We start from the raw sequence: 72,089 nt of genomic DNA, 5'->3' as shown, positions 1-72,089 counted from the left end.
CACTCAAGTTTCAGCAATTATTATGAACTAACCATACTCACAATAACATGTAGGTCTCACAATTAGTCATATCAATAACATAATCAGCTAGCGAGCCATAATAATAAAACTCGGATGACAACACTTTCTCAAAATAATCATAACATGATATAACAAAATGGTATCTCGCTAGCCCTTTCTGAGACCGCAAAACATAAATGTAGGGCACCTTTAAAGATCAAGGACTGACTAAACATTGTAATTCATGGTAAAAGAGATCTAGACAAGTCATACCCAATATAAACCAATTATAATGAATGCAAACGATAGTGTGCTCTCCAGCGGGTGCTTTTTAATAAGAAGGGTGATGACTCAACATAAAAGTAAATAGATAGGCCCTTCCCAGAGGGAAGCAGGGATTTGTAGAGGTGCCAGATCTCGATTTTGAAATAGAGATAAATTATATTTTGAGCGGCATACTTTCACTGTCAATGCAACAACTATGAGATGGCTGTATCTTCCATACTACATGCATTATAGGCAGTTCCCAAATAGAATGGTAAAGGTTTATACTCCCCCTCCTCCACAAGCATCAATCCATGGCTTGCTCGAAACAACAAGTGCCTCCAACATTCAACGGGTCCCAGGGGGAGTTTTTTTTAATTATTTTGATTTGCTTTGATCTTTTTGGATCATGGGACTGGGCATCCCGGTTACCGGCCCTTTCTCGTGAATGAGGAGCGGAGTCCACTCCTCTTGAGAATAACCCACCTAGCATGGAAGATATAGGCAGCCCTAGTTGCACATGAGCTGCTCGAGCATGCAAAACAGAATGTTTATTTGAAGGTTTAGAGTTTCGCACATACAAATTTACTTGGAACGGCAGGTAGCTACTGCATATAGGAAGGTATAGTGGACTCATATGGAACAACTTTGGGGTTTAAGGAGTTTGGATGCACAAGCAGTATTCCCGCTTAGTAAGGTGAAGGCTAGGAAAAGACTGGGAAGCGACCAACTCAAAGAGCGACAACAGTCGTAAACATGCATTAAAATTAATTTACACCAAATATACGCATGAGTAGGATATAATCCATCATGACCATAAATATCATTCAAGGCTATGTTGATTTGATTCAACTACATGCGTGAACATGTGCCAAGTCGAGTCACTCAATTCATTCAAAGGAGGATACCATCCCATCATACCATATCATAATCATTCTAATAGCATGTTGGCACGCAAGGTAAACCATTATAACTCATAGCTAATCAAGCATGGCACAAGCAACTATAATCTCTAAATGTCATTGCAAATATGTTTACTTCATAATAGCTAAATCAGGAACGATGAATCATCATATTTACAAAAACAAGAGAGGTCGAGTTCATACTAGCTTTTCTCATCCCAATAAGTCCATCATATGTCATCATTATGGCCTTTCACTTGCACGACCGAACGGTGTGTAAAATAATGAGAGTGCACGTGCATTGGACTAAGCTAGAATCTGCGAGCATTCAACTCAAGAGATAAGACAAGTAATATGGGCTCTAAGTTAGATAAACAATAATGCATATGAGAGCCACTAAGCATTTTCAATATAGTCTTCTCGACCCCCAAAGAAAGGAAAAGAAATAAAAACTATTTACACGGGAAAGCTCCCAACAAGCAAAAGAAGAACGGGAAATATATTTGGGTTTTTATTTTTAATTATTACTACAGCAGGAAGAATAAACTACTACTATTTTTTTTTGTTTTTCTAAGGTTTATTAAACAGACAAGAAGAAAGTAGGAAAAAAGGAAAATAAACTAGCATGGATATTACAGTGAAAGAGTATGAGCACCGTCATCTAGTAATGAGTGTGTGTGAGCATGAATCTAATGTCGGTGGGAAATACGTACTCCCCCAAGCTTAGGCTTTTGGCCTAAGTTGGTCTATTGCCAGGAATAGCCTGGCGGATACCCGTAGGTGTAGCTGGGGTCGTACTGCGATGCAGCGGCTACCGCCTCCTGAGCAGCATCGTGGCATCGAGCTGCCTCCGCTCTCCTCTCGTACTCATCTGCCTCCTCTCTGGTAATAATATATCTTCCTCTCGCCTGAAAATCAAAGAAGGTAGGAGCAGGAAGAGCAACACGGACCACATGCCGTTTGTTAAAGATTAGTCGATACTGGTAAGGTGGTCCAGTCCTCTCAATGAACTGGTGGGAAAACATAGAATCAAGATCTAAATAAGAAGAGGGTAACTCCATATCACCCTCACGAATGTCTACATCAAGAAAATTAGCTAAGCGGGTTGCATAAATTCCTCCAAAGAAATCTCTGTTATGCCTATTCTGATGCAACCTATGAGCTACAATGGCTCCCAAATGATAAGATTGGTCCCCTAACACAACACTTCTGAGAATGCTGAGATCAGGGGCACACATGTGACATGCTTCATCCTTAGCAGTTATGCATCTACCAATGAAGAGAGCAAAAGAATGTATAGCAGGAAAGTGAATGCTCCCTATAGTGGCCTGCGCTATATCCCTAGATTCCCCGACAGTTATTCTAGCCAGAAAGTCTCTATATTCAGATTTAGGGGGATCCCTGATACTACCCCAAGATGGAAGTTTGCATGCAAGAGTGAAATCCTCTAAGTCCATGGTATAAGATTTGTCATAAAGGTCAAACATGACTAAAGGAGAATTACGCGAAGATGAAGAATCAAACCTCCCCACAAATGAACTTGTGAGGTCACGATACTGTGGGCATTTATCAGCTTCAAAGTCCTCAAGACCGGCATTATGCAAATATGCGTAGAATTCTTCTTTAATTCCCACTTGATTCATAAAATTTTCCAAAGCCTCTTCCACGAGCAAAACATGATCAGCACCAAAGCTCCATGGGTGTTAGATTCATTACAGTGTAATCTAGATTATTGACTCTAGTGCAAGTGGGAGACTGAAGGAAATATGCCCTAGAGGCAATAATAAAGTTATTATTTATTTCCTTATAATCATGATAAATGTTTATTATTCATGCTAGAATTGTATTTTCCGGAAACATAATACATGTGTGAATACATAGACAAACAGAGAGTCACTAGTATGCCTCTACTTGACTAGCTCGTTAATCAAAGATGGTTATGTTTCCTAACCATGAACAATAAGTTGTTATTTGATTAACAAGGTCACATCATTAGTAGAATGATCTGATTGACATGACCCATTCCATTAGCTTAGCACCTGATCGTTTAGTATGTTGCTATTGCTTTCTTCATGACTTATACATGTTCCTACGACTATGAGATTATGTAACTCCCGTTTACCGGAGGAACACTTTGGGTACTACCAAACGTCACAACGTAAATGGGTGATTATAAAGGAGTACTACAGGTGTCTCCAATGGTCGATGTTGGGTTGGCGTATTTCGAGATTAGGATTTGTCACTCCGATTGTCGGAGAGGTATCTCTGGGCCCTCTCGGTAATACACATCACATAAGCCTTGCAAGCATTACAACTAATATGTTAGTTGTGAGATGATGTATTACGGAACGAGTAAAGAGACTTGCCGGTAACGAGATTGAACTAGGTATTGGATACCGACGATCGAATCTCGGGCAAGTAACATACCGATGACAAAGGGAACAACGTATGTTGTTATGCGGTTTGACCGATAAAGATCTTCGTAGAATATGTAGGAGCCAATATGGGCATCCAGGTCCCGCTATTGGTTATTGACCAGAGACATGTCTCGGTCATGTCTACATTGTTCTCGAACCCGTAGGGTCCGCACGCTTAAGGTTACGATGACAGTTATATTATGAGTTTATGCATTTTGATGTACCGAAGGTTGTTCGGAGTCCCGGATGTGATCACGGACATGACGAGGAGTCTCGAAATGGTCGAGACGTAAAGATTGATATATTGGAAGCCTATGTTTGGACATCGGAAGTGTTCCGGGTGAAATCGGGATTTTACCGGGTTACCGGGAGGTTACCGGAACCCCCCGGGATCCATATGGGCCTTCATGGGCCTTAGTGGAAAGGAGAAAGGGGCAGCCCAAGGTGGCTGCGCCTCTTCCCCCTCCCCTAGTCCTATTAGGACTAGGAGAAGGTGGCCGGCCCCCCTCTCTCCCTTCCCCTCCGAGGAATCCTAGTTGGACTAGGATTGGGGGGAGGAATCCTACTCCCAGAGGGAGTAGGACTCTCCTGCGCCTCCCTCTATGGCCGGCCAGCCTCCCCCTCTCTACTCCTTTATATACGGAGGCAGGGGCACCTCTAAACACACAAGTTGACACAAGTTGATCCACGTGATCGATTCCTTAGCCGTGTGCGGCGCCCCTTGCCACCATATTCCTCGATAATATTGTAGCGGAGTTTAGGTGAAGCCCTGCTGCTGTAGTTCATCAAGATCGTCACCACGCCGTCGTGCTGACGAAACTCTTCCCCGACACTTTGCTGGATCGGAGTCCGGGGATCGTCATCGAGCTGAACGTGTGCTCGAACTCGGAGGTGCCGTAGTTTCGGTGCTTGATCGGTTGGATCGTGAAGACGTACGACTACTTCCTCTACGTTGTGTCATTGCTTCCGCAGTCGGTCTGCGTTGGGTACGTAGACAACACTCTCCTCTCGTTGCTATGCATCACATGATCCTGTGTGCGCGTAGGAAATTTTTTGAAATTACTACGAAACCCAACAGTGGTATCAGAGCCTAGGTTAATGATGTTGATGTTATATGCACGAGTAGAACACAAGTGAGTTGTGGACGATACAAGTCATACTGCCTACCAGCATGTCAAATTTTGGTTCAGCGGTATTGTTGGACGAGACGACCCGGACCAACCTTACGCGTACGCTTACGCGAGACCGGTTCCCTCGACGTGCTTTGCACAGAGATGGCTTGCGGGCGACTGCCTCTCCAACTTTAGTTGAACCAAGTATGGCTACGCCCGGTCCTTGCGAAGGTTAAAACGGAGTCTATTTGACAAACTATCGTTGTGGTTTTGATGCGTAGGTGAGATTGGTTCTTACTTAAGCCCGTAGCAGCCACGTAAAACATGCAACAACAAAGTAGAGGACGTCTAACTTGTTTTTGCAGGGCATGTTGTGATGTGATATGGTCAAGGCATGATGCTGAATTTTATTGTATGAGATGATCATGTTTTGTAACCAAGTTATCCGCAACTGGCAGGAGCCATATGGTTGTCGCTTTATTGTATGCAATGCAATCGCGATGTAATGCTTTACTTTATTACTAAACGGTAGTGATAGTCGTGGAAGCATAAGATTGGCGAGACGACAACGATGCTACGATGGAGATCAAGGTGTCGCGCCGGTAACGATGGTGACCATGACGGTGCTTCGGAGATGGAGATCACAAGCACAAGATGATGATGGCCATATCATATCACTTATATTGATTGCATGTGATGTTTATCTTTTTATGCATCTTATCTTGCTTTGATTGACGGTAGCATTATAAGATGATCTCTCACTAAATTATCAAGAAGTGTTCTCCCTGAGTATGCACCGTTGCAAAAGTTCTTCGTGCTGAGACACCACGTGATGATCGGGTGTGATAGGCTCTACGTTCAAATACAACGGGTGCAAAACAGTTGCACACGCAGAATACTCAGGTTAAACTTGACGAGCCTAGCATATGCAGATATGGCCTCGGAACACGGAGACCGAAAGGTCGAGCGTGAATCATATAGTAGATATGATCAACATAATGATGTTCACCGATGAAACTACTCCATCTCACGTGATGATCGGACATGGTTTAGTTGATTTGGATCACGTGATCACTTAGAGGATTAGAGGGATGTCTATCTAAGTGGGAGTTCTTTAGTAATATGATTAATTGAACTTAAAATTTATCATGAACTTAGTCCCTGATAGTATCTTGCTTGTTTATGTTGATTGTAGATAGATGGCTCGTGCTGTTGTTCCGTTAAATTTTAATGCGTTCCTTGAGAAAGCAAAGTTGAAAGATGATGGTAGCAATTACACGGACTGGGTCCGTAACTTGAGGATTATCCTCATTGTTGCATAGAAGAATTACGTCCTGGAAGCACCGCTGGGTGCCAGGCCTGCTGCTGGAGCAACGCCAGATGTTATGAACGTCTGGCAGAGCAAAGCTGATGACTACTCGATAGTTCAGTGTGCCATGCTTTACGGCTTAGAATCGGGACTTCAACGACGTTTTGAACGTCATGGAGCATATGAGATGTTCCAGGAGTTGAAGTTAATATTTCAAGCAAATGCCCGGATTGAGAGATATGAAGTCTCCAATAAGTTCTATAGCTGCAAGATGGAAGAGAACAGTTCTGTCAGTGAGCATATACTCAAAATGTCTGGGTATAATAATCACTTGATTCAATTGGGAGTTAATCTTCCGGATGATTGCGTCATTGACAGAATTCTCCAATCACTGCCACCAAGCTACAAGAGCTTCGTAATGAACTATATTATGCAAGGGATGAACAAGACTATTCCCGAGCTCTTCGCAATGCTAAAAGCTGCGGAGGTAGAAATCAAGAAGGAGCATCAAGTGTTGATGGTTAACAAGACCACTAGTTTCAAGAAAAAGGGCAAAGGGAAGAAAAAGGGGAACTTCAAAAAGAACGGCAAGCAAGTTGCTGCTCAAGAGAAGAAACCCAAGTCTAGACCTAAGCCTGAAACTGAGTGCTTCTACTGCAAGCAGACTGGTCACTGGAAGCGGAACTGCCCCAAGTATTTGGCGGATAAGAAGGATGGCAAGGTGAACAAAGGTATATGTGATATACATGTTATTGATGTGTACCTTACCAATGCTCGCAGTAGCACCTGGGTATTTGATACTGGTTCTGTTGCTAATATTTGCAACTCGAAACAGGGACTACAGAATAAGCGGGCACTGGCAAAGGACGAGGTGACGATGCGCGTGGGAAACGGTTCCAAAGTCGATGTGATCGCGGTCGGCACGCTACCTCTACATCTACCTTCGGGATAATATTAGACCTAAATAATTGTTATTTGGTGCCAGCGTTGAGCATGAACATTATATCTGGATCTTGTTTAATGCGAGACGGTTATTCATTTAAATCAGAGAATAATGGTTGTTCTATTTATATGAGTAATATCTTTTATGGTCATGCACCCTTGAAGAGTGGTCTATTCTTACTAAATCTCGATAGTAGTAATACACATATTCATAATGTTGAAACCAAAAGATACATAGTTGATAATGAAAGTGCAACTTATTTGTGGCACTGTCGTTTAGGTCATATCGGTGTAAAACGCATGAAGAAACTCCATACTAATGGACTTTTGGAACCACTTGATTATGAATCACTTGGTACTTGCGAACCGTGCCTCATGGGCAAGATGACTAAAACACCGTTCTCCGGTACTATGGAGAGAGCAACAGATTTGTTGGAAATCATACATACCGATGTATGTGGCCCGATGAATATTGAGGCTCGTGGCGGATATCGTTATTTTCTCACCTTCACAGATGATTTGAGCAGATATGGATATATCTACTTAATGAAGCATAAGTCTGAAACATTTGAAAAGTTCAAAGAATTTCAGAGTGAAGTTGAAAATCATCGTAACAAGAAAATAAAGTTTCTATGATCTGATCGTGGAGGAGAATATTTGAGTTACGAGTTTGGTGTACATTTGAAAAATTGTGGAATAGTTTCGCAACTCACGCCACCCGGAACACCACAGCGTAATGGTGTGTCCGAACGTCGTAATCGTACTTTACTAGATATGGTGCGATCTATGATGTCTCTTACTGATTTACCGCTATCATTTTGGGGATATGCTTTAGAGACGGCCGCATTCACGTTAAATAGGGCACCATCAAAATCCGCAGAGACGACGCCTTATGAACTGTGGTTTGGCAAGAAACCAAAGTTGTCGTTTCTTAAAGTTTGGGGCTGCGATGCTTATGTGAAAAAGCTTCAACCTGATAAACTCGAACCCAAATCGGAGAAATGTGTATTCATAGGATACCCAAAGGAAACTGTTGGAACATTCGTTGCTAAGAATGGATCATTTCTAGAGAAGGAGTTTCTCTCGAAAGAAGTGAGTGGGAGGAAAGTAGAACTTGACGAGGTAACTGTACCTGCTCCCTTACTGGAAAGTAGTTCATCACAGAAAACTGTTTCAGTGACACCTACACCAGTTAGTGAGGAAGCCAATGATAATGATCATGAAACTTCAGATCAAGATACTACTGAACTTCGTAGATCAACCAGAGTAAGATCCGCACCAGAGTGGTACGGTAATCCTGTTCTGGAGGTCATGCTACTAGATCATGATGAACCTACGAACTATGAAGAAGCGATGGTGAGCCCAGATTCCGCAAAGTGGCTAGAAGCCATGAAATCTGAGATGGGATCCATGTATGAGAACAAAGTATGGACTTTGGTTGACTTGCCCGATGATCGGCAAGCAATTGAGAATAAATGGATTTTTAAGAAGAAGACTGACGCTGATGGTAATGTTACTGTTTACAAAGCTCGACTTGTCGCAAAAGGTTTTCGGCAAGTTCAAGGAATTGACTACGATGAGACCTTCTCACCCGTAGCGATGCTTAAGTCCGTCCGAATCATGTTAGCAATTGCCGCATTTTATGATTATGAAATTTGGCAAATGGATGTCAAAACTGCATTCCTGAATGGATTTCTGGAAGAAGAGTTGTATATGATGCAACCAGAAGGTTTTGTCGATCCAAAGGGAGCTAACAAAGTGTGCAAGCTCCAGCGATCCATTTATGGACTGGTGCAAGCCTCTCGGAGTTGGAATAAACGTTTTGATGGTGTGATCAAAGCATTTGGTTTTATACAGACTTTCGGAGAAGCCTGTATTTACAAGAAAGTGAGTGGGAGCTCTGTAGCATTTCTGATATTATATGTGGATGACATATTACTGATTGGAAATGATATAGAATTTCTGGATAGCATAAAGGGATACTTGAATAAAAGTTTTTCAATGAAAGACCTCGGTGAAGCTGCTTACATATTAGGCATTAAGATCTATAGAGATAGATCAAGACGCTTAATTGGACTTTCACAAAGCACATACCTTGACAAAATTTTGAAGTAGTTCAAAATGGATCAAGCGAAGAAAGGGTTCTTGCCTGTGTTACAAGGTGTGAAATTGAGTAAGACTCAATACCCGACCACTGCAGAAGATAGAGAGAATATGAAAGATGTTCCCTATGCATCAGCCATAGGCTCTATCATGTATGCAATGCTGTGTACCAGACCTGATGTGTGCCTTGCTATAAGTTTAGCAGGGAGGTACCAAAGTAATCCAGGAATGGATCACTGGACAGCGGTCAAGAACATCCTGAAATACCTGAAAAGGACTAAGGATATGTTTCTCGTATATGGAAGTGACAAAGAGCTCATCGTAAAAGGTTACGTTGATGCAAGCTTTGACACTGATCCGGACGATTCTAAATCGCAAACCGGATACGTGTTTACATTAAACGGTGGAGCTGTCAGTTGGTGCAGTTCTAAACAAAGCGTCGTAGCGGGATCTGCATGTGAAGCGGAATACATAGCTGCTTCGGAAGCAGCAAATGAAGGAGTCTGGATGAAGGAGTTCATATCCGATCTAGGTGTCATACCTAGTGCATCGGGTCCAATGAAAATCTTTTGTGACAATACTGGTGCAATTGCCTTGGCAAAGGAATCCAGATTTCACAAAAGGACCAAACACATCAAGAGACGCTTCAACTCCATCCGGGATCTAGTCCAGGTGGGAGACATAGAGATTTGTAAGATACATACGGATCTGAATATTGCAGACCCGTTGACTAAGCCTCTTCCACGAGCAAAACATGATCAGCACCAAAGCTCCATGGGTGTTAGATTCATTACAGTGTAATCTAGATTATTGACTCTAGTGCAAGTGGGAGACTGAAGGAAATATGCCCTAGAGGCAATAATAAAGTTATTATTTATTTCCTTATAATCATGATAAATGTTTATTATTCATGCTAGAATTGTATTTTCCGGAAACATAATACATGTGTGAATACATAGACAAACAGAGTGTCACTAGTATGCCTCTACTTGACTAGCTCGTTAATCAAAGATGGTTATGTTTCCTAACCATGAACAATGAGTTGTTATTTGATTAACGAGGTCACATAATTAGTAGAATGATCTGATTGACATGACCCATTCCATTAGCTTAGCACCTGATCGTTTAGTATGTTGCTATTGCTTTCTTCATGACTTATACATGTTCCTACGACTATGAGATTATGCAACTCCCGTTTACCGGAGGAACACTTTGGGTACTACCAAACGTCACAACGTAAATGGGTGATTATAAAGGAGTACTACAGGTGTCTCCAATGGTCGATGTTGGGTTGGCGTATTTCGAGATTAGGATTTGTCACTCCGATTGTCGGAGAGGTATCTCTGGGCCCTCTCGGTAATACACATCACATAAGCCTTGCAAGCATTACAACTAATATGTTAGTTGTGAGATGATGTATTACGGAACGAGTAAAGAGACTTGCCGTTAACGAGATTGAACTAGGTATTGGATACCGACGATCGAATCTCGGGCAAGTAACATACCGATGACAAAGGGAACAACCTATGTTGTTATGCGGTCTGACCGATAAAGATCTTCGTAGAATATGTAGGAGCCAATATGGGCATCCAGGTCCCGCTATTGGTTATTGACCAGAGACATGTCTCGGTCATGTCTACATTGTTCTCGAACCCGTAGGGTCCGCACGCTTAAGGTTACGATGACAGTTATATTATGAGTTTATGCATTTTGATGTACCGAAGGTTGTTCGGAGTCCCGGATGTGATCACGGACATGACGAGGAGTCTCGAAATGGTCGAGACGTAAAGATTGATATATTGGAAGCCTATGTTTGGACATCGGAAGTGTTCCGGGTGAAATCGGGATTTTACCGGGTTACCGGGAGGTTACCGGAACCCCCCGGGATCCATATGGGCCTTCATGGGCCTTAGTGGAAAGGAGAAAGGGGCAGCCCAAGGTGGCTGCGCCTCTTCCCCCTCCCCTAGTCCTATTAGGACTAGGAGAAGGTGGCCGGCCCCCCTCTCTCCCTTCCCCTCCGAGGAATCCTAGTTGGACTAGGATTGGGGGGAGGAATCCTACTCCCAGAGGGAGTAGGACTCTCCTGCGCCTCCCTCTATGGCCGGCCAGCCTCCCCCTCTCTACTCCTTTATATACGGAGGCAGGGGCACCTCTAAACACACAAGTTGACACAAGTTGATCCACGTGATCGATTCCTTAGCCGTGTGCGGCGCCCCCTGCCACCATATTCCTCGATAATATTGTAGCGGAGTTTAGGTGAAGCCCTGCTGCTGTAGTTCATCAAGATCGTCACCACGCCGTCGTGCTGACGAAACTCTTCCCCGACACTTTGCTGGATCGGAGTCCGGGGATCGTCATCGAGCTGAACGTGTGCTCGAACTCGGAGGTGCCGTAGTTTCGGTGCTTGATCGGTTGGATCGTGAAGACGTACGACTACTTCCTCTACGTCGTGTCATTGCTTCCGCAGTCGGTCTGCGTTGGGTACGTAGACAACACTCTCCTCTCGTTGCTATGCATCACATGATCCTGTGTGCGCGTAGGAAATTTTTTTAAATTACTACGAAACCCAACAGGAACATCTTCCTAAGCATATTGTTTTCTCTGAAAAATAATTCTGAAATTTTTAGTAACTTCAAACAAAAGTGAACCAACTTCAATAAAACTGATAGCAACTACTCATACAAGTGCCTAGAGCATATATCAAGCATTAGAACTACTTGGAACCATATAAATTTGACATGCAAGCTCAAGAACATTGTCACCTATGCAGCATAAATTTGCAATGAATAAAGCACTAGAACAAAAACTAATTGGACCAATGGAGGAGTCACATACAAAGGAACAATCTCCCCAAGCAATTTTGCGAGAGATGCTTTGAGCAAGGAGATCAAAAATCACAGCAAAAGTTGCTGGAACACGAGCTTGAGTTGGTTTTTCGGGTTTGTGCGAGGCAGAGAAAGAAGATGGGTGCAGGGATAAGTGGAGGAGGGCCACCGTGGGCCTACGAGGCAGGGGGGCGCGCCCAGGGGGGTAGGGCGCGCCCTCCACCCTCATGGCCAGGTGGCAGCTCCCCCCGCGGTAATTTTTGCACTAAAAATCCTTAAATATTCCCGAAAAATCATATTAAATTGGCATGGCATTCTGAGGACTTTTATTTTTGGGATATTTTTATATTGCACGGATAAGTCAGGAAACAGACAAAAAAATACTATTTTTACTTTATTTCTACTAAAGAACAGAAAATATAATGAGGGTACAGAAGGTTGTGCTTCTAGTTTCATCCATCTCATGCTCATCAAAAAGAATCCACTAACAAGGTCGATCAAGTCTTGTTAACAAACTCATTCCGATTAACATGAAACCAGAGAAATTTCGAATAACACTATGTTACCTCAACGGGATATGGACATCCCCAATAATAAGTATATTGTATTTCTTCTTGACAGTAGGGAGAGGGAATTCAAAACCTCCAAATATAATCAATGGAATTTTTCCAATAGAGTTGATACTATGAACTTGAGGTTGTTTCCTCGGAAAGTGTACCGTATGCTCATTACCATTAACACGAGAAGTGACATTGCCTTTGTTGCAATCAATAACAGCCCCTGCAGTATTAAGGAAAGGTCTTCCAAGAATAATAGACATACTATCATCTTCGGGAATATCAGGAATAACAAAGTCCATTAAAATAGTAACGTTTGCAACTACAACAGGCACATCCTCACAAATACCGACAGGTATAGCAGTTGATTTATCAGCCATTTGCAAAGATATTTCAGTAGGTGTCAACTTATTCAAGTCAAGTCTACGATTTAAAGAGAGAGGCATAACACTAACACCGGCTCCAAGATCACATAAAGCAGTTTTAACATAATTTCTTTTAATGGAGCATGGTATAGTAGGTACTCCTGGATCTCCAAGTTTCTTTGGTATTCCACCCTTAAAAGTATAATTAGCAAGCATGGTATCTTTCTTTTATTTGTTATGAAATCCTTCATATACTTAGCATAAGGAGTTGTTTTGAGCACATCAGTTAATCCCATACGCAAAAAGATAGGTCTAATCATTTCAGCAAAGCGCTCAAAATCCTCTTCATCCTTTTTCTTGGATGGTTTGGGAGGAAAAGGCATGGGTTTCTGAACCCATGGTTCCCTTTCTTTACCATGTTTCCTAGCAACGAAGTCTCTCTTATCATAACGTTGATTCTTTGATTGTGGGTTATCAAGATCAACAACAGGTTCAACTTCTACTTCATTATCATTACTAGGTTGAGCATCAACATGAACATTATCATTAACATTTTCACTAGGTTCATGTTCATTACCAGATTGTGTTTCAGCATCAGACATAGAGATATCATTTGTATTATCAGGTGGTTCAGCAATAGGTTCACTAGAAGTTTGCACAGTCCTATCATTTTTATTTTTCTTCCTTTTAGAAGAACTAGGTACATCAATATTATTTCTCTGAGAATCTTGCTCGATTCTCTTAGGGTGTCCTTCAGGATACAAAGGTTCCTGAGTCATTTTACCAGTTCTAGTAGCCACTCTAACAGCATAATCATTTTTCTTACTATTCATTTCATCAAGCACTTCTTTCTGAGCTTTAAGTACTTGTTCTACTTGAGTGGTAACCATAGAAGCATGTTCGCTAGCAAGTTTAAGTTCACCTCTAATATTAGCCATTTAATCACTCAAGCGTTTAACCATAAAGGTATTCTATTTTAATTGTCTACCAAAATAAGCATTAAAGTCATCTTGCTTAAACATAAAGTCATCAAACTCATCCAAGCACTGACTAGCAATTTTAGTAGGAGGGACTTCAGCTTTATCATATCTATAGAGAGAATTTACCTTTACTACCTGTGTCAGGATATCGGGAGGTTCTTCAGTAAATAAGTAATTGAGATCATACACTTCTTCAACAGGCGGTAAATTAAGACCATGTATTTCTTCAATAGGAGGTAAATTCTTAACATCTTCAGCTTTAATACCTTTTTCTTTCATGGATTTCTTTGCCTCTTGCATATCTTCGGGACTGAGAAATAGAACACCTCTCTTCTTCGAAGTTGGTTTAGGGATAGGCTTAGTAATTGGCTCTGGGGCTGGCTCAGGAATTGGCTCAGGAGGTGCCCAATTATTTTCATTTGTCAACATATTATTCAATAGAATTTTAGCTTCATTCGGTGTTCTTTCCCTGAAAAGAGAACCAGCACAACTATCCAGGTAATCTCTGGAAGCATCGGTTAGTCCATTATAAAAGATATCGAGTATTTCAGGTTTCTTAAGAGGATGATCAGGCAAGGCACTAAGTAACTTGAGAAGCCTCCCCCAAGCTTGTGGGAGGCTCTCTTCTTCAATTTGCACAAAGTTGTATATTTCCCTCAAAGCAGCTTGTTTCTTATGAGCAGGGAAATATTTAACAGAGAAGTAATAAATCATATCGTGGGGACTTTGCACACAACTAGGATCAAGAGAATTAAACCATTTCTTAGCATCACCCTTTAATGAGAATGGAAATATTTTGAGTAAATAAAGGTAGCACGATCTCTCATTATTAGTAAACAGGGCAGCTATACCATCTAACTTACGAAGATGTGCCACAACAGTTTTAGATTCATAGCCATAAAAAGGATCAGATTCAACCAAAGTAATTATATCTGGATCAACAGAAAAATCATAATAATCCTGATCGGGAACACAGATAGGTGAGGTAGCAAAAGCAGGGTCGGGTCTCATCCTATCTCTATAATATTTTTTACTCCACTTAACTAGCAACCTCTTACGTTCAAGACTATCCTGGCAAGCAAGGATAGCTTCAATAGATTCAGCATTAAAAAGATAACCCTCAGGAATAGCAGGCATAATTTCATCATCACTAACATCATCGTGTTCAGTTTCAATAATTTCTCTTTCTCTAGACCTAGAAATTTGTTCATCTAGAAATTCACCAAGGGGGACAGTAGTATAAGCATAGAAGTAGTTTCATCATAAGTATCATGCATAGCAGAAGTGGCATCATCAATAACATGCGACAAATCAGAATTCATAGCAGTAGTAGGTTTAGGTGTCGCTAGCTTACTCATAACAGAAGGTGAATCAAGTGCAGAGCTAGATGGTAGTTCCTTACCTCCCCTCGTAGTTGAGGGATACATTTTTCTCTAAGCGTCTTTCAAGTTCTTCATAGTGTCCAGCAGATATAAATCCCAAGTGACTCAAAGAATAGAGCTATGCTCGCTGGCAACGGTGCCAGAAAAAGGTCTTGATAACCCACAAGTATAGGGGATCGCAACAGTTTTCGAGGGTAGAGTATTCAACCCAAATTTGTTGATTCGACACAAGGGGAGCCAAAGAATATTCTCAAGTATTAGCAGCTGAGTTGTCAATTCAACCACACCTGGAAACTTAATATCTACAACAAAGTGTTTAGTAGCAAAGTAATATGATAGTGGTGGAAACGGTAACAAAAGTAAAGACAGCAAAAGTAATGTTTTTGGTATTTGTAGTGATTGTAGCAGTAGCAACGGAAAAGTAAATAAGCGAGAACCAGTATATGGAAAACTCATAGGCACCGGATCAGTGATAGATAATTATGCCGGATGTGGTTCGTCATGTAACAGTTACAACATAGGGTGACACAGAACTAGCTCCAGTTCATCAATGTAATATAGGCATGTATTCCGTAAATAGTCATACGTGCTTATGGAAAAGAACTTGCATGACATCTTGTGTAATACCCTCCCGTGGCAGCGGGGTCCTATTGGAAACTAAGGGATATTAAGGCCTCCTTTTAATAGAGAACCGGAACAAAGCATTAGCACATAGTGAATACATGAACTCCTCAAACTATGGTCATCACCGGGAGTGGTCCCGATTATTGTCACTTCAGGGTTGCCGGATCATAACACATAGTAGGTGACTATAGACTTGCAAGATAGGATCAAGAACACACATATATTCATGAAAACATAATAGGTTCAGATCTGAAATCGTGGCACTCGGGCCCTAGTGACAAGCATTAGGCATAGCAAAGTCATAGCAACATCCATCTCAGAACATAGTGGATACTAGGGATCAAACCCTAACACAACTAACTCGATTACATGATAAATCTCATCCAACCCATCACCGTCCAGCAAGCCTACAATGCAATTACTCATGCACGGCGGTGAGCATCATGAAATTGGTGATGGAGGATGGTTGATGATGATGATGGCGATGAATCCCCCTCTCCGGAGCCTCGAACGGACTCCAGATCAGCCCTCCCGAGAGAGATTAGGGCTTGGCGGCGGCTCCGTATCGTAAAACTCGATGAAACTTTCTCTCTGATTTTTTTCTCCCCGAAAGCAAATATATGGAGTTGGAGTTGGCGTCAGAGGGCCACCAGGGGGCCCACGAGGTAGGGCGGTGCGCCCAGGGGGGAGGGGCGCGCCCCCCCACCCTCGTGGACAGGGTGTGGGCCCCCTGGTCTTCATCTTTGGCAAGGATTTTTTATTATTTATTCTAAGATATTATGTGGAGTTTCAGGTCATTCCGAGAGCTTTTGTTTTCTGCACATAAAACAACACCATGTCAATTCTGCTGAAAACAGCGTTAGTCCGGGTTACTTCCATTCAAATCATACAAGTTAGAGTTCAAAACAAGGGCAAAAGTGTTTGGAAAAGTAGATACGACGGAGACGTATCAGACCTCGAGGTGGACATTCTCCGGTGCGACGGCGAACAGTCACATGGCAACTAGGGCATTGAAGAGGTTGTCACCATAGATTCCGTTGAGGGTGGAGGACATCATAGAGCCTCGGCGCGTGGGCTGGAGGCGTATTTCAAGGTCGTCCTTGAGCTTCTTGACAATGGTTAACTTGTCGAGGAAGCTGGCGAGGACCTCATCGAACAAGGAGACGAAGTTGTCATCGAAGAGGCCTCTCATCCTGGCAGCCTCAAGCCTGACCTGGAGACGTTCCTCGGTGTCGCGCCGCAGGCTGCCGTCGTGGACCATCTGGCATAGCCGGCTCATGCTCGCTCTCATCGCCTCCGTGGATATAGCTTCTAGCCAACTGGTCTTGTGATTGGGGCGATCACTCTTTCCCTTGGTTAGGGTCCTTAGGTGCGTAGGATTTCATAGATTGGACTGGCGAGGAGCTTTTATATGAGAAGAGCATACTGCGTTGCATTCACGTGTGTGTTGGCCATCTACTCCTCGGCCCTTCCTCCATACTGGTGAAGTATAGTCATCTCACCAAGACCAAGTTGGGGCAAAATGAGAGAAATTTGATGTTTATTTTGTAATTAATGTCATTGCATGCACAGAATTGAGCACTTCCTGTTGTGCTAAGTAGTCGCAAGTCATTGAATGCATACGCACCCCACGTCTCCTATTGGCTGATTTCTTTTTTCGTGGCAAAAACAGGGTACGAGGTGGGTAGTTAATGCACCGCGCCTAAAAGTATTGAGATTATTAGGTTTTCGTAACATGACTAATGCACCAGTACAGAGGGAGTACAATAGTAGTCCGATTGATGAGATTTCAGATTTGAGCCATCTACTCGAAGGGAGAGTGTATAATACCTCGTGTATAATATCATCACAAACTACATACAAAACTGAATAAAACAATACTCCATTTATTTATTTCCAGAGGGAATAGTATATTTTTTGCGACATGCATTACTAGATATTGCTAGCCAGATACTCCTACTAAATCCGGACGGAGGTGGTAGTACTACTAAATCCAGACGGTGGTAGTACTAGTAGTACTGCCAATGTAAGTAATACTATACGACCCGTTGGTCAAATTATTACATGATGCTCCTCACAGTCAAGTGACAAGACCCTGCGCTGGAGATGACACCTGAGTGTAGGCAATGTGTTCGGCATGCCAAAGTCGGCCTCACCATGCACAGTCACTATCATCATTGATGTAGAGCTAGCCTGCTTACAACTAGCCGTGTTCGACATAATTTCCCGTGCGTTGCCACGAGTAATAGTAAATATTGTACTTGAGTAATAGGTACTCCCTCCTTTCCAATTTATAAGGATCGATTTCAAAATCTCTCCATCCAAGGTAGACAATGAGTGGTGGAATAAATTTGGTGGTTTGCATAAGTGCTTAATTAGTACACTCATTTTTCTCAAAAAGTTATGTTTACCAATGCATTAATTACAACGAATGCATGCATGACCACTAAATTTCCATGAACTTCTACATGCATTGGTGAGTTTTCTCTTGATACTACTTGCATGGGGTGATTTAATGCACCTTGAAATCCAAACATGTGATGATAAGTAGTAGAACTAAGACTTATAAAACGGAAAAACAAACTTTTTTAGATGAGCCCTATAAATCGAAAAGGAGGGAGTATATCGTTGTCGCACCTATGCATGTGAACATTTATCATAGCATAGTACCTCATGCTGGATAGTCGTAATATGACAAGTTTCAAGCTGATATTACAAATGCTAGGAGTAATGCTGCACCTACGAAGAGGTAATTATTAGGAAGTTTACGTAAGAACTTTTGTTAGTTTAGGTGGATGCAGCATTATCGTACACACTTAAATGGATCACCCTAATAAGTCACTAATGGAAAAATAAATTTTTGAGTCTCTTGCGACTTGATGTTTCAAAGACAAATTCAGCTTCTGTGGAGCCTTGGTCATTTAGGCTTAGACGCTTGCGGTGATCAACATGCCATTCATTCTTGCGCCAGAGAACGCCAAACCTCATTACCTTGAGCGCACTTGCCTCCATTACAAAGAACCTGGCCAATTTAATCTCAGATGTGCTGCCGATGGTCAATCAAATCAATTTCTGTAAGATGGAGATCAAGGCATTCTATGAGATTGTTATAGTGCAGCACATTTTTCACTTTTGGGTTTTTTTATCTGCAAAAGAAGAGAACATATTAGAGAACTAGTTGTATAAGATTGCTGTGTCATCAAGAGGTACCAATATCATTCGCTCATACGATAGGGTTGGCTATAGGGTTGTCTCTAAGGCTAGTGTTATTTTTTCACTTTCTCTCTCTTTCTCTTTCCTTTCATTTACCTAGGAGCACATGAAGAGCTTGGGCCTTTGTTGGCTTCCACTATGTGGCTGATGCCATATTTCTCAAACGTATGCCACATAATACGCATCGATGTCAAATCAAAAGATTTTGGCACCGTTGTAGTAATGTGAGAGAGTTGGCACCGCTGTGCACACAGACCCACATGTATAAACAAATCAATCAAACCAACCAACTACACTGGCCTCTCCCTCTTCCAACTAAGTGTTTTTTATTGCCTCAGTCCTCTCCCTCTCCCACGCAAGTGTTTTTTCATTGCGTGAGTTAATTTGGCACCGGAGCAAAGTAGGTGATCCAGATTGGGGCACCAGGTGAGCAATGGAGGGCATCGATGCCAAATGTATCAGAAGTGAATTTGGCATGTGTTTTGGCCTACATAGTGGACGGTTGTTATAGCCCACATTTTGTACTACCTATTTAGTGTGAAATTTTGACCCTAGATTTACCAAAGAAAATGCCAATGCATGTTACCAAAAATTATACCATTTGAAATTATGTTCAAATAGGAATCCAATGATACAATTTTTAGTGACATGCATTAACATTTTGTCAGTTAAATCTATGGTCAAATTTTGATACTACAAAATACGAAGAGTAAACCAGCACGGAGGTAGTACCTGCTCTTAGACTAAAACCATAGAGTTACTAGTCTAAGTTACTTGCCCCTATGACTAGCCTAGGCTACTAGTACAACAACAAAATGATGCAGGTGATCACATGCGAAAAGATACTAAAAACATTTCTTTAAGTGTAGTGTGTATATGCAGCTTTGAACACTACACTTGTCATCATAATTTGGGAAAATTACGAAAAAATTGAGCTACATTGTGATTACCGTTTACTAACAAGAAAGAAGTTTCACCTTGATGAGTAGTTTCTCCATGCATGGAAAGCATGTAAGGAATCCAACAACTTGATCCATATTGGGGTCGGTAGATTTTATTCCCAAGATCTTCACTGTGCGCATACACTGGTTCAAGCTTGTGGGAATCATTTTCTGGATGACAGTCATAAATACGTCAAGAAGAAATTTAAAAATGTGAATTTCATGTAGATGGAGAAGAATATGAGTGTTGTACCTAACGATTATAGATCCAATAAAGAGTTTAGAGAATTTGGCAGATGAATACACCACCGCTGTCAATTTCGGCGCGCCAATGACCCTGATTTTTGTTGGGCCTTCTAGATCAAATACTAGCAATCTCTCAAGGAAAGGAGCATTTCAATGACCATAACGTGGAACGGCTCGAGTGATCTATTCCCAATTGATGTATTATTGCAGGGCCAGCAAGACACACAAATCCATCGGAGATTCATCGAGGCGATGTGGAGGCTAATGAACCCGTGGATCTGCCGAAGACGAAGGTACTCGAGCGCAGTATAGCCGTGGAGCAGGTGCTCCATAGCCTTCTTCGACATGCCAACGTCGAAGAGGTTGAGCTGCTTGAGTTGAGGGAGAAGAAGGTGTTGGGGAACATTGTAGAAAATAAAAAAATTCTACGCATCACCAAGATCAATCTATGGAGTCATCTAGCAACGAGAAAGAGGAGTGCATCTACATAACCTTGTAGATCGCGAGTGGAAGCGTTCAAGAGAACGGGGTTGATGGAGTCGTACTCGTCGTGATCCAAATCACCGATGATCCTAGCGCCGAATGGACGGCACCTCCGCGTTCAACATACGTATGGTTGGGAAGACGTCTCATCCTTCTTGATCCAGCAAGGGGGAAGGAGAGGTTGATGGAGATCCAGCAGCACGACAGCGTGGTGGTGGAAGCAGCGGGGATCTCGACAGGGCTTTGCCAAGCTCAGCGAAAGGGAGAGGTGTTACGGAGGGAGAGGGAGGCGCCAGGGGCTTGGGTGCGCAGCCCTCCCTCCCCCCTTCTTTATATAGGGGCCCTGGGGGGGCGCCGGCCCCTAGATATCCAATCTCAACGGGGGCGGTGGCCAAGGGGGCGACTTGCCCCCCAAGTCAGGTGGGGCGCCACCCACCCCAGGGTTTCCAACCCTAGGCGCAGGGGGAGGCCCAAGGGGGGCGCACCAGCTCACCAGGGGCTGGTTCCCTTCCCACTTCAGCCCATGGGGCCCTCCAGGATAGGTGGCCCCACCCGGTGGACCCCCAGGACCCTTCCGGTGGTCCCGGTACAATACTGGTGACCCCCGAAACTTTCCCGGTGGCTGAAACTAGACTTCCTATATACAAATCTTCACATCCAGACCATTCCGGAACTCATCGTGATGTCCGGGATCTTATCCGTGACTCTGAACAACTTTCAGGTTACCGCATACTAATATCTCTACAACCCTAGCGTCACTGAACCTTAAGTGTGTAGACCCTACAGGTTCGGGAGACACGCAGACATGACCGAGATGACTCTCCGGTCAATAACCAACAGCGGGATCTGGATACCCATGTTGGCTCCCACATGCTCCTTGATGATCTCATTGGATGAACCACAATGTCGAGGATTCAAGTAATCCCGTATACAATTCCCTTTGTCAATCGATACATTACTTGCCCGAGATTCGATCGTTGGTATCCCAATATCTCGTTCAATCTTGTTACCAGCAAGTCACTTTACTCGTACCATAATGCATGATCCCGTAACCAACAACTTGGTCACATTAAGCTCATTATGATGATGCATTACCGAGTGGGCCTAGAGATACCTCTCCGTCATACGGAGTGACAAATCCCAGTCTCGATGCGTGTCAACCCAACAGACACTTTCGGAGATACCTATAGTATACCTTTATAGCCACCCAGTTACGTTGTGACGTTGGGTACACCCAAAGGACTCTTACGGTATCCGGGAGTTACACGATCTCATGGTCTAAGGAAATGATACTTGACATTAGAAAAGCTCTAGCAAACGAACTACACAATCTTGTGCTATGCTTAGGATTGGGTCTTGTCCATCACATCATTCTCCCAATGATGTGATCCCGTTATCAATGACATCCAGTGTCCATGGTCAGGAAACCGTAACCATCCATTGATAAATGAGCTAGTCAACTAGAGGCTCACTAGGGACATGTTGTGGTCTATGTATTCACACATGTTTTAGGATTTCCGGATAACACAATTATAGCATGAGCAATAGACAATTATCATGAACAAGGAAATATAATAATAACCATTTTATTATTGCCTCTAGGGCATATTTCCAACAGTCTCCCACTTGCACTAGACTCAATAATCTAGTAACATGGTGATGAATCGAACACCCATAGAGTTCTGTTGTTGATCATGTTTTACTCGCGGAAGAGGTTTAGTCAACAGACCTGCGACATTCAGATCTGTGTGCACTTTACAAATATCTATGTCTCCATCTTGACCATTTTCACGAATGGAGTTGAAGCGACGCTTGATGTGCCTGGTCTTCTGTGAAACCTGGGTTCCTTGGCAAGGGCAATGGCTCCACTGTTGTCACAGAAGAGAGTCATTGGCCCCGACGCATTGGGAGTAATTCCTAGGTCGGTAATGAACTCCTTCATCCAGATTGCTTCATGTGCTGCCTCCGAGGCTGCCATGTACTCCGCTTCACATGTAGATCCCGCCACGACGCTTTGCTTGCAATTGCACCAGCTTACTGCCCCACCATTTAAAATATACACGTATCCGGTTTGTGACTTAGAGTCATCCAGATCTGTGTAGAAGCTAGCGTGGACGTAACCTTTTACGACGAGCTCTTCGTCACCTCCATAAACTAGAAACATGTCTTTAGTCCTTTTCAGGTACTTCAGGATATTCTTGACTGTTGTCCAGTGTTCCATGCCGGGATTACTTTGGTACCTTCCTTCCAAACTTACGACAAGGTTTACATCAGGTCTAGTACACAGCATGGCATACATGATAGACCCTATGGCTGAGGCATAGGGGACGACACTCATCTTTTCTCTATCTTCTGCCGTGGTCGGACATTGAGACGAGCTCAATTTCACACCTTGCAACACAGCCAAGAGTCCCTTCTTGGACTGATCCATATTGAACTTCTTCAATATCTTATCAAGGTATGTGCTTTGTGAAAGACCTATGAGGCGTCTCGATATATCTCTATAGATCTTGATACCTAATATGTAAGCAGCTTCTCCAAGGTCCTTCATTGAAAAACACTTATTCAAGTAGGCCTTAATGTTGTCCAGAAGTTCTATATCATTTCCCATCAAAAGTATGTCATCTACATATAATATGAGAAATGCTACAGAGCTCCCACTCACTTTCTTGTAAACGCAGGCTTCTCCATAAATCCGCATAAACCCAAACACTTTGATCATTTCATCAAAGCGAATGTTCCAACTCCGAGATGCTTGCACCAGCCCATAGATGGAGCGCTGGAGCTAGCATACCTTGTTAGCATTCTTACGATCGACAAAACCTTCCGGCTGCATCATATACAATTCTTCCTTAAGGAAGCCGTTAAGGAATGCTGTTTTGACGTCCATTTGCCATATTTCATAATCGTAGAATGCGGCAATTGCTAACATGATTTGGACGGACTTCATCTTCGCTACGGGTGAGAAGGTCTCATCATAGTCAACCCCTTGAACTTGTCGATAACCCTTAGCGACAAATCGAGCTTTATAGATGGTAACATTACCATTTGCGTCCGTCTTCTTCTTAGAGATCAATTTATTTTCTATCGCTCGCCGATTATCGGGCAAGTCTGTCAAAGTCCATACTTTGTTTTCATACATGGATCCTATCTCGGATTCCATGGCTTCAAGACATTTGTTGGAATCTGGGCCCGCCCTCGCTTCTTCATAGTTTGAAGGTTCACCGTTGTCTAACAACATGATTTCTAGGACAGGGTTGCCATACCATTCTGGTGTGGAACGTGTCCTTGTGGACCTACGAAGTTTAGTAGTAACTTGATCTGAAGTACCTTGATCATCATCATTAACTTCCTCTCTATCTGGTGCAGGCACCACAGAAACATTTTCTTGAGCTGCGCTACTTTCCGGTTCAAGAGGCAGTACTTCATCAAGTTCTACTTTCCTCCCACTTACTTCTCTCGAGAGAAACTCTTTCTCCAGAAAGGACCCGTTCTTGGCAACAAAGATCTTGCCTTCCAATCTGAGGTAGAAGGTATACCCAATGGTTTCCTTAGCGTATCCTATGAAGACGCATTTTTCCAACTTGGATTCGAGCTTTTCAGGTTGAAGTTTCTTGACATAAGCATTGCATCCCCAAACTTTTAGAAACGAAAGATTAGGTTTCTTCCCAAACCATAATTCATACGGTGTCGTTTCAATGGATTTAGACGGTGCCCTATTTGAAGTGAATGTAGCTGTCTCTAGAGTGTATCCCCAAAATGGTAGCGGTAAATAGGTGAGTGACATCATAGATCGCACCATATCCAATAGAGTGCGATTACGACGTTCGGACACACCGTTACGCTGAGGTGTTCTAGGCGGAGTGAGTTGTGAAACGACTGCACGTTTCCTTAAGTGTGTACCAAATTCGTGACTTAAATGTTCTCCCCCACGATCTGAACGTCAGAACTTTATCTTTCGATCACGTTGATTCTCTACCTCACTTTGAAAGTCCTTGAACTTTTCAAGGTCTCAGACTTGTGTTTCATCAAGTAGACATAACCATATCTACTTAAGTCGTCAGTGAGAGTGAGAACATAATGATAGCCTCCACGAGCCTCAACGCTCATTGGACCACACACATTAGTATGTATGATTTCCAATAAGTTGGTTGCTCGCTCGATTGTTCCGGAGAATGGAGTCTTGGTCATTTTGCCCATGAGGCATGGTTCGCATGTGTCAAATGATTCGTAATCAAGAGACTCCAAAAGCCAATCAGCATGGAGCTTCTTCATGCGTTTGACACCAATGTGACCAAGGCGGCAGTGCCACAAGTATGTGGGACTATCGTTATCAACCTTACATCTTTTGGTATTCACAGTATGAATATGTGTAACATCACGTTCGAGATTCATTAAGAATAAACCATTGACCAGCGAGGCATGACCATAAAACATATCTCTCATATAAATAGAACAACCATTATTCTCGGATTTAAATGAGTAGCCATCTCGTATTAAACGAGATCCAGATACAATGTTCATGCTCAAAGCTGGCACTAAATAACAATTATTGAGGTTTAAAACTAATCCCGTAGGTAAATGTAGAGGTAGTGTGCCGGCGGCGATCACATCGACCTTGGAACCATTCCCGATGTGCATCGTCACCTCGTCCTTCGCCGGTCTTCGCTTAATCCGTAGCTCCTGTGTTGAGTTACAAATATGAGCAACCGCGCTGGTATCAAATACCCAGGAGCTACTACGAGTATTGGTAAGGTACACATCAATTACATGTATATCACATATACCTTTGGTGTTGCCAGCCTTCTTGTCCGCTAAGTACTTGGGGCAGTTCCGCTTCCAGTGTCCGCTTCCCTTGCAATAAAAGCACTCAGTCTCAGGTTTAGGTCCATGCTTTGGCTTCTTCCTGGCAACTAGCTTACCGGGCGCGGCAACTCCCTTGCCGTCCTTCTTAAAGTTCTTCTTACCCTTGCCTTTCTTGAACCTAGTGGTTTTATTGACTATCAACACTTGATGTTCCTTTTTGATATCCACCTCTGCTGATTTCAGCATTGAATATACCTCAGGAATGGTTTTCACCATCCCCTGCATATTGAAATTCATCACAAAGCTCTTGTAGCTAGGTGGGAGCGACTAGCGGATTCTGTCGACCACCGCATCATCCGGGAGATTAACTCCCAGTTGAGATAAGAGGTTGTGCAACCCAGACATTTTGAGTATGTGGTCGCTGACAGAACCATTCTCCTCCATCTTACAACTGTAGAACTTGTCGGATACTTCATATCTCTCGACCCGGGCGTGATCTTGGAAAACCATTTTCAGCTCTTGGAACATCTCATATGCTCCGTGCTGCTCAAAACGCTTTTGGAGCCCCGGTTCTAAGCTGTAAAGCATGCCGCACTGAACCAGGGAGTAATCATCACTACGCGACTGCCAGGCTTTCATAACGTCTTCACTTGCTGGGAAAACGGGTGCTTCACCTAGCGGTGCATCTAGGACATATACTTTCTTGGCATCTATGAGGATGATCCTCAAGTTCCGGACCCAGTCCGTATAGTTGCTGCCATCGTCTTTCTGCTTGGTTTTCTCTAGGAACGCGTTGAAGTTGAGGGCAACATTAGCGTGGGCCATTTGATCTACAAGACATTTTGCAATGATTTTAGACTAAGTTCATGATAATTAAGTTCATATAATCAAATTATATAATGAACTCCCACTCAGACAGACATCCCTCTAGTCATCTAAGTGATCCATGATCCGAGTCAACTAGGTTGTGTCCGATCATCACGTGAGACGGACTAGTCATCATCGGTGAACATCTTCATGTTGATCGTATCTTCTATTCGACTCATGTTCGACCTTTCGGTCTCTTGTGTTCCGAGGCCATGTCTGTACATGCTAGGCTCGTCAAGTCAACCTAAGTGTTTTGCATGTGTAAATTTGGCTTACACCCATTGTATGTGAACGTTAGAATCTATCACACCCGATCATCACGTGGTGCTTCGAGACAACGAAATTTTGCAACGGTGCACAGTTAGGGGGAACACTTTCTTGAAATTATTATGAGGGATCATCTTATTTACTACCGTCGTTCTAAGCAAATAAGATGCAAAAACATGATAAACATCACATGCAATCAAATACTGACATGATATGGCCAATATCATTTTGCTCCTTTTGATCTCCATCTTCGGGGCGCCATGATCATCATCGTTACCAGCATGACACCATGATCTCCATCATCATGATCTCCATCATCGTGTCTTCATGAAGTTGTCACGCCAACGATTACTTCTACTTCTATGGCTAACGGTTTAGCAATAAAGTAAAGTAATTACATGGCATTATTCATTGACACGCAGGTCATACAAAAAATAAAGACAACTCCTATGGCTCCTCCCGGTTGTCATACTCATCGACATGCAAGTCGTGATTCCTATTACAAGAACATGATCAATCTCATACATCACATATATTTCATTCCTCACATCCTTTTTGGCCATATCACATCACAAGGCATATGCTGCAAAAACAAGTTAGACATCCTCTAATTGTTGTTGCATGTTTTTATGTGGCTGCTATAGGGTTCTAGCAAGAACGTTTCTTACCTACGCCAAAACCACAACGTGATACGCCAATTTCTATTAACCCTTCATAAGGACCCTTTTCATCGAATCCGATCCGACTAAAGTGGGAGAGACAGACACCCGCTAGCCACCTTATGCAACTAGTGCATGTCAGTCGGTGGAACCTGTCTCACGTAAGCATATGTGTAAGGTCGGTCCTGGCCGCTTCATCCCATGATGCCGCCGAAACAAGATAAGACTACTAGTGGCAAGTAAATTGAAAAAATCAACGCCCACAACAATCTTGTGTTCTACTCGTGCATAGAAACTACACATAGACCTAGCTCTGATACCATTGTTGGGGAACGTTGCAGAAAATAAAAAATTTCTACGCATCACCAAGATCAATCTATGGAGTCATCTAGAAACGAGAGAGAGGAGTGCATCTACATACCCTTGTAGATCGCGAGCGGAAGCGTTCAAGAGAACGGGGTTGATGTAGTCGTACTCGTCGTGATCCAAATCACCGATGATCCTAGCGCCGAACGGACGGCACCTTTGCGTTCAACACACGTACGATTGGGAAGACGTCTCCTCCTTCTTGATCCAGCAAGGGGGAAGGAGAGGTTGATGGAGATCCAGCAGCACGACAACGTGGTGGTGGAAGCAGCGGGGATCTCGGCAGGGCTTCACCAAGCTCAGTGCGAGGGAGAGGTGTTACGGAGGGAGAGGGAGGCGCCAGGGGCTTGGGTGCACAGCCCTCCCTCCCCCCTTCTTTATATAGGGGCCCTGGGGGGGCGCCGGCCCCTAGAGATCCAATCTCAAGGGGGGGCGGCGGCCAAGGGGGGGACTTGCCCCCCAAGTCAGGTGAGGCGCCCCCACCCCCAGGGTTTCCAACACTAGGCGCAGGGGGAGGCCCAAGGGGGGCGCACCAGACCACCAGGGGCTGGTTGCCTTCCCACTTCAGCCCATGGGGCCCTCCGGGATAGGTGGTCCCACCCGATGGACCCCCGGGACCCTTCCGGTGGTCCCGGTACAATACCGGTGACGCCCAAAACTTTCCCGGTGGCCGAAACTGGACTTCCTATATACAAATCTTCACCTCCGGACCATTCCGAAAATCCTCGTGACGTACGGGATCTCATCCGGGACTCCGAACAACTTTCGGGTTACCGCATACTAATATCTCTACAACCCTAGCGTCACTGAACCTTAAGTGTGTAGACCCTACGGGTTCGGGAGACACGCATACATGATCGAGACGACTCTCCGATCAATAACCAACAGCGGGATCTGGATACCCATGTTGGATCCCACATGCTCCTTGATGATCTCATCGGATGAACCATGATGTCGATGATGCAAGTAATCCCGTATACAATTCCCTTTGTCAATCGGAACGTTAGTTACCCGAGATTCGATCATTGGTATCCCAATATCTCGTTCAACCTCGTTACCGGCAAGTCACTTTACTCGTACCGTAATGCATGATCCCGTAACCAACCACTTGGTCACATTGAGCTCATTATGATGATGCCTTACCGAGTGGGCCCAGAGATACCTCTCCGTCATATGGAGTGACAAATCCCAGGCTCGATTCGTGTCAACCCAACATACACTTTCGGAGATACCTGTAGTATACCTTTATAGCCACCTAGTTACGTTGTGATGTTGGGTACACCGAAATTACTCTTACGGTATCCGGGAGTTACACGATCTCATGGTCTAAGGAAATGATACTTGACATTAGAAAAGCTCTAGCAAACGAACTACACGATCTTGTGCAATGCTTAGGATTGGGTCTTGTCCATCACATCATTATCCCAATGATGTGATCCTGTTTTCAATGACATCCAATGTCCATGGTCAGGAAACCATAACCATCCATTGATAAACGAGCTAGTCAACTAGAGGCTCACTAGGGACATGTTGTGGTCTATGTATTCACACATGTATTACGATTTCCGGATAACACAATTATAGCATGAACAATAGACAATTATCATGAACAAGGAAATATAATAATAACCATTTTATTATTGCCTCTAGGGCATATTTCCAACAGAAGGGCGGGTGCAACATTAATTTGGGGAAAATAGCAGGAGCTGAAGCTGGCACGGCGCAACGTTGGCCTGATGCGGAGCGCGAACAGCGGCAGATAGCGACATCGTCCAGCTTCAAACCCGACCTCCTCGAGCTGATCTAGGGTGGGGGATAAGAACCACTAGTTGAACTTGGCTTGGGCCTTGCACTTGGTACTGAACATGCGGATGTCACAGAGGCAGTTGTTGACGGTGAGGTTGAGGGGGACACGGTACCAGAGGGGGCGCCACCGCCGAGAGAGAAGGGTGGTCCGCACGGCATAATTGGTGGGGAGGAAGGCGATGATGACGAGTAGCATGTCATCGAGAAGGCTGCTGATGAAGTCCAGGCTCATCGGATGTGGTTTTGGCTCGAGTCGCCTCTGCTTGTTGGCTGCCTTGCCGTCCATCTCAGCCGGGGGCGACACGGGTGTACACCTGAGTGTGTCCTTGTGTGCATGCCGCCGCATAGTGGTGTAGTGTGCACGAGTGCGACCTTCACGCGTAAGAAGCGTGCCCTCAATTTACTAGCATGCGGGGTGCTACCACAAGTGGTTTCAACTTTTATTACTTCACGAAGTGTCAGATGGGCCTCTAGTTTATTATTTTCACCCACTTCCACATGGGCCAGCACACGAAGATAGAGAACACGAGCTGGCAAGGCAGCATGTGGACTGGTTGATCGGTTAACTAAACAATATGTGGAGCTATACGCTGACACAGTGACTGTCGTGGAATTTTCACGTCAGATGTCCTAGTGAAAGGACCTAGTCGTGGAGCCATCGCAACTAGGAAGCTTAAAGGGGTTAATCGGGACAAAGGACATGGGGTTTATACTGGTTTGGCCCCTTACGGTGAAGGTAAAAGCCTATGATCCAGTTTTGAGTGGGATTGCTTATGTCTCGATTACCAGGGAGCGAAATCGCTTGACCTAGCTCTCGATCTGATGTTACTTGCCCTAAACCGCCGCCGGGCCATCCCTTTATATATAGAGGTTGATGCCCCGCGGCTCATAGAGTCCTGACCGGCCCAGAAATAGTGTCCGTCTCTGTCTCTTAATTATTCTTGCCTTACAATACAAGTCATGTACATATGGCGGTTTATCTCTACGGGCCTTAAGTCACCTCTAGGCTTTGGGCCCTTAACTGAACTGCCATCTTAAAGCTTGGTCTTGGGCTTCAAGAGTACGCATAGGTATAACCCAGCCCCTCCTGGGTGGGTCATGCCTAATAGTTATATCCCCAACATTAGGCCCCAGATTGATTTGAACTGGTTCATGTCAATCTTCGACACTTAAGAAAAATCTTCTGCTCTTTGCTTATGAAATTTTTGTAACCCACCATGACGTCATCCTTTGGATTTGTGGTAACCCGACATGACATCACCTGCCATAAATGCATGTTTTGTCCAACATATCTCAACGAATCTTTATCTTAATGACCATCCCGAAAATCGAATCGTCCTTGCAGCTGGATAACAATGTCTTTGGCCTCCTCGTTTTTAACGCCCACTTATCAGTCTTCCCTTATAAATAGGCACGACTCGGTCTCTTATCATTCTCCCCTTTCCTCATCTTCTTCCTCCCGCAACCCTACTGCTGCTCGAGCTCCGCCACTGCCGCAGCGCACATCGTCTTCCTCGACCTTGGCCGCTGCATCAACCTGAATCAGTCCAGAGAAACGGCGGCGATCCTCCGCAGTACATCTGCAGTTGTAAGTCTTCGCCTTTCCGCACCTTAGATCTGCATTAGGGTTTGCGAGTTCCTCTTTATTCTTTGTTGTTCATCACGGGTTCTTTGTAGTTTCTCCACCGCAGCCTCTTTTGATCCAAAAGAAGTATGAAACTCATGCGGTAACTGTTTCACGTCCATTTTAGATACTAGAAGATCCATTTTCTTGTAAAGAAGCCTCGTTAGAACTCGTGAACTCATCTGTACCACGTTTTTAGGTCTAGAATATTTTCTTTTCTGAATAGCCATTTGATCCAAAATAATAGCTGCAACCTGTGGAACTTGTTTATGCAACACTTAGGCAAAAACTGTATTTGTTAGATCCACCTAGCCATGGTGACTCCTATCACTGGCTTAAAAAGGCAACGCTCAATTGATAATCTTGATCACCCATAGCGGCTTAAATAACTTAACTGTTTATGACGCTCATGGCGGCTTAAATAATCTGACATAATTAGCCTTATACCATTAGGCCCCTTTATAAGCTGCCATCTTGAATATGCACTGTAATGCTTTTCTCCGACTTCAATTTGAACCAGGAATTTTTACTCTTTCTTAGGCTTTCATCACAATGGCACCCAAGCCACCCACATCATGCAACTGGGTCAAATCCATCGTCACAGACAATACATGTGATAACTTTGTGATGACCGGCTATCTGCCAAAGAAGGAAGTTATGTCCTATCGTGCTCCTGAACCGGCGGAGAAAATTCCCCAGCCCAAAGCGGGGGAGGTCATCATTTTCACTGATCACATGAACCGGGGTTTTTCACGACCCGGCTCAAAATTCTTTAGAGACGTCCGGCACTTCTTTGACCTCCGTCCTCAAGACATCAGACCCAATTCCGTGTCTAATATTTGCAATTTTCAAGTGTTCAGCGTGGTATATCTTGGAGAAGAACCCTGCTTGCTACTCTTTAGAGAGTTATTCTACTTGAACCCCCAGAATTAGTGTGCCAACGGACAATGATTGGAACTTGAGGTGTTCCAATCCAACGTCGAAGAGACGTAATTTTTCCTTATGCCAACCCACCAAGTCATCCCAAAGACTGGAACCAAACATGGTTTTATTGTCAAGACACTTCTCCGGCTGACGAAAATCCTCTGCCCGTCTTTCGTGCTGTGCGTCTGGAGTCCAAACATCCACTTCCCGATAAGATAACAGCCGCCGAACACAAGACGCCCACCCCCACATTAGCTAAAATCAAGGCTCTTCTGGGGAACAGGCTAAATGGCATCGATTTAATCCGGGTTTGGCTTTCCTGGTGGGTCATTCCATTGAGCCGCCGCCTCGGCCTGATGTGCACCTACATATGCAAGAAAGATGACCCTCTGCAGCACAGTTCTGGTGATTTGCCTGACCACGTCATCCACGACATGACCAAGTCTCTCCTGAATGAAAGCCTAGCGGACTGCAGTAAGGTGGGCTTAAGCCCCTTCTGCGAAGCTAACCCGGCTCCAGCGGTAAGACACCCACCTGAATAAATTACCTTCATTCTTTGATGTTTTTATCTATACTCATACCTTTGCTAATTTTCAAAGGCTGGTGACAAATTCTGGAAGGTTAAATATGATCACGAAGCTGCGAAGAAGGCCAGGAAAGCCAAGACAGCCGCCAGGAAAGAGGTTGCAAAGAAGAAGGGCAAGAACTCCACCGCCTCTGACTTGCTTCGGCTAGAAGATACTTCTGAGTCGGAGGTAGCCCTTGACTCTCTTGGATCCTTTTTTAACCATCTTATTGACACTGATTACCAACAGGAGGACACAGGAACAAGTCATGGCAAGGATGAAGAGGTAACTATCATTTCCTCCGACTCCGAGCCTTTGCCAAGACAAAAAATCCGAAGAGTAACCCGGAAAGTAAGATTTTCACATCCCTTGGCTTATCAAGATCCTCAATTTATTTTGAAGCGACAGATTCATGAGAGCAGGAGGCAGACCCAGACCAGCAAGGATGCGGAACTCTCCTCCGGCTTACCGAACACACCAAGGAAGCGCCGGAACAAGGTCACCTCCGATTTATTCTCTTTTATCCTTTGGCGGGTCTCACTCGTCAACCACTCAATTCTTCTGACTCGAATTATCAGGAAACTTCACCTTACTCCGGTGACTCAATGAAGTCCAATTTCTCGGCTTCCAAGACCGCTCTAGGTAATGATAACCTGCTTATCCTACGTTTGCTCAATTCGTTGTATTTGCGCTGACCTTTTTATCTTATGCAGCGGAAAAGCAAAGGCCGGCAAAAAGGTGAAGAAGAAAAAACCGGCCGAAGAGCCAATCTTCAAAGAGCCGGAACTTGGAACGGCCGCACCTGAAACCTCAACTCATGAGCCGCCACCTGAGCCAGCTCATGACACGCCAACACCATTCGCTGACCCGCCTGCCGAGCAAGCTGTCGATAGCTCTGAAAACCCGAAAGTCCCTAGCCCGGCCAGGACGGATGATCCTTAAGACCCTGATATCAAGATCACCAAGACTGGCTACATTGAGCCGGGGAGGCCAACCGTGTTGGCCAAATATTCCGCCAAGGAGGAGCTTCTAGAACACCGCAGGGTCAAGCTTGATGTTGCTGATTATACTCATATGAGTATTAGGGAGGTTTTTTCTGGCTATCTGAGCCAAGTACACAATAGCCGTGACGTTGAAATTAATATGGTGAAGCAGATGCACCAGAAGTTTGAGGTGCAATCCTTTCGCTATACTAATTTATCTTTATTATGCCAACCCCCAAGTGTCAGGTTCTCTTGCTTGCAAAGTACTTGGGACTTACTCTCATGAACCGCTACTTAGATAAAATTCTTCGGTAGACATTAGCCCCCAAGTGCCAAGTGTTGTTGCTTGCAAAAGGCACGGGACTTTAATATTATATGCTGACAGTCATGATCTTGACCCGGTATTTGTACAGGCCACCACCAGTCAACTTGAATCAGAAGTATCTGACTTGAAGAACCGCCTGGAAGCACTAGAGACGGAAACCCAAAGAGCCAACTCCAAGTTTCAATTCAGTATATCTGAACAAGAAAAACTGAAAAAAGACTTTGAAATGGAGAAAAAGGCCTAGGCTGATGAAAAGCTTGCTTTGATCAATCGAGCTGAGAAAGCAGAGGCGGCTCTTGAAGAAGCGACCGGTGAATTGTCCGGCTTAAAACGCCATGTCTCTCAGATGGTCTCAGCAATATTTTGTAAGTCGCCTTGTAAGTGTCAAATATTTGAATTTTTCTAATGATCATATAAATTGTCATTAACTCACCTGACACTACTATGCAGGCCCCAGGAGTTCAAATCTTAACCAAGACATGCTGATAAAGCTGAAGGCGGTTTATACGCTGGTGGAACAACTCTAAACCGGGTCTCAGCGCGCCTTAGCCACAGTGGCCCTGTCAAATGAAGTGCCCACCCTCCTGGCAGATGTGCTAGGGAAACTCTCTGTGCTGCCCCAGCGATTCAGTGAACTAAGGCGATCGTCTGCAAGAGCCGGAGCTGTGGCTGCCTTAAGTCGGACCAATGCTTGGCTACCGGAGTTAGACCCGGCCGATATCGCCATTGGTCATCCAAGCCTCAAGGAGGATGGCAGTCTCGTTGAATAGAAAGAATTATCCACTTGTGTGAAGGAGATAAGCCCCGTGGCCACCCTGATAGCTGATGAAGCGGATCTCACCAAGTACCAGTCGTGTTATGATGCGGAGAACCAGAGAATTCCCACGCCACATTATAAAGTGACCAGCCTGATCCCCCCCAATCCGTAAGCATACCTTCGCCCCTGAAGTTCACCTGGCCGGACTAATTGATGATGAAGCTGAATTTGAAGCTTTGAATGGCATTGACAGGTCATCATCAACCTTCCAAGAAAGGGAACAGGGCGAAGAAGCAGAGAGGGCTGACCCGGATGCTTCAGGTCAACACAAGAATTAACCCGCCAGGCGGTTCATACCTGTGATCTGCTGAAAAACAATATGAATCATTTGGACTCGAGGAGTCATGTAATAGGGTAGAAATAACTTTGTTTTGCCGTGCCATCATGCACGTTTTTGGTGCTCAACATTGTTAAGCCTCCATCTTATATTTACCCGTATCATACTTACCGTCTGTTTTCCTTATGCTTTAGCAAGTCTCTGAACTGTCCTGTACACAGGAATAGATCACAAGATCCCTTGGCGGCTGACCACAAGGCGGGTCATAATATCTTTATATATAACCATTAGTATGGAGAAAGAGCCACAAATAAGTCTGTTGTGAAATATAATTTTGAAACACAACTATAATATCATACCTGTGAGTTTGGACTTGTACTGCCGGTTTATGTGACCCGAACAGTAAGGGTGATAACCCAATCTTTGAAAACCAACATTTCCAAAGATATGATGATTCTCATATGTTGGCGACTTATCATCCAAAATCAAGCCGGGTTAAATTTAAAGCACACTTACACTTAGATCTTTGAATAAAAAGTCTCAAGTCAAAAGAAAGGATGCTTTCAAATAAAACTTAAACCAAATAAGAAGAAACAGTCAACGCTCCTAATTCGAATACGATCAGTAAACCGTCCCAAAGGGGTTAAGCTAGGATTCGAATACGATCATGTAGCCCCTAGTGGCTTTGGCGTTGCACCGATCAAGAGGGTACTGACAGCTATGTTCTCTTTGGTTCGAATACGACCTATGTTTGAACAGGAAGCCCCCTAATGACCTTGAGAGTTTTCTAACGACTCTGATTCGAATACGATCAAAGTAGGACCCAAAAGGGGTTAAGCTATGATTCGAATATGATCAAGAAGCCCCCTAGTGAGCTTGGCATTGTGTCGATCAAGAGGGTACCGACAGCTATGTTCTCTTTGGTTCGAATATGACCTATGTTTGAACAGGAAGCCCCCTAGTGATCATGAGGTTTTAACGGCTAGATTCGAATACGATCATAAGCCGGACCAAGAGGGTTAAGCTAGATTCGAATAAAATCAGCCCCCAAGTGATAATTTGAAAAGACAATGATGAAGACATATTACCTTCGAGGATGGAAAAGGACAGAGGTCCTTATTTATCACTTATCATAATATATACATCGTCAAAATATGTACATCATGAGAGCCGGTGGCTCAAGTGTAGTAAGGCCGAAGATGATCGATATTCCACGGCCAGCGGGTCTCCTCCTCTGATTTACGTGAGTCTTTGTGCTCTCGAACATTGATAAGGTAGTATGACCCATTGTTCATGTTCTTGCTGACCATAAAGGGCCCTTCCCAAGGTGGAGATAATTTGTGTTCATCAGTTTGATCCTGGATGAGCCGGAGCACCATGTCACCTTCTTGAAAGGTTATGGACTTAACCCGGCGGCTGTGATAGCGGCACAGGTCCTGTTGGTAAATCACCGAGCGAGTTGCTGCCAAGTTACGCTTTTCATCTAACAGGCCAAGTGCATCCTGACGCGCTTGTTCATTGTCCACCTCCACAAAAGCCGCCACGCAGGGCGAGTCATGACGGATGTCACTAGGGAGAACCGCCTCGGCTCCATAAACCATGACAAAAGGCGTATAACCCGTAGACCTATTAGGAGTAGTATTGATGCTCCATATCACAGACAGTAACTTCTCAACCCAACAACCCGGCTTCTATTGCAAGAGAATCAAAAGCCGGGGTTGATGCCTTTCAAGATTTCCTGATTGGCTCTTTCAGCTTGACCATTGGATTGGGGGCGAGCCACTGATGAAACATCAAGCCGAATATGCTCACGTTGACAAAACTGTTCCATGGCGCCTTTAGACAGATTAGTACCATTGTCAGTTATAATGCTCTGTGGAAAGCCAAAGGGAAATATCACCTTCTTCATGAATTGAACCACCGTGGCTGCATCACACTTACTAACTAGCTCTGCCTCAACCCACTTTGTAAACTTGTCAACCGCCACCAAGAGGTGGGTCTTTTTATCTTTGGACCTTTTGAAAGGCCCAACCATGTCAAGCCCCCAGACTGCAAATGGCCAAGTAATTGGAATCATCCTCAACTCTTGAGCCGGCACGTGAGCACGTCTCGAGAACTTCTGACAACCATCACATTCACTGACCAGATCCTCTGCATTAGCGTGAGCCGTCAGCCAATAAAATCCAGGACGGAAAGCCTTGGCTACAAGGGACTTTGACCCGGCATGATCGCCACAATCTCCTTCATGAATCTCACGAAGAATTTCTTGACCTTCCTTAGGAGAAACACAACGCTGAGACGCCCTAGTGACACTGCGGTGATGCAGCTCGCCATTGACAATTGTCATTGACTTAGACCGCCGGGTTATCTGCCTGGCCAAGGTTTTATCCACAGGCAACTCGCCCCGGGTCATGTAGCCAAGTATGGCATTGTCCAATCTGGGATGACATGAAGAGCCGCCGCCAATTGTGCTTCGGGGTCAGGAGCAACCAAGTCTTCCTCTGTAGGTAACTTGATAAAAGGGTTATGCAGAATATCCAAGAAAGTATTAGGCGACACCGGCTTACGCTGAGAGCCCAGCCGGCTTAAGGCATCAGCCGCCTCGTTCTTTCTGCGGTCAATGTGCTCCACTTGGTAACCCTTGAAATGTCCAGCAATGGCATCAACATCACGGCGATAAGCCGCCATGAAAGGATCCTTGGAATACCACTTGTCTGATACTTGTTGAGCCACCAAATCTGAGTCGCCAAAGCACCTTACCCAGCTTAAGCTTATCTCCTTAGCCATCCGAAGACCATGGAGTAAGGCCTCATACTCAGCTGCATTGTTAGTAAAGGGAAACATCAACCATAGCACATAACAAAAATTGTCACCTCGAGGGGAAGCTAAAACAACTCCAGCCCCCGATCCCTCCAATTGCCTGGACCCATCAAAGTGAATAGTCCCATGCGTGTTGTCTGGCTTCTCTTCAGGCATCTGCAGTTCTGTCCAATCGGTGATGAAGTCCACCAGTGCTTGAGACTTGATAGCAGTGTGTGGCACATACTTTAAACCATGAGGTCTATGTTCAATGGCCCACTTGGCAACTCGTCCTGTGGCCTCTCTATTTTGGATGATATCTTCTAAAGGAGCAGAACTGACCACAGTGATGGGATGACCTAGAAAATATTTCTTAAGCTTCCGGCTTGCCATAAACACCCCATAAACGAGCTTCTCCCAATGTGGATACCTTTGCTTGGATTCAATATGTACCTCACTGATGTAATAAACCGGCCGTTGAACGGGATGCTCCTTGCCAGCCTCCTTGCGCTCCACCATAATGGCCACACTAATAGCACGTGTGTTAGCAGCCACATATAACAATAATGGCTCCCTATCAATGGGAGCAGGAAGAACTGGCGGCTCAGCTAACTGTTTCTTCAGATCTTCAAAGGCCATGTTAGCAACATCACTCAGACGAAGTCGTCTGTCTTCTTCATCATCTGATACAGCGGTATGGCCTTCTCACCTAACCGGCTTATGAACCGGCTTAAAGTAGAAATAGGACCCGCCAGACGCTGAACGTCATTAATACACGCCGGTTTAGCCAAAGAGGTGATTTCCTTGATCTTCTCCGGGTTAGCCTCAATGCCTCTGTTAGAAACCAGAAAACCCAAAAGCTTGCCTGTAGGTACACCAAAAACGCACTTGGCTGGGTTAAGCATCATCTTGTAGACCCGGAGGTTATCAAAGGTCTCCTTCAGATCATCTATTAAGGTCTCCTTCTCTCTGGACTTCACTACAATGTCATCCACATAAGCATGAACATTGCGCCCAATCTGATTGTGAAGACAGTTCTGCACACAGCGTTGATAAGTCGCCTGGGCACTCTTAAGCCCAAAAGGCATAGACACATAGCAGAAGGCTCCAAATGGAGTAATAAAAGCTGTCTTCTCCTGGTCCTTAACTGCCATCTTGATCTGATGATAACCATAATAAGCATCCAAAAAACTCAAACGCTCACAACACGCCGTAGCATCAATGATTTGATCAATACGAGGGAGAGCAAAGGGATCAGCCGGACAAGCCTTGTTTAAGTCCGTATAATCCACACACATACGCCAAGTGTTGTTCTTTTTAAGCACCAGCACCGGGTTAGCCAACCATTCCAAATGAAAGACTTCAATAATGAACCCTGCCGCCAAGAGCCGAGCCACTTCCTCACCAATGGCCTTACGCCTCTCTTCATTGAACCACCAAAGAAACTGCTTAACCGGCTTAAATTTTGGATCAATATGGAGAGTGTGCTCAGCGAGTTCTCTCGGTACACCTGGCATGTCAGAAGGTTTCCATGCAAAGATGTCCCGGTTCTCATAGATGAACTCGATGAGCGCTTTCCTATTTGGGATCCAGATTGGCATTGATACTGAACTGCTTAGATGAATCGCATGGAACAAAATCAACCAGCTTGGTATCATTGGCTGACTTAAACTTCATTACCGGCTCATGCTCTATGGTCGGTTTCTTCAAAGATGTCATATCCATCGGGTCAACATTGTCCTTGTAGAACGTCAACTCCTTTGTTACACAAACAGATTCAGCATAAGCAGCATCGCCTTCCTCACATTCCAAGGCTATTTTCCAACTCCCATGCACTGTGATGGTGCCCTTATGACCCGACATCTTGAGCTGCAGATAAACATAACATGGCCGTGTCATGAACTAGCCCTAAGTCGGCCGTCCAAATAGGGCGTGATACGGGCTCTTGATTTTGACCACCTCAAAAGTTAGCTTCTCAACCCTAGAATCATGCTCATATCGAAAGGCCACTTCCAGCTCAATCTTACCCACTGGGTACACCGACTTACCAGGGACCACTCCGTGAAAAACAGTGTTAGAAGTCTTGAGATTTTTATCAGTCAAACCCATGCGACGAAAAGTCTCATAATAGAGGATGTTGGTGCTACTGCCTTCATCCATGAGCACCTTAGTGAATTTATATCCACCAACCTGAGGTGCCACCACCAAGGCCAAGTGACCCGGATTGTCAACCCGGGGAGGGCGATCTTCCCTACTCCACAGAATAGGCTTCTCAGACCATCTTAAATATCGAGGAACTGCCAGCTCAACGGCATTCACAGCCCTCTTATGAAGCTTATGGCCCCGTTTGCACAAACTGGTTGTAAACACATGATATTGTCCACTATTCAGCTGCTTTAGATGGATCTGGTATCCACCCTACTGCTGCTGCTGACCTCCCTGGCCAGATTGCTGATTATAACCACCTTGATTACCTTGAGTGTTTTGAAAATTGGAATTTGAACCGCTGCCCAGGCCATGAAAACCGCCGCCACTGAGCTGACGCCTTGCCCATGATTACCGTTGAACATGTTGGAATTCTTGAAAGCCATCATGATCATATAGTCCTTCCATAAGTGAGTGGTCGGCTTCTGTGGTGTGTCGTGCCTTGGGCAGGGCTCATTCAGTAACTGCTCAAGCGTGGGGCTTGACCCGCCGGACCGAGGAGGTGGTCTCCCCTTGCGTCGTTGATTGTTGCCCTGTGCATTGGTGTTAACCACAAATTCCAAGCTACCATCAGACTTGCGTTTATTATTACCTCCTTGATTTGTCAGGTTATGCTGAGAACCCTGGGCGTTGTCGTTCTTCTTTCCCTTCCCTATCTTCTCATCATGAGACTTGGGATCCTTGGTACTATCGGAATCGGCGTATTTGACTAGAGCCGCCATCAGCTGGCCCATGTCATTACAATCGCGCTTGAGCCGCCCCAGCTTCATCTTCAGAGGAGCAAAAGGGCAATTTTTCTCGAACATTAAGACTGCAGAGCCGGCATCCATCTTATCAGACGAATGTATTATGGCCTTGACCCGGCGCACCCAATGGGTCGTGGACTCACCCTTCTCTTGCTTGCAATTAGTCAAATCCACAATTGACATGGGCTGTTTGCATGTATCTTTGAAGTTCTGAATGAACCGGGCTTTTAACTCTGCCCATGAACCGATGGAATTGGGCGGCAACCCCTTCAACCAAGTGCGGGCAGTCCCATCCAACATCATGGTGAAGTACTTGGCCATCGCAGCATCACTGACTTCCAGTAGTTCCATAGCCATCTCATAGCTTTCGGTCCATGCCCCAGGCTATAAGTCGTCTGTGTAATTAGGAACCTTTCGAGGCCCCTTGAAATCCTTGGGCAAACGCTCGTTACGTAGAGCCGACACCACACACGGGACACCTCCGGTCCTAGTGGTCACACCTGCCTCAATAGAAGTCGTCAGATAAACCAGAAAAGGCTGGTAAGCCGCCCGCTGAGCCGCCTGCTCAGCCGCCTGCTAAGCCGCCCGCTCAGCCTCTTGACGTATTCTGTCCTGATCAACAAAGTTAAGAGCTCCATCACGCGCCGGGTCATGCCTGCACAGCTGGTCACGGCGCCGGGCGTTGCTTGAAACGACCGCTGAGTCCATGTGCCTGCTATAACTCAGGCTCCGGCTTGGACGGGGGGTTGAATGAATCTTGTCCCGACTATATGAGTATGCCTCCTGCTGTGCAAAAGCCGTTTGAAGAAGCTCTCTCATCCGGCAAGTTCGAACCACTGTCGGAGAGTTGCCCTCCACCGAGAGAGTCGCCAATCGTGCCACCGCAGCAATCATGTTATCCAAAGGGTTAGAATAATGACTCGGTGGTGTTGGCACATACTGAGGCGGAGCAGTATTCATCCGGGGTTGCTCCATCATACGCGGCTGAACCGGTGTCCTAGCCCTGGGTGTTGCAACCCGGTTTACCTCTGGCGGGTTACTGGGCCCTGCCCTAGGCGTTCGGAAGAGGTTTCGAGGATCATAAACCGGAGGCAGACGGGACTGGCTCTTCTGATACCTTCTCCTCATGACCTCGTTTGATGCATTCTGATCCATCGTGAGTTGGAAAGCCTGCGACTGAATCTACTGAGCCTGAGTGTCCAGAGCCATCTGCTCTGCGGTCATCCTGACATCTTCCGCCACTAGGTCTTCTTTAGCCTGCACTATATCTTGTTTTAACTGTGCTACTTCCGCATCATGTTGAGCTTGATCCGTCGGGTTGACTGTGACGGTTAACAGAGCTGTCATCTTATTCATGAGATCCATCAACACCTGAGTCGACGGGTGCACATGGCCTCCTGCCCCAGCTGCCGCTGACCCGGAAGTTATTGCTGTCGTAGTTGTGGAATTTGGAATGGGTTGCATGCCGGCCATGAAGATCCCAACTCTGCTCGGCGGCTCAAGGAGATCCGGAATACTACTGCCATTAGAACAGCCCCCAAGCCCACCGTCTTGCAATTGATACAACGAATCCGTCTCACCTGTGGACGACTCACCATCAGAGTAGATGGACGTCTCACCGGCAGACACAGATCACTCAGAAAGTTCCTCTCCGTGGATGCATCCCACGAAAGCACACTTCATAGCCAGTTGAGTCCGGGCGGGTCTCGCATGCTGAGCCATCTCAACAAGGTCGGTGCAGATGTCTGGCTCAGGGCCTAGCTCACCGATCTTACCGTTGAAGACGTGGATTCCGCCTAAGGGGACCCGATACCCATACTCAATTGAGCCGGCGTCGGGGCCCCAGTCGGCGTCGTCGATGTAGAGCTTGCCGCAACGACTCTTGGTCATCCGGCCCACAGCAAATCCCTTGAGCCCTTCGAAGCTGCCCTTCAAGAACTCAAATACATCATGCGCTGGCCCGATGGTGGGCGCCAACTGTCGTGGAATTGTCATGTCAGATGTCCTAGTGAAAGGACTTAGTCGTGGAGCCAACGCAACTAGGAAGCTTAAAGGGGTTAATCGGGACAAAGGACACAGGTTTATACTGGTTCGGCCCCTTACAGTGAAGGTAAAAGCCTACTAGCTAGTTTTGAGTGGGATTGCTTATGTCTCGATTACCAGGGAGCGAAATCGCTTGACCTAGCTCTCGATCTAATGTTACTTGCCCTGAACCGCTGCCGGGTCGTCCCTTTATATACAGAGGTCGACGCCCTGCGGCTCATAGAGTCCCGGCCGGCCCATAAATAGTGTCCGGCTCAGTTTCTTAACTATTCTTGCCTTACAATACAAGTCATGTACATATGGCGGTTTATCTCTACGTGCCTTAAGTCGCCTCTGGGCTTTGGGCCCTTAAATGAACCGCCATCTTAAAGCTTGGTCTTGGGCTTCAAGAGTACGCATAGGTATAAACCGGCCCCTCCTGTGCGGGTCATACCTAATAGTTATATCCCCAACAGTGACCGTGTAATCCCTCGGTAAAGAGAGATCGACAGAGAGGTGAGGCCCGTGAGAGATAGTCGAGAGAGAAAGAGCCACTCCCTCCGTTCGATAATGTAGTGCCTATATTTTTTTTAAAGTCAAACTTTTGAAACTTTGACCAAGTTCATAAAGAAATTACTTATATCTACAATACCAAACATAAATGATAATATGAAGTAAGTACATGTTGTGATGAATCTAATGATCGTTCAAGATGTAGATGTTTATTTCAAAATATACTTGGTCAAACTTTTCTGAGGTTTGACTTTTCAAAACATTCATATGTTTATGGTCGTGAGAGAGTACCTAACTAGAGAGTGTGTGTGTGTGAAATAGAAAGAGTGAGTGAAAAGTGTGTGTGTGTGTGTGTGTGTGTGTGTGTGTGTGTGAAAGAGACATGGACAACACACGATAAAGTAAAGAAAAGGCGTGTATGTCTTATGCAAACATATCACACATGCATCTTCGATATCGGAAGCGACATGAGGACATAGTGTGTGGTTGTTTGCAACCGAGAGAGAAAGACCCCTAGCATGTGGCTAAGCGAGGTCTGACAAACACGGGAGAGAGGTCGAGAGAGACGTATGGAGAAAATGTAGGCATGGGGAGGAGAGAGTGTGCGTTTGTGACAGAGAGATCCCCTGGAGATTGTCATGGGACTACATGGGGAGAGACCGAGTGACCAGGTGTGTGCGTGATAGAAGATACCTCGAGAGATATCAAGATAGATGTATGGATGTAAGGAGACAATACATGTATTCCTGACGGATAGTGAGAGATAGTCATACTTACGGGGGAGTGTGTGTGCCTATAATGGAGTGAGAGATTATGGTACTTAGGGGGGATGCGTGTCACATAGAGAGGGAACAAGGGCGGAGAGTGTTAGATCGGTCTCTGTAGCGAGCGAGATATGTGTGTGTGTGAACCAGGGAGATATAAAATTTGAGAGAGGTAGAGGAACCCTGATACGGCTGAGTGGTGCATCAGATAACTGAGAGGGGGAAAGACACACTCCATCCATTCGATAATGCAGTGCATATGAAATTTTTAGATGTCAAACTTTGGAAACTTTGACCGGGTTCATGCAAAAATTATTTATATCTACAATACCAAAGATACATCATACGAAACTACATCTCATGATGAATCTAATGATATATGTTTGTCATTCTAGAAGTAAATATTTTTCTCCACATACCTGGTAAAACTTTGTGAAGTTTGACTTTTCAATAAATCTATGTGCTATGGACCTTAGAGAGTACCTAAGTCGAGAGAGATCAAGTGCGTGTGAAGGTGAAAGAGTGAGTGTGCAAAAAGTGTGTGTGTGTGTGTGTGAAAGGGAAAGGGACAACAAACGATAAAATATAGAGAGTGTGTTCGTTTCTTATGCAAACATATCACGCTTGCATCTCCGAGATAGAAAAGCGAGGTGAGGAGATACACAAAGATAGCTAGTGCGTGATTGTTTTCAACGGAGAGAGACACCCCTATAGCACATGTCCAATAGAGGTTTGGCGAACAAGGGACAGCGGTCGAGAGGGACGCATGAAGAAGATGGACGCATGGGATGGGAGAGAGGGTGTGTTTGTGATAGAGAGATCCCCCTCGAGATCGTGAGGGGACTATATGGGTGGGAGAACGAGGGACGAGGTGTGTGTGCGATAGAAAGATGCCCCGAGAGAAATCGAGATAGACTAAGTGAGGGAAAGAGACAATGCATATGTTTTTGATGGAGACTGAGAAATAGTCATATACATAGGGGGGGCTGTGCGTGCCAACAATTGAGTGAGAGATATCCAAACTTAGCTAGGCATGATATTGTGTGTGTGTGTGCTTGTGATATGGAGAGAGAATGAGGAAGAGAGAGAGATTTAGATGGGTCTATCGAGTGCGAGTGAGATATGCATGTGTATGTGTGACCAGGGAGATGGAGAGTTCGAGAGATAGTGGGAAGAGCTCCGAGATGGCAGAGTGGTGCGTGAGAGAGTTACGGACAACGAGATAGGGAATTTGTGTCGGTACGATGAGTGCACCCTAGATATTTAGCTTGGACTAGAGAATCATACATTGTGTGCCAGAGAGACCTATACAGGGAGTGTGCATGCGAACTAGAAAGACTGACACACACACACACACACACACAGAGACAGAGAGAGAGAGAGAGAGAGAGAGAGAGAAGGAGAGGGGCTGACAATATTTGTGTTTGCATGCGTGTGATAGAAACGAAGATTGTCGGCGAGAGAGAGAATTAGAGTCTGAGAGAGGGGGAGGTCGCGTTTATGCATCAAAGGCTGATATAAACCATGTTTCAATATAAATTTGCATTCAAATATTTGAATTGGAGAACATGTTGTCTGCAATCCACAAATGAACGTAGATATGCGTATCAAACAAGTTCATTAATTTGACTTTCAGCATGTTCATGCAGTACTATAATACAACATGCTACTCAATTGAGGTGTTCAATTTTGGATTTAGCTCACTATTTTGAGCTGGTGAACAAGCTATTTCATTGAATTGAGATATTTCATTTTGGGTTTGATTCCCATTTTTGAGTGGGTCAACTATTTGTCATATAGTAAAGCGTTAGCAACGTGAATGTAAAAACACATTAGTCTTGAGCATCATCTCACCATCTAAAAAAGAAGTGACAAGCTAATATTTCAAAATTTGATTTGAATCGACTTGGTAAGGTAGACGTGGATGCTCATTCTCCCAAAATTTGAACGAACCGCTAAACACCCTCTACTCAATGGACTTCGTCGGAGCAAATAAATGGGAGACGCAAAATCACCGGCCTAGGTGGGACATGCATTAATTGGCCCGTTACATCGAGGGTAGGTTCATAACTTCATCCAAGCGCTCCTTCTCCTCGACTGTAATGATAGGTGCCGAATAATAAATAAACCATGGCTAGTAAAACACCGTCTCCTCGGCCAAAATGGCAGGCACCAAATAATTCTAAACCATGGGCGGCAGAACACCCTCTCCTCGACCAAAATCGCTCGCGCCCACTATTTCAAAGACGCCCTTGATACGTCTCCAACGTATCTATAATTTTTTATTGTTCCATGCTATTATATTATCTGTTTTGGATGTTTTCTATGCATTATTATGCTATTTTATATTATTTTTGGGACTAACCTATTAACCTAGAGCCCAGTGCCAGTTCCTGTTTTCCCCCTGTTTTAGAGTTTCGAAGAAAAGGAATACCAAACGGAGTCCAAATGGAATAAAACTTTCACAATAATCTTTCTTGGACCAAAAGCAAATCAAGAGAATTGGAGATGAAGTCGGAGGAGCCACGAGGAGGCCACAAGGGTGGAGTACACGCCCAGGGGGTACGGCACGCCCCCTGTCTTGTGGGCCCCTCATGGGTCTCCTGACCTAATTTCTTTGCCTATATATTCCCATATAGCCCCGAACCAACTATGGCATCCACGAAAACACTTTTCCACCACCACAACCTTCTGTACCCGTCAGATCCCATCTAGGGGCCTTTTCCGGCGTCCTGCCGGAGGGGGATTCGATCACAGAGGGCTTCTAAAGCAGCACCATTGCCCTTCCGATGAAGCGTAAGTAGTTTACATCAAACCTACGGGTCCATAGCTAGTAGCTAGATGGCTTCTTCTCTCTCATTGATTCTCAATACCATGTTCTCCTTGGTGTTCTTGGAGATGTATTCGATGTAATACCTTTTTGCAGTGTGTTTGTCGACATACGACGAATTGTGGATTTATGATTAGCTTATCTATGAATATTATTTGAATCTTCTCTGAATTCTTATATGCATGATTTGATGTATTTGCAAGTCTCTTTGAATTATCAATTTGGTTTGGCCAACTAGATTGGTTTTTCTTGCAATGGGAGAAGTGCTTAGCTTTGTGTTCAATCTTGTGGTGTCCTTTCCCAGTGAAAGTAGGGGCAGAAACGCACGTATTGTATTGTTCTCATCGAGGATAAAAAGATGGGGTTTTCATCATATTGCTTGAGTTAGTTCCTCTACATCATGTCATCTCACTTGAGGCGTTACTCCGTCTTTATGAACTTGATACTCTAGTTGCAAGCTGGATAGCGGTTGATATGTGGAGTAATAGTAGTAGATGTAGGAAGGAGTCGGTCTACTTGACACGGACGTTATGCCTATATTCATGATCATTGCATTAGATATCGTCATAACTTTGCGCTTTTCTACCAATTGCTCGGCAGTAATTTGTTCACCTACCGTATTATTTTCTATCTTGACAGAAGCCTCTAGTGAAACCTATGGCCCTCGGGTCTCTTTCCCATCATACAACTTTCTGATCTACAATATTATTTTTTGATCTACTATTCTTGCAATCTTTTACTTTCTGATCTATAAACCAAAAATACCAAAAATATTTACTTTATAGTTTATCTATCTCTATCAGATCTCACTTTTGCAAGTAACCATGAAGGGATTCACAACCCCATTATTGCGTTGGGTGCAAGTTTGTTTGATTGTTTGTGTGTTGTCCGCTACTGCATTGATACCTTGGTTCTCAAACTAATGGAATTACTCGTCTCTACTTCGCTGCATCACCCTTTCCTCTTCGAAGGAAAAACCAACGCAAGCTCAAGAAGTAGCAGGAAGAATTTCTGGAGCCGTTGCCGGGGAGGTCTACGCCAAGTCAAAACATACCAAGTACCCATCATAAACTCTCATCTCTTACATTACATTATTCGCCATTCGCCTCTCGTTTTCCTCTCCCCCACTTCTAAAATGATTTTTGAAAAGATTTGCCTTTTCTTCGCCCCTCTTCCGTTCGTCTTCTTTCCTTGCTTTTTGTGTGCTCGCGTGTTGGTGTGCCTGCTTGCCTTTATGGCTCAACCAAAAAACATTGATCCTCACCTTAGGAGGTTGGAAGAAATTGGAAATAATGTTAGAAGCTTTATGTATTTACAATTTGAGCATAATAGTTTCTTTAGAGAGGAGCTAAAAGAGCAAAAAAAGTTTTATGGAGTATATGAATAAAGAGCTCGATGATATGTCTAAGGAATTTTATGGTTTGAAATCTTGGTTTCCTCATATTGGAAATCTAGTAGGCCAAATTTCTGATAAACAAGCTACCTTAGTAAATAAAATGGCCACTAAACCGGAAGATGAAAATAATGGTGAAGATCTTAAAGTTATTGATGTGACTCCTATTGAATATTTGTTTTGTAATAAAAATCTTGACAAAGACGGGACTGGAGATGAGTTAACTTTAGTTAAAACGCGTCCCAATGATTCAGATTTTTAGATCTAGATGCCAAAATTGATAAAACTGGGATTGGAGAGGTCAAGACTTTAGGTAGCGATGAACCCACTCTTTTGGATTTCATGGAATTTAATTGTGATAATTGTCTGTTAATATATTATATTTCCTTGTTGCAATCCATGTTGAATTCTCCTCATGCTTATAATCAAAAGAAAGCTTTTACTAAATATATCATTGATGCTATGATGCAATCTTTTGAAGAAAAGCTTGAATTGGAAGTTTCTATCCGTAGAAAGCTTTATGATGAGTGGGAACCTACTATTAAGATCAAAATTAAAGATTATAAGTGCCATGCTTTGTGTGATTTGGGTGCTAGCGTCTCCACAGTTCCAAAAACTTTATGTGATGTGTTAGGTTTCCATGAATTTGATGATTGTTCTTCAAATTTGCATCTTGAGGATTCCACTATTAAGAAACCTATGGGAAGGATTAATGATGTTATTATTGTTGCAAATAGGAATTATGTGCCCGTAGATTTCATTGTTCTTGATATAGATTGCAATCCTACATGTCCTATTATTCTTGGTAGACCTTTCCTTAGAAAGATTGGTGAAATTATTGATATAAAAGGAAACATTAGATTTCAATTCACATTAAGGAAGAGCCTGGAACACTTTCCTAGAAAGAAAATTAAATTGCCATATGAATATATTATGATAGACTTATGTATTGCATACCAAAGATGACAATACCTAGATCTATTTGTGTTTTTATGCCTAGCTAAGGGCATCAAAAAATAGAGCTTGTTGGGAGGCAACCCAAATTTATTTTTGTTCTTCGCTTTTTGTTCCTGTTTTGCTTTGAACAAATCATCTAGCCTCTGGTTAGATGTGGTTTTGTGTATTAGTTAGTGTTTGTGCCAAGTAAGACCTTTGGGATAGCTTACTGTCATAGTTATTTTGATCCTGCTGAAAAATAGAAACTTTTGCGCCTAGTAAATAATTTCCTGGATTTTATTGAAATGTGCATTTGACCTGATTATTTTTTGCTCTGGATTGGTGCACAAATTTCCCAGCTTTTCTTAAATTTTCAGAATTTTTGGAGTTACAGAAGTATTCGAGAGTTGCATATTGCTACAGACTGTTCTGTTTTTGAAAGATTATGTTTTCTATGTGATGTTTGGTTATTTTGATGAATCTATGGGTAGTATCGCGGGGTATGAACCATGGAAAAGTTGGAATACAGTATATATTACACCAATATAAATAAATAATGAGTTTGCAACAATACCATAAAGTGGTGATTTATTTTCTTATACTAACGGAGCTTATGAGAATTTTTGTTGAGTTTTGTGTTGTGAAGTTTTCAAGTTTTGGGTAAGGATTTGATGGACTATGGAATAAGGAGTGGCAAGAGCCTAATCTTGGGGATGCCCAAGGCACCGCAAGGTAATATTCAAGGAAAATCAAGAGCCTAAGCTTGGAGATGCCCCAGAAGGTATCCCCTCTTTCGTCTTCGTCTGTCGGTAACTTTACTTGAGGCTATATTTTTATTCACCACATGATATGTGTTTTGCTTGGAGCGTCATGTATGATTTGAGTCTTTGATTTTTAGTTTGCCACAATCATCCTTGATGTACACACCTTTTGAGAGAGACATGCATGAATCATGATTTATTAGAATACTCTATGTGCTTCACTTATATCTTTTGACCTAGGCAATATTGCTCTAGTGCTTCAGTTATATCTTTTTAGAGCACGGCGGTGGTTTTATTTTATAGAAATTATGAACTATCATGCCTCACTTATATTATTTTGAGGGTCTCTAAATAGCATGGTAATTTTCTTTGGTTATAAATTTAGTCCTAATATGATAGGCATCCAAGTTGGATATAATAAAAACTTTATGAAGTGCATTGAATACTATGAGAAGTTTGGTTCTTTATGATTGTTTTGAGATATGAAGATGGTGATATTAGAGTGATACTAGTGAGGAGTTTTGAATTTGATAGATACTAGTGTTAAAGTTTGTGATTCCCGTAGCATGCACGTATGGTGAACCATTATGTGATGAAGTCGGTGAATGATTTATTTTTTGATTGTATTCCTTTTGAGTGGTGGTCGGGGACGAGCGATGGTCTTTTCCTACCAATCTATCCCCCTAGGAGCATGCGCGTAGTACTTCATTTCGATAACTAATATATTTTTGCAATAAGTATGTGAGTTCCTTATGACTAATGTTGAGTCCATGGATTATACGCAACCTCTCTTGTGCCGCGACTCTCGCTGGTACCATAAACCCACCATATACCTTCATCAAAACAACCAGCATACCTACCTATTATAGCATTTCCATAGACATTCTGAGATATACTTCCATGCAACTTTTCACCATTCCATTTATTATGACACGGTTCATCATTGTCATATAGCTTTTCATAATCAAGTAGTTGACATCGAATTTGTGGCAAAGCCACCTTTCATAATTATTTCATACATGTCACTCTTGACTCATTGCACATCCCGGTACACCGCAGGAGGCATTAATAAAGAGTCATATTTTGTTCTAAGTATCGAGTTGTAATTATTGAGTTGTAAGTAAATAATAGTGTGATGATCTTCATTATTAGAGCATTGTCCTAGTGAGGAAACGATGATGGATACTATAATTCCCCCACAACTCGGGATGAGACTCCAGACGAAAAAGAAAAAAAATTAAAAAAGGGGCCAAAAATGAGAAAGGCCCAAATAAAATAAAAAAATGAGAGAAAAAGAGAGAAGGGGCAATGTTACTATCCTTTTTACACACTTGTGCTTCAAAGTAGCACTGTGATCTTCATGATAGAGAGTCTCCTATGATATCACTTTCATATACTAGTGTGAATTTTTCATTATAGAACTTGGCTTGTGTATTCCAATGATGGGCTTCCTAAAATTTCCCTAGGTCTACGTGAGCAAGCGAGTTGGATGCACACCCACTTAGTTTTGTTTTTGAACTTTCATAAACTTATAGCTCTAGTGCATCCATAGCATGGCAATCCCTACTCACTCACATTGATATCTATTGATGGGCATCTCCATAGCCCGTTGATACGCCTAGTTGATGTGAGACTATCTCCATCTTTTTGTCTTCTCCACAACCACCATATTATATTCCACCTATAGTGTTATATCCATGGCTCACGCTCATGTATTCTGTGAAAGTTGAAAAAGTTTGAGAACATCAAAAGTATGAAACAATTGCTTGGCTTGTCATCGGGGTTGTGCATGATTTAAATATTTTTTGTGATGAAGACGGAGCATAGCCAGACTATATGATTTTGTAGGGATAGCTTTCTTTGGCCTTGTTATTTTGAGAAGACATAATTGCTTTATTAGTATGCTTGAAGTTTTATCATTTTTATGTCAATATTAAACTTTTTTTTAATCTTACGGATCGGAACATTCATGCCACAATAAAGAAAATTACATGGATCAATATGTTGGGTAGCATTCCACATCATAAATTCTGTTTTTATCATTTACCTACTCGAGGATGAGCAGGAATTAAGCTTGGGGATGCTTGGTACATCTCCAACGTATCTATAATTTTTTATTGTTCCATGCTATTATATTATCTGTTTTGGATGTTTTATATGCATTATTATGCTATTTTATATTACTTTGGGGACTAACCTATTAACCTAGAGCCCAGTGCCAGTTCTTGTTTTCTCCCTGTTTTAGAGTTTCGCACAAAAGGAATACAAAACGGAGTCCAAACGGAATAAAAATTTCGCGATGATCTTTCTTGGACCAGAAGCAAACTAGGAGACTTGGAGATGAAGTCGGAGGAGCCACGAGGTGGCCACAAGGGTGGAGGGCGCACCCCTCGTCTCGTGGGCCCCTCATGGGTCTCATCACCTAATTTCTTCGCCTATATATTCCTATATACCCCAAAACCAACCAGGGCATCCACGAAAACACTTTTCCACCGCTAGAACCTTCAGTACCCGTGAGATCAAATCTAGAGGCCTTTTTTGGCGTCCTGCCAGAGGGGGATTTGATCATGGAGGGCTTCTACATCAACACCATTGCCCTTCTGATGAAGCGTGAGTAGTTTACCTCAGACCTACGGATCCATAGCTAGTAGCTAGGTGGCTTCTTCTCTCTCTTTGATTGTCAATACCATGTTCTCCTCGATGTTCTTGGGGAACTATTCGATGTAATACCTTTTTGCGGTGTGTTTGCCGAGATCCGATGAATTGTGGATTTACGATCAGCTTATCTATGAATATTATTTGAATCTTCTCTGAATTCTTATATGCATGATTTGATGTCTTTGCAAGTCTCTTTGAATTATCAGTTTGGTTTGGCCAACTAGATTGGTTTTTCTTGCAATGGGAGAAGTGCTTAGCTTTGGGCTTAATCTTGCGGTGTCGTTTCCTAGTGATAGTAGGGGCAGCAAGGCACGCATTGTATTGTTGCTATTGATTATAAAAAGATGGGGTTTTCATCATATTGCTTGAGTTAATTCCTATACATCATGTCATCTTGCTTAATGCGTTACTCCGTTCTTTATGAACTAAATACTCTAGATGCCTACTAGATAGCGGTCAATGTGTGGAGTAATAGTAGTAGATGCAGGCAGGAGTCGGTCTATTTGACACGGACATGATGCCTATATTCATGATCATTGCCTTAGATATCGTCATAACTTGTGCTTTTATATCAATTTGCTCGGCAGTAATTTGTTCACCCAACGTATTATTTTCTATGTTGAGATAAGCCTCTAGTGAAACATGTGGCCCCCGGGTCTCTTTTCCATCATATAAGTTTCCGATCTACAATTTTAGTTCCCGATCTACTATTCTTGCAATCTTTTACTTTCCAATCTATAAACCAAAAATACCAAAAATATTTACATTATCGTTTATCTATCTCTATTAGATCTCACTTTTGCAAGTAATCGTGAAGGGATTGACAACCCCTTTATCGTGTTCGGTGCAAGTTTGTTTGATTGTTTGTGCAAGTACGCGGTGATTTGTGCATGTCTCCTACTGGATTGATACCTTGGTTCTCAAACTGAGGGAAATACTTCTCTCTACTTTGGTGCATCACCCTTTCCTCTTCAAGGGAAAATTGAACGCAACCTCAAGAATTAGCAGCCCTCCTTGCCCGAAATCGCTCACGCCCATTATTTCAAAACACGCCCTCTTTGCCCGAAATCGCTCGTGCCCACTATCTGGGAGAAGAAAAGTGACTCCACTATCCCCGACCTTCAAGACACAGACCCAAGCCTAGAAGCCTAAAGTCAGGTGTAGAAATGTAACTTCCGCTTCACATTTCAGACAAATGCGTCTGTAACACATGGTTCCACCTTCCAATTCCCCATTCATACATTGTGGGCACCAAATCACCTTCTACCCAGCTGCGAAACCTCAGCCCCTCCTCTATGAAGTCCCCCACCACACCAAATTCGCCGTTGGCTTCCTCCCCAATGCCGGAGCCACTGTCCGTTCGCCATCATGCACTGGTTCATGTGCCTCTTACTCCATGATGCCGGAGTTGCCTCAACGACGAGAGCCTGAACCGTACCGGAGCTGATTCACCCGCGCTATTGTGCATGGCGCCGGTGCGACTCCAACTTCGGATGCATCCAGGGCCCTGGCGCTGCTTCCTCATTGCTGTCGACCGTCGCGACATATCTGCTTTCCTGCCGCCAGGAGCCACCGCAATCGCGTCGGCCTCACCGACTCGGCAGCTGGAGCTGCCTACTTCATCGAGCCGCAAGATAGGTCGTACAATCATCTTAAATCACATTATTTAGGCATCAACTATCTGAATTTTTATTTAGGGCTAGTCGATTCCCAATGGGAGGCAGCACCCCTCGAGGCGGCGGAGCTCCTAAGGGTGCGGGGGCACAAGTTCGCCGCCGAAGCAGTGGTTACATGGCTATCTAGAGTTGTGTGGGTTGAGGGTACTGCCATCGCCGGATCTGCATGACGGCGAGTATTTGTGGATTTTCCAGGGCGACGCAACCACGGCAATGCGGTCGGGCGGGGAGCATGGTTTTCGTAGGAGGTCCCGCGGCCAGAGACGACGGAGGCAGGCTGCTCTGCCTGTGGTCGCTGGCTCTTCGGGGAAGATTCTGAACAGTGTCAGCCGGGAGGCACAAGAAAGCCATCAAGCCATCCGGAATAGATCGGACAATACCAAAATAAAATAATATCATGTGACCCCAATTTAGTTTTCAGTGAACAGACGTGTGACCACTCTCGTACCTTATTGTTGATCTCTTAGGGTATTTCTTTAGATCAGAGATATGTGTCATTCTTAACATTATGCGTTTTCTGCATCTTTAGCCACACCATCTTCCTTCTCACCGCAGCTGCTTCAACAAGGGAAGCATACACTAGAAGGGAGCTATAGTCCCCACTCAATAGTTTCCTGCATTGAATGTGCATGCTTGACATGGGCAACCAAAACAACTACAGGGCCATCGACAAGTCAGCACATGATGCTCACTCCTATGGATGGCGGCCAGATAGGTTGTACCCTCATCTTACTTGTGTGCAACATTTATGGCTTTGTTATTCATCTAAGCATGGAAAATAGATTATCAGATTTCACTATATATTCATGCTGATCTCTGAAGAGTCTTGTTCAGGAGTTAACAATGTTCCATAGTTTAGATAACAGACTTGCTCTTTAGGTAACGATGTTCCATAGTTATCATCCATCAACCAATGCTATCCCACCGGCTGGTGATTATACAACTTCTAGTATTACCTATTTTGTTCTTTAATACTTTTGTGTGCCATCTAGTTAATCTTGAGTACAAATGATACATATTCTTTAGCTTTGATTTGTGTTCTCCCTTTAGTTTTTTAGACCAGTTGTTGCTAGTTAAGCCTAGTCCTACTATTTCTGTCATCTCCTACAGCCACTCATTACATAAATCTAACTACTAGTTGTCTTCCATGCATGTCATATATAATTGCACACACTGGTATATCCACAAGAACCTCATGGCCAACAAACTTGACATTAATGATACCCAATATGATGGAACATGTAAAGGCAGTTCTTCAGAAGACTTGCAGAAAGATGATGAATCCTATTCACCCCATAAGGTCCTTGCACTAACTTGGCCAGTGATATGGGTACAACATGCATATAATATCCTGGAGTGCATCTACTCTGTTGCAATGCCATGTGATTAGCCTGTTGATCATGCATGTAAATATGTCGTGCCTTCCTGTTTTTCGGTACCTATTCCATTCATGATAACATGCTTTCAAATTCAAGTATTGTCATTCTACTCTGTCGCAATGCCATCTGCTAAGTTTGGACATCATGCTTTTTAATATCTTATGCATTGTTATTCATCAGTATGTACTCCATTTGTCTACCATACCATGCTTTTTTACATTGAAGTGATGTTCTAGTGGTCTGTTGCAATGCCATCTTAGTTTCCCAATCATACACGCATATGTTGCCTTAGTGTTTTTCCTGTATGTATTCCGCTATCATAAAGTTTTACATTCAACTACTGTTTTTTTACTCTCTTGACCTGTCATATCCCTAGCTCTTACATCATACTCCCTTCGTCTGAATTACATGTCGTAGAAATGGATAAAAATAGATGTATATAGAACTGAAATATGCCTAGACATATCCATTTATTTCAGGATGGAGGGAATACATGTCAATATGTTATGTCTTTCTATTCTTCAGTGCCTATTCCATCTCTTTATCATAGCATGTTTTCTAACTAAAGCACCATTCTTCTATATAAGGCATGCAAGGGGAAGACGACTATGTTAGAATCTAAAGAGTTACAAACAAGGTCTTCGCAAAATATCCAAACGCCAGGAGATAGTAAACCAACTCCACTCTTCATAGATACTGCTCCAGCACAAAGAAACCCAACTCCTACTGATAATAAGCAGATTCAAGTGGCCATAGAACTAGTCCGCTCCAGTCGAGCAAAAATATGTCAATTCCATTCTAAAAAGCATGTGCGTATCCTCACATCATGAAATTTTATAGCATTCAGATCATATTTTCTACATGTTTCTTACCGATCCCTCTTTTAGAAAATAAGCTTAAAGGAAAGAATACTTTCTAAACTGGGATCGTGTTTGAGGAAAGTATCTTGCGGGAATTCTTTGTGCTCCAATGCTGATGAAAGTACCTGTTGTATATAACTATATTTTTACATCAGCATGTATTATGTTAATCGACGTGAATCCAACCTTTATCTAACCAAATTTAGTTGTACCAAAATGTATAATTAAAGCCTACAATGTTGACTTTTGTAAGGAAAACTGCCTGGTAGTTTTGCATACTGAGCTGCATGAGTGTACTATCTCATATCATGCACATTACTAAATTGTAGTGTTGTTCTGGTTGGCCAATCATTCATTGTGTCAATGTTGCTTTCCTATCACCTTACTTGGCTGATAATAGTTGTGCCATATTGTGTTAATTTGGTGTAGGCTGGTGTTGTTTGGTTTCCCAAATGTTCATTGTGTCAATGTTGCTTTCCTATTATCTGATCTGACCAATGATAGTAATTCTAGTGTGTTAATTTGGTGCAGGCTGCTGAAGCTAACAAGACAAACTCTGAAAACTATAAGGCAACCCCATTGTTTCTTTACAATAAATCTAGGCCAGGTAATATGGCAATAACTCTTGATTAATATGTTCGGTTCCCCTCCTAATTTATGTTATGATGCAGTGGTCGAGACACTCTCCACTATAAATAATACAAGCCTACCAAAACTGCCATCTGAATCTGTTCAGTTTCCTATGTCTCAAATCCAATGGAAAAAATGTATGTTTGTGAACCAAATATTGGCTGAAGCAATGATTGAAATCATGGAGGAATCAAAGGTGCACATTCTTGCGCAACAACAACTGATCAATGTTTTCAGAGGCAATGTAGCAAAGAAGGAAGAACTTGCTCACATGCTTATGGGCGTCATCCGCGCTGAGGTTGCACATTGTGAGGTTGTAGATCATTAAGTTCTGTTCATTTATTTGCACTGGCATCAATATTTGGTTGCCCAGTAGATGTAATTTCCTGTAATATATGTTGGATGTGCTATGTTTTTCCTTGTATGTCGTACGTTTGCTTAGCATGCCTCGCATTCCAGCTAACTGGTCGCTAAGAAGCCAAAAAAGTAGTGAAATTATTAGTTAGCACGAATAACCATGTGCCCTATATGAAGGATAGCGACCCACTGCCCTTAATGGGCTTCCCTAATGGGCTCGCAGGGGCCAAAATTCTCATAGGCCTTTGATTGATCGGTTTTGGTCCTGTCCACAGTTGCTTGTCGTAATGGGCTCAAATTATAGCTGGGCCACAATCGATGTTATCTAATTGGGCCTACAGACATGTTCAAACTTTAGCGGGCCCATTAAGTTGATGGGTCGTAACCAGGCTGAAAGTTCTATTGGGCCGCTATAATTGAAACGAGCCAATAGTTAATGCTTGGGCCTGTTACCTCCCGAGTCATTAACAGGCCGACATCGAAGCGGGCAATAAGTGGGCCCATTCGATTTCACAGGCCGTTAACAGGCCGATACTAAGGTCGAGCTACATGTGGCCCAAATGTATTGTGGGCATTTAGCAGGCCTAAATAGACAACAGGCTCGTACCGGACCATGAAGATCATGGGCCTCTAAGAGGCCGAAAATCGGATCAGACTGTATATGGCCCAACTGTGTTCTGGGCCTTTAGCAGGCCGAAAGAGAAACTAGGCTGGTATTGGACCATGAAGAGCATGGGCCGTTAAGAGGCCGAAACTAAGGTCCGTCGGCAAATGGCCCAACTCATTTATGGGTCGTTAACAGGTTGAAAGACACACTAGACTGGAAATTGGCCCAACACTTAAATGGGTCACTAAAAGGCCGAAAGACGTACATCCTAAAAATTGGCCCATCCCTTGAATGGGCCGTTAACAGGCTGAAACCACATCGGGCCGATATTGAGCCCAAATATATAACGGGTTGTTAACGGGCTCAAACTAACGATGGGCTGCAATGGTGTCAAATAGTTAATGGGTCATTGACGGGCCGAATTGGTACATCTCATATGGTCCATGGGCTTAAATGGAGAAGACACAAGTAGGCCCTATATGGGCCGGTTTGCTAATTTTGACTGGGCCGGCCTCTCTCGCCTAAATGGGCCACTATTGGGCCTTGCCACTTGCCAACATATCATAGGCGCCTCTTGTATAATGAGTGGGTAACATCTGTTCCAATGCCGAGCTGACACGTGGATCCTCTAGCGAATGAGAATTTTACACGTGGAAAGTCCCCATTGGTCGGGGTTGTTAACAGGTTATCGAATCCAAACCGGAACCCGAAAGCTTAACAGTGACCCATTACAATGGATGCCACATGTTGGTTACCCTTTATGAAAACACTTCCATGACGTGCCATTTATCATCATGGAAGTGGACACTTCTGTGATGATAATTTTGGTATTGTCATGGAACACTTCTACGACAGCACATGTATGACTATCTTGATTCTATCAAAAATCGTCATGGAGGTACATGCAAGACAGAAAATGTGACCTAGTGTGACAAACATGTATCATCATAGAAGTGGTTTTTGTTTGTAGTGTGGGAAGCAGAGCGCGATGCCGTACAACTCCTGGATGAGACAAAAGGAGCGTCATTGTGCTCTTGCCTCCTTGGACCAATCACGATGGCGGTCTGACACGGTTGGGGCTGAACTTGGTGGCCAACCTCCTGATTAGCCAGCGTGATCATGCTCGCTAGAAGGATGAGGTATCTAGGTAGCCCCTATGGCCCCAGCTCCTGCTCCAATACTCGTGGGGGCGACGGTCGCACTTCCCGCGGTGATCGTGCCGCTCATGGTGTCCACTCCACTCGCATGGCTGCGGTGCCTGTGACGCCTGCAGCCGCAGGTGAAGGGGCCTTCAAAGTGAAAGGGTGCACCGCGCACCGCTCTTCTTCTTGGGATCCATTGACGATGTAGAAGACGATGAAGGTCGACGTGCTGGCTGTTGTCTCAGATTCGCACAAGCTAGACCCCTACCTAGCACACTAAAGATGTCATGGAGGAGCACGATCATGTATGGGGTAGGTTTGCCCCTTTCTGGTTTGGCAGGTTTCGATCACATTGCACAAAGAGCAGAGGCAGAAGGGCAGTGCAGCGAGGGACAACTCTCTTTTACCCAGGTGCAGGTCCCTTAGCAGCGTAAAACCCTACCCCTGCTTTCCTGGAATGTATTGGAGGAACACAAAGACACAGAGCGCTCAAGCCCGACAAGGATGCCTCGGGGAAAGCAGCTACACGCGTACAACTATTGAGGCATCAAAAAACTGAACCCGTTGCTAGGTTTCCTCAGGCCTCCTTTTATAACCTAAGGAGCGACCACAGTGGCAAAACAGTCATTATGGCATGATTAGATAGCTAATAGTGCTATCATACCTAACTTTGGCAGTTAAGACAAAGTTCATTAAATGCAATGCTAGGTGTCCTATGGAGAGGTAGCCCCGACAAGGTTTCTCCACCGCTTGCCTAACTACCTCTTATCTGCACAACAGCCTCTGGGATGGGTGTCATTAAAGGTAACTGTTTCTCCTGCTGGTTGCCATGTGCTGGACGAGATTCACCTAGATGCTCGAGAGCTCGACACCACACAGATTAGTGACTCTGTGTGATAAGGTGGAGAGGTGGTGTCTACGCGGAGGTCTACCAGCATGGAGCCTGCCGGGATCTTGTCTTGTGTTCTTGTTTTGGTCCTGGCGGCCCCGGGTACCGTGCCGCGGTGGCTTGGACTAGTCCCCGGGTGCAGTCTCGACCACGCCGGCCCTGTTAGCCCGGCAAGGGAGGCTTTTCTGGGAACCTTCTGGTCAGTTTGATCTTCTTAATGTGCTCCTTTACCTCACGAAAAGCGGTTTCTCTGGCTTATCCTATGTCAAGCATTGATACTTGATGTATGATTTGTTGCACGCCGGTGCACAAGTCCAGGCGGTAAACACAAATGTTTGTTGCACCGACAGGAGCCCCCGGGCCTGGTCCATACATGTCTCCAGACATCGTTCGAGTAGGCCCATCAAATGCATAGGCATAGTTATTAGCCTTGCCGGGGCTGGTGCTGTGTTTTTGAGATCTTCTTTGATTCTTCAATAATCTGGTCTTGAGTCAGCCCCCAAGCTTCTCATGGTATCTTCAACACTTAGATAGCGTACATCGTTCATGTTGTAAACCAACGGCGCCCAGGTCTACGGGAACCCATCAGGGCGCCCGCGTGTGAATCTGGGTTACTGCCATTTTATCTTTAGCTCACCCACTACACCTATCGTTTCCGCCACGTGCGTCGCATGCATTGCGCAGTGTCTTTAGTGGATGCGCAGGGTGAGGGAACGTGGGCCTTGGCAGAATACACAACACTTGGGATTAGTGTAGTGGGGCGGCTGATGAATCTGGACACCGTCCAGGGACGCGGAGGGCTGGATTAGGGGAGAGGGGCAGTTGCTCCAGAATAGTGGAGAGCCAGCTCCCCCTCGCTCCCGCTATAAAAGAAGGCGTGGGGGAGTGGTGATGCTAATACCATTCCTCCCTTCTCAAACTTTATGGCTACTTCCACCATGGAGAGAGGAAGAGGTCGTAATCGTGCTTTGACCGTAGCGATGAGAGCTTCTCTTCGACACCCGACTCCTATATCCACTGCTGCTGCAGAGGCTGGATCCAGCGCATGAGGTGGAGTTGCAGGGCGCGTTTGGGGTCGAGGCAGTGCCTGCGGTCGAGGTGGATAGAGCGGCACACTCGTTGCATCTCCTGCAACTTCTCCAACAGCGCCAAAAGGCCACGTGGGTGACACGGTGCTGGAGTTCATCAACAAGCCATGTGATCCTCTGCACAGCCACCTGTGGCTCCCTTGCCCCTTCGCCAGGGTGGTGGAGGTCGAGCAGTTGCTTGCGATGCGGCTGCACATGAGCAGCTACTGTAATGGCGTTATGTGGGTCAACGTCGAGTTCCCCGCTCCTCGCATCATACTTCTCAAGCGGGGTTAGTAGACCTTCGCCCGCGCCCACTACCTTGCGGAAGGACACATCCTCTGCTTCAAGTTGGTGGAGTCCGATATGCTCTCCATCAAGGTCTTTGGGCACTCAGGTGCTCGCCTTGGGTGTTGCATGGAAAGCTCGAGCGACAACAAAAGCTCCTCCACGAGCGACAGCTACGAGGAGGACACTGGCGGCAAAGATGGCAACGGAGAGTCCCCAGTCGTCAAGCATGAAGACGATGTCTCGGACTCCGGCAGAATGTCGGCCGCACCATCATCGTCAGCTAGACGCCAGCAGCACCATCATCTGTAGCTGGACCCCGATAGAGCGATTTGCCGGGGGTGCTTGACCTGGACGTCATGCTTCCTCCAGCTGGACCCCGGCAGGCTCGTGGACTCTGGCTTCATCTTCCCTGACGATGTCCCTGCTGAGCTGCGTCCCTCAGGTACTGGCGGCGGTGACTAAGGCATTGCCTAGCCGCTCTGTCTGTCTCTGGCCTCTTTTTCCTTGCTGGGGAGGCACCCTCCCGATCTTGTCAGACCGCATCCCGCTGGTCCTGACGGGGTCAAGATGGCCTTCTGCCCAGGCGCTCCTTCTGCCCTCTTTCCTTCTCAATGTAACTCCTAGGAGGATAGGGACAATAAAGGCATGATGGAGAACTTATCTTGTGAAATCAAAAAATGTAGGCATTCGCCAAATTTGAAATAAATTTATGTAATCCTTCATCCATGTGGATACTCGTATGATTTGTACTTGTTTGTCCCATGATATTTCGAAAAAGAACTTGTCGGATACTTCTACATGTATTTAGACACGCCAAAGGACAAGCCCGCAATACCCTTTCATGAGCAAAGTTTTCGGCAAAGCCTCTTGCCAGCCTTTAACGCAGATGCTATCAAACCACATTTAGTGAGCTTGAAAATGGGTTAGGAGCACAAATAAAGGCTGGTCCCTTACCAATCTCTCCAAACGCAGCTACAACTAACATTGTTGAGTGGAGTCAAATCAAGGACAGGAGCGCGAATGGTAGATGCAGCAAGGTTTCCTCGCATGCAAGTTTCTCATACATAAGTATTACATGGAGTGATGGGGAGTTACAGAAAAGTGAACTTATCGCTCTTTGTTGTGCTTCTTATCGTTTTACATAAGAAAGGGTTGCCAGGGACTGAATGCATGGGCTGGCTTGCTTCTATCCTCATCCTGGGGAAATTGCTCGTGAGGAACCCTTCTGTATTTACCGAGGAGAGAGAGAGAGAGAGAGAGAGAGAGAGAGAGAGATAAGGATAGCACAAGGCCCTTTACGACATTTCAGTCATCTTATCCGAAAACTAGTGTAATCACATTCAGATCATACTTAAGCAAACAACAAATCATGCATGCAAGTTTTGTGAAAACATTTTATTTTATTCAGCTATGCACAGGGCCTGCGGCCGGCTTTGTACGAAGGGTTACAAGTCTCGGAGACTATGCTTGTACAAAACAGGCTGCCGGGACAAGGCCCGGCAACAGGGCCTTACGGGTAGAACTTGCATTGGGATGGCATCCTTGGTCTCCAAACGGACTGCGCCAGGTCTGGTGACACGTACTACCTCGTAAGGGCCTTCCCACTTTGGCATCAACTTGTTTGACCCTTCGCAGACTGAACACGCCTAAGGACAAGGTCGCCTTCCTCAAGGCTCCGGGCATGAACCCTACGGCTGTGAGAGCGGCGTAGGGCTTGCTGGTAACGTGCAGCACGCACAGCTTCCTAGAGACGATTCTCCTCGAGGAGAGTGGCATCATCATGCCCTAGCTGCTCTTGCGCTACTTCATCATAGGCAAGTACTCAACGTGACCCGTACGTGAGTTTTGTGCGGAGCACTGCTTCTGCACCATATATTAGGGAGAAGGGGTCTGGCCAGTACCTCGATTTGGTGTTGTTCTAATTAACCAAAGAACCACCGGAATCTCATCAAGCCATTGCCTGCCGCATTTTTGTAACTTGTCAAAGGTTTTTTTCTTGAGGTCGTGCAACACTTCATCGTTCATCCTTTTAGCCCGTCCGTTGCTCCTTGGATGGGCGAAGGAGGCAAAATATACCTTACTCCCAAGGCTCTGGATGTACTGCATGAAGGTGCGCTCATGAATTGAGTGCCATTATCGGTGATCACCCTGTTGGGTACTCCAAAACGACACACCAATCCTTTAAAGAACTGGACAGTTAATCGCGTTGTCACCTTCCTCACTGGCTCTACCTCGAGCCACATTGTAAACTTGTCGATTGCTACACACAAGAATTCAAAGACCCTAGAAACGCGGGGAAAGGGGCCCAAGATGTCGAACACCCAAACCACGACAGGCCAGGATAAAGGGATTGTTTGTAGGGCCTATAAGGTTGATGAATGTTCTTGGAATCAAATGACACGCTTCACACTTAATGACAAGCTCAGTTGCATCCTGGAGGGCGGTGGGCCAATAGAAACCTTGTCGGAAAACTTTCTCAACAAGTGCTCTTGATCCTCGGTGCGAGCCACACACACCCTCCGTTTACCTCTGCCAATAGCACTAGTCCATCTTCCCGGCTCATTTTAACATCACACCATTGGGCCTCTTTCTATACAGAGTGTCATCCACAAACGGATATATACTCGACTGGTGGGACACCTTTTCAGATTCCTCTGAGTCATCGGGAAGTTCTCTTGTTTGCAGGAATTAGACTATGTGTTGCACCCATGTCGGAGCCTGTGGCTCGACAACAAGTACTAAAGGTGGTTCCTCTGTCGTGGGAGCGCTAACCTCGACAGCGAGAACTTAGGGTTCTGCTAGAGGATGCAGCTCACCAGCCAACATAAGGTTCCCCCCGGCAGCCTTCTCACCAGTGGCTCTAGGGACCTCTGCGAGGAAATGTCTATCAGTGCTTAGTTTTCTTCTCTTTCGGGCCAATGTTGATGGAGAGACTAATGGTCGAGTCAGGTGGAGCAAAAAAGTTCCTGGTTCCACAGGGAGCTTCTGGGCGGCACACATGGATAGGTGATCTGCAACGCCATTCTCCGCACGAGGTACGTGTTCCGTTTGCAACCCATCAAACTACCCTTCCAACTTTCTCACTTCTTCCACATATCCCTCCATCAGCAGGCTCTGGTAATCCTTATTCACTTGTTTCACAACAAGCTGAGAATCACCACGAATGATTAGCTTCTTTATCCCCAATTCTATTGCAATCCTTAGGCCGGCAAGGAGCCCCTCGTACTCTGCCGTGTTATTTGTAGCATCCTCCCTAGGGAAGTGCATCTAGATGACATACTTGAGGTGCTCTCCGGTGGGGGCGACAAACAGCACTCGAGCCATGACGCCTTGCAGCGAGAAAGCACCATCAAAGTACATGATCCACTACTTAGGGGCCTCCTTGTAGGGGAGGGCTGTTTCTGGCACCTCTTCGTTTGGCGTTGGTGTCCATTCTGGAATGAATTCTGCCAGTGATTTCAAACTTCAAAACAAAACTTGACAGTTCCAGTGCCCATTCCACTACCCCGTCGGTAGCCTCGGGATTCCTCAGAATGTGTTGCAATGGGACGCGGGTGACAACTATGCTCTCATGAGCTTGGAAGTAATGGCGAAGTTTCCTCGAGGCCATGAGGAGGCCGAAGATCAACTTTTGCACCCCTAGAGTACCTTGACCTAGCCCCCTGTAGGAGGAAGCTGACAAAGTAAACTAGTCGTTGCACCATTTTCTTCCTTGCTAACACCTTCTTATTATCAGCATCTACTTGTGTCCCACCTTCCTTGTCAATGCCAGGCCCTGCCTCTGTAGCTTCCGCCTCTGTAGCTTCCGCCTCTTTGTTACCCACTTCCCTTTGTGCAACCAACGCAACACTAACCACTTGATTTGTTGCTGCTAAGTACAGTAGCAGCGGCTCTTATAATCTAGGCGCGACCAGGGTTGGTGCAGAGGAAAGGTAGGTTTTTAAATCCTGCAGTGCAGCCTCTGCCTCCGGGGTCCATTCATTGGTCTTTCTTTCTTCAAGATTTTGAAGAACGGTGAGGCGCACTCAGGGGACTTCAAAATGAACCTGCTCAGCACAACAACGCAGCCAACCAGATGCCTCACATCCTTGATGGCTTCCGGGGCTTGGATCTGATCTACTGCTTTGATCTTGTCAGGGTTGTCTTCTATCCCTCGCTGAGACACAAAAAATCAAAGGAGCTTGTCGGACGGAATGCCGAACACGCACTTCTCGGGGTTGAGCTTCAAGTTGAGCTTACACAAATTTGCAAAGGTTTCTTCTAGATCCTTGATAAGTGTGGATTTGTCTCTGGTCTTGACCACTATATCTTCCATATAGGCTTCTATGTTCTGGTGTAGCTGGGGTACAAAACAAATGTGCACAACCCTTGCGAACGTAGAACCGGCGCTTTTTAGCCTGAAATGCATACGTAAAAAGTAGTATTTGCCACATGGGGTTATAAACACGGTTTACTCTTTGTATTCTTTGGCCATGAAGATCTGGTTGTAGTCGGAGTATGCATCAAGGAAAGAGAGCAAATCACATCCTAAAGTGGAATTGATGATCTGATCGATGCGCGGCAAGGGAAAATGATCCATTGGACATGCTTTGTTCAAGTCAATGTAGTCAATACAAGCCTCCACTTTCCATTTGCCTTCTGCACCAGCACTGGATATGCTAACTGAGTTGGGTGCAACACTCCCCTGACCAAACATGCTAGTTCTAGTTTCATGATTTCTTCAGTGATGAACTGCTACCGCTCCAAGGCCTGCTTTCTGACCTACTGCTTGACGGGACGGCGTGAGGGCAGACAACAAGGTGGTGCTCGATTACCTCCCTAGGAACACCAGCGATGTCAGGTGGTTTCCATGCAAACACATCGACATTAGGCGCGGGAAGGCAATGGTCGCGCTTTCCAATTTGTCATCAAGGGTGGCACTAATGGTGAAGGTACCATCAGTGCCATCCTGCCTCGCCAGAACCTTCTTCGTTGCAGAGGGAGCAGCCTTGGGTTTCTTGCTAGCTGATCCTTCTGGCATGTTGCTGTCGGGCGCAGCGCACTCCGAGGAGGCATGCTTCTCGGGGTCCTTGTTGGTGTCCTTGCTAGTTTACTTACCCTTCTTTCCTTCCTTGGAAGGACTCGAGGCCTCGATGGCCTCTGCTGCTACCTCATCACTGTACATCTTGTCATTCATATAACTACATCCTTCTTATCTGACGGGATGGAAATGACTCCTATTGGCCCTGGCATCTTCAAGGTATTATATGTGTAATAGGACTCTGCCATGAACTTGGCCAAAGTTGGACGACCAAGAGTACCGTTGAATGGCAGGGGAAGCTTAACACATCAAACACAACTTTCCCAGTCCCGTAGTTCAGTTCCTCGCCAAACGTCACCAGCAACATGATCTTTCCCTTAGGTTGGCTTCTTCCTTGGCTGATCCCTTGTAATGTGCCAGTTCTTTTGAGGTCCTCCTCAGGAATTTGGAGTTTCTTAATCACGTCAAGAGAAATCAAATTCACCCCGCTATCAGCCAACATCTTTGTGACCTTGAGGTTACAGATTGTTGGTGAAACCAACAATGGCAAGCATCCGACCGCAATGGTGCGATCTGGATGGTCCTCAACATCAAAGATGATGGGCGTGCGGGACCATTTGAGTGGTTCCCAAGCGCTTGTTGCCGGCTCTGCCACATTGACCTCACGCCCCCACTGCTCAAGTTGGGGTGAGAGGAGTGCAAACATGCCCCGTCAATGCACATTGCCTCGGTAGCCTTCTGAAAATCCTGTTCATTGGACTCATCATCGTCCTCTTCTTCATTGTCATCCTCTTCTACCTTTTTCTCACGGCCCCTAGTGGGCTTTTACTTCTACTGATTGGTCTTGGTGCGATGACCACCCCGACCGCCACGGACTTTCCCGCCAACGCCATCATGGCCTTTCTTCTTATCATGCTTTTCATATTCAGCCTTCTGCCTTTCAACAAGCTGCTCAACTTGTCTACATTCTTGGAGATCCCGACCATTGGTTCGATGGATCTTGCAGTATGGCCTGTCGGATTTGCAAGTTTTCTCAGATGACGCAGACACCCGGCAATCAACGCATGTAGCAGCTTCCTTGCCGGGTGTCTCAGTCTTTGCTTTCTTAACGGCACTTAGATTGCTAGAGCTCTCAATGGCCATCACTGCTTTTCCTTTACGCTTCTTTTTGCGTGTTCTGTTCTTCTTCCTTGGGGCGGTGGCATCATCATCATCCTCTGAATGGACTTCAACACCAATCTCATCCCTCGGAAGTTTCCTTGCCTCCTCAGCACGAGCACACTTGTCCGCCAACTTATAAAGTTCGTTGACGGTCTTTGGTAGATGAACATTCATCTTGGCACGCATCCTCCAATTGCGCACATCCATGTGGAATGCAGTGATCACTTCCGTTGGATGTATCTTCGGGATATTGTGGTGTACTCGAATGAATCTTTGCAAATACTTCCACAAGCTCTCTCCCTCCTTTCGCAAGAGAGCATGTAGGTCACTGGGTTGTCCGGGCTCTTGATGGCCGCCTGTAAAGGCGCCAACGAACTCGTTGCATAAGTGTGTCCATGAGGAGATGGAATCCTAAGGCAAGTGCATCAGCTAAGATCTCATATTGGGCTTGAGTGCCAATGGAAAGAAGTTGATGAGCACTTTTTCATCCCTTCCCCCGGCAGCTTTGACGGTGATCGTATAGATGCCCAAAAACTTTGTCTGGTTCAATTTTCTGTCCTATTTCTCCAATAGGTCAGGCTTGAAGGTGCGGGACGATGGCCAACGGACTTGCCGCAACTCGCGAGTGAAGGCGGGTCACCCTACCTCGTAAGGCAAGTACCCACCAGCACTGGGCACTGGTTCGTGAACATCTGGGCCATTATGCCTATCTAATTGACGGCATGCCTCGCTGTGTCGCTCGATGGTGACGCAGACATCTTCCTTCCTCCTGTCCTTTAACGCTTGGCGCTGATCTTGATAAGCATGAGGGTCGGACGAGACCATTGACATCTCGTTAGGCTCATCGACACACTGGGTTTGCTGGGCCCACCGTGGCCGCCCCTGGGAGCGTTGCCGCGGAGTGGACTGCACCGTGCGTGTAGTCCTCTCTATGTGGCCACCAGCATGGGCTGCCGGTGTCATCTGCGGGTGTCGTGAAGGTTCCGCACGCTATGACTTGTTGGCTTCAGCAAACCCGATTAGGCTTTGGATGGTGGCTCTCCACTCATCCATCTTGTCTGCTACTGGAGGAAAGTTCAGCAGTAACTGAGCCCATACCATTGCTTCTGACACCGTCCCCAGCATGGTGTGGGAAGCAGAGCCCAACGCTTCTCGACTCCTGGACGAGTCAGAAGGAGTGTCGTTGTGCTCTTGCCACCTTGGACCAATCATGATGGCGGTATGACGTGGTTCGGGCTGAGCTTGGTGTCCAAGCTCCTGATTAGTTTGGCCCTTTCCATGTGGACATGATCGTTGTGGTTCGACGGTGCCACTCGGGGTCTTGTCATGATCCCCCTGCATGGGACGGAGGGTGTGTCTTGACGTTGCCCCCCTGGTCGGCGCGGCCAATGGATCCAGGCTTGAGCAAGAGTGGGTGTCACCACTATGCTAATTGCGCTCACTGGTGCGACGGGGAGGCGGAAGTTGGTAGTCCCCTTGACCTACACAAGCGTGAGCATGCCCGAGTGGCCCCAGTTCCTGCTCCAACTGTGGTGGGGCGACTGTCGCACTGCCCGCGGTGATCGCGCCACTCATGTTGCCCACTCCACCCGTTGTGGTTGCGTTGCCCGTGGCACCCGCACTGTGGGTGAAGGGGCCTTCGAAGCAGAAGGGTGCACCACTCTTCTTCTTGGGAGCCATTGACGATGTAGAAGATGATGAAGGTCGACGGTCTAGCTGTTGTCTTAGATTCGCACAAGCGAGACCCCCTACCTGGCGTGCCAACGATGTCGTGGAGGAGCACGATCGCCTATGGGGTAGGGTTGCCCCTTTCTGGTTTGGTGGGGGACGATCACATTTCAAAAAGAGCAGAGGCAGCAGGGCAGTGCGGCGAGGGACAACTCTCTTTTACCCAGGTTCGGGCCCCTTAGCAGCGTAAAACCCTACTCCTCCTTTGGTGGATTGATTTGGAGGAACACGAAGACATGAAGTGGTCAAGCCCGACAAGGATGCCTCGGGGAGAGCAGCTACATGCGTACAAGTGTTGAGGGATGAAAAATTTGAACCCCTTGCTAGGTTGCCTCGGGCCTTCTTTTATAGCTTAAGGGGCGACCATAGTGGCAAAACAGCCATTATAGCATGATTAGATAGTCAACAGTGTTATCATACCTAACTCTGGCAGTTAAGACAAAGTGCATTTAATGCACTGCTAGTTGTCATATGGATATGTAGCCCTGGCAAGGTTTCTCCAGCGCTTGCCTAACTACCTCTTATCTGCATAACACGCCTCTTGGACGGTGTCATTAAAGGTAATTTCTTCTCCCGCAGGTTGCCACTTGCTCGACAGGATCCACCTAGCCGGTCGAGAGATCAACATCGCACTAATTAGTGACTGGTGTGTGATGAAGTAGAGCGGTGACGTCTTGGCGGAGGTCTGTCGGCACGGAGCCTGCCGGGCTCTTCTCTTGTGGTCTTGTTTTGGTCCTGGCGGACCTGGGTACCTTGTCGGGGCGGCTTGGACTCATCCCCAGGCGCAGTATCAACCCCGCCGGCCTTGTTAGCCCGGCAAGGGAGGCTTTTCTCCGAACCTTCTTGTCGGTTTGATCTTCCTAATGCCCTCATTTACCTCATGAAGAGCAGGTTCTCTGGCTTATCCTGTGTCAAGCAAAGATACTTGATGTATGATTCGCCGCAAGCCTGTGCACAAGTCCGAGCGGCAAACACAAATGTTTGTTGCACCGACACTAGGTATATGCTCATTGTTAGACTATGCTCAGCATCAGAAATAGAAACACCATCAGGATTCTCAGAATGTTTTTCTATAACGGGTTCACTAGAAGCATGCAAAGACCTATCTTTATTCTTTTTCTTTTCCTTCTTCCAAGGTGAACTAGGTGCGTCATCATTAATTCTTTGAGTATCTTATTCAATTCTTTTAGGATGACCTTCAACGTATGGAGGATCCTGAGTCATTTTACCACCTCTACTCATTACTCTAACAACATGATCATTAATTTTAATGTTCATTTCATTAAGCAAATCATTTTATGATTTGGAAACTTTTTCTAGCTGAGTTTGACCATATATGAGTGTTTACATAAACGTTTAACATCGTTAGCAATTGTAAACTGTAGGAAATATGCCCTAGAGACAATAATAAAGTTGTTATTTTATATTTCCTTATTTCATGATAAATGTTCATTATTCATGCTAGAATTGTATTAGCCGGAAACTTGATACATGTGTGGATACATAGACAAAATATTGTGTCCCTAGTAAGCCTCTACTAGACTAGCTCGTTGATTAAATATGGTTAAGTTTGCTAACCATAGACATGTTTTGTCATTTGATAAATTGGATCACATCATTAGGAGAATGATGTGATGGACAATACCCATTCATTAGCTTAGCATTATGATCGTTCAGTTTTATTGCTATTGTTTTCTTCATGTCAAATACATATTCCTCCGACTAAGAGATTATGCAACTCCTGGACACCGGAGGAATGCCTTATGTGCTATAAAATGTCACAACATAACTAGGTGATTATAAAGATTCTCTAGAGGTATCTCTAAAGGTGTTTGTTTGGTTGGCATAGATCGATATTAGGATTTGTCACTCCGAGCATCGGAGAGGTATCTCTGGGCCCTCTCAATAATGCACATCATAAGAAGCATTGCAAGCAAAGTTACTAATGAGTTAGTTGCCGGATGATGTATTACAATACGAGTAAAGAGACTTGCCGGTAACGAGATTGAACTAGGTATGAAGATACCAATGATTGAATCTCGGCCAAGTAACATACTGATGACAAAGGGAATAATGTATGTTGTCATAACGACTCGACCTATAAAGATCTTCATAGAATATGTGGGAGCCAATATGAGCATCCAGGTTCCGCTATTGGTTATTGAATGGAGAGGTGTCTCGGTCATGTCTACTTAGTTCTCAAACCCGTAGGGTCCGCACGCTTAACGTTCGATGACGATATTGTATTATATGAGTTATGTGATTCGGTGACTGAATGTTGTTCGGAGTCCCTGATGAGATCACAGACATGAAGATGAGTCTTGAAATGGTCGATAGGTAAAGATTGATATATAGGATGATGGTATTCGGACACCGGAAGTGTTTCAGGAAGCACCGGGTACTTATCGGGTCACTGGAAGGGGTTCCGTGCACCCCCGGCAAAAGATGTGGGCCTTATGGGCCAAGAGGGGAAACACACCAGCCACAAAGGGAATGGTGCGCCCCCCCATATGGGCTGGCCAAATTGTAGAAAGAAAGGGGAAGGAGGAAAGGAAAAAGGGAATAGGATTCCCTCTTCCCCCTCTTCCCTCCTACTCCAAATAGTAATAGGAGAGGGGGTTTGGCTGAATTGGGAGAGTCCTCCCCTCCAACCTATATATATGTGGGGAGTGGGCGCCTAAAATAGAGAACAACAACTGTTAG

This window comes from Triticum dicoccoides, chromosome 4B (assembly GCF_002162155.2).
Source record: "Triticum dicoccoides isolate Atlit2015 ecotype Zavitan chromosome 4B, WEW_v2.0, whole genome shotgun sequence".
Classification (NCBI taxonomy): Eukaryota; Viridiplantae; Streptophyta; class Magnoliopsida; order Poales; family Poaceae; genus Triticum; species Triticum dicoccoides.
Note: the sequence above shows the minus strand (reverse complement) of the source record.